The sequence below is a fragment of the Procambarus clarkii genome, chromosome 69 (genome assembly GCF_040958095.1).
Source record: "Procambarus clarkii isolate CNS0578487 chromosome 69, FALCON_Pclarkii_2.0, whole genome shotgun sequence".
Classification (NCBI taxonomy): Eukaryota; Metazoa; Arthropoda; class Malacostraca; order Decapoda; family Cambaridae; genus Procambarus; species Procambarus clarkii.
The window spans coordinates 10308885-10380973 of record NC_091218.1 but is presented as its reverse complement, the minus strand read 5'-3'; the positions used below and the strand labels follow the sequence as shown (position 1 = coordinate 10380973).

General features: G+C 46.3%; 4 protein-coding genes across 4 annotated transcripts; 2 read left to right on the top strand and 2 right to left on the bottom strand.

The window, feature by feature from the left end:
• Window positions 1-843: 843 nt before the first annotated feature.
• LOC138355814 (piggyBac transposable element-derived protein 4-like) lies at window positions 844-3766 on the bottom strand. Its single transcript, XM_069311347.1, has 3 exons — window positions 3241-3766; window positions 2679-3010; window positions 844-852 (listed from the first exon to the last, which is right to left on the bottom strand). The coding sequence occupies exons 1-3, from the start codon at window positions 3764-3766 to the stop codon at window positions 844-846; spliced, it is 867 nt and encodes a 288-aa protein (XP_069167448.1).
• A 905-nt stretch (window positions 3767-4671) lies between these two features.
• Window positions 4672-6348, top strand: LOC138355813 (serine/arginine repetitive matrix protein 1-like). Its single transcript, XM_069311346.1, has one exon. The coding sequence runs from the start codon at window positions 4672-4674 to the stop codon at window positions 6346-6348; it is 1677 nt and encodes a 558-aa protein (XP_069167447.1).
• Window positions 6349-44010: 37662 nt separating this feature from the next.
• LOC138355812 (proteoglycan 4-like) lies at window positions 44011-54688 on the bottom strand. Its single transcript, XM_069311345.1, has 2 exons — window positions 54629-54688; window positions 44011-45642 (listed from the first exon to the last, which is right to left on the bottom strand). Exons 1-2 carry the CDS (start codon window positions 54686-54688, stop codon window positions 44011-44013), a joined length of 1692 nt encoding a protein of 563 aa, XP_069167446.1.
• Window positions 54689-67359: 12671 nt separating this feature from the next.
• Window positions 67360-68913, top strand: LOC138355811 (vesicle-associated protein-like). The gene has a single exon (XM_069311344.1). The coding sequence runs from the start codon at window positions 67360-67362 to the stop codon at window positions 68911-68913; it is 1554 nt and encodes a 517-aa protein (XP_069167445.1).
• Window positions 68914-72089: the final 3176 nt, after the last annotated feature.

Genomic DNA, 72089 nt, shown 5'->3' with positions numbered 1-72089 from the left:
CTCCTCAGTAATTCATTGTCATGCTGGTAGCCTGTCCCCTGGGGATTCTCCATCCCAACCACAGTCACTAACCCATCCCCCACTAATCCTCTGTCCTTAGCCATGCTGTTAATCCTTCCTAATTCGTTTGTGATACGAGCACATTCCCTCTCCCAGTCCTCTCTTCCCTTCCTAATCTCTTCCTGAACATAGAGCATAAGGTCTTGTTTCTGCCTCTCTACCGCATCCTGTATTTGCTGAAATACCTCACTTTTAATCCCCTGGATTAGATCCTCCAACCAATCGCTCCTTCTCTCTACAAATTTCCCTATTAATTTGTCTATAAATCTGTCCTCCTCCTCATCCCTGCTGGTGATTGACCTTGAACCCCTTCTAGTCATTGCAGTAACAACCTAGCCAAAAAGGCGCTCCTCAATACCTTGCACAATCTGCAGCACAAACAGGCGAGAAAGTACTCCACGCGGCTGGTCCAGATGTGAGGTCGCTGCGTCCCGCGTCACAGCTGGTGAGGTCACTAGTGGTGAGGTCACTCCGGCTCCACAATTTCGGCTCCACAATTTCACAATACCACGATGTACTCGACACTTATTTTCAGTGGTGGTGTTTGTACTGTGTGTGTGTGTGTGTGTGTGTGTGTGTGTGTGTGTGTGTGTGTGTGTGTGTGTGTGTGTGTGTGTGTGTGTGTGTGTGTGTGTGTGTGTGTGTGTGTGTGTGTGTGTGTGTGTGCGTGTGTGCGTGTGCGTGTGTGTGTGTGATACTCTTATCAATTCCAATCGAAATTTATGAATAATTCTGAAATGAACACAAATTTGTTTGATCAAAACATGGGATCACTGAACGTATTTAAAAAGCCTGAAACATGTAAACAAAATTGAATTTTAGAGTAATTTAGCGAACATTTTGTCACTGTGAGGAATAAATTAGGCGTGACTCATTCATTTTGTTTCCCCATTTTCTGTAATTACCCTCATTAAGGCCGCACGCCACCTAGCGGCAGAACTGTGGACCATTAGTGTAGACTACTGGCCTCTGACACACACACACACACACACACACACACACACACACACACACACACACACACACACACACACACACACGCACACACACACACACACACACACACACACACGTGTAAGGTGCTCAAGTGGATAAGGGAGTACCTAAGCAATAGGAAGCAGAGAGTTACGGTGAGGGGTGAGACCTATGATTGGCGTGAAGTCCCCAGTGGAGTCCCACAGGGCTCTGTACTCGGCCTATCTTGTTTCTGATATATGTAAATGATCTCCCGGAGGGTATCGATTCATTTCTCTCAATGTTTGCGGACAGGGCTCTGTACTCGGCCTATCTTGTTTCTGATATATGTAAATGATCTCCCGGAGGGTATCGATTCATTTCTCTCAATGTTTGCGGACGACGCCAAAATTATGAGAAGGATTAACACAGAGGAGGACTGCTTGAGGCTTCAAGAAGCTGAAGGAATGGTCGAACAAATGGTTGTTAGAGTTTAACCCAACCAAATGCAATGTAATGAAGATAGGTGTAAGGAGCAGGAGGCCAGATACAAGGTATCATCTGGGAGAGGAAATTCTTCAGGAGTCAGAGAAAGAAAAAGACTTGGGGGTTGATATCACGCCAGACCTGTCTCCTGCAGCACATATCAAGAAGATAACATCAGCGGCATATATGCCAGGCTGGCCAACATACAAACGGCATTCAGAAACTCGTGTAAAGAATCATTCAGAACTTTGTATACCACATATGTCAGGCCAATCCTGGAGTATGCAGCCCCAGCATGGAGTCCGTATCTAGTCAAGAATAAGACTAAACTGGAAAAGGTTCAAAGGTTTGCCACCAGACTAGTACCCGAGCTGAGAGGTATGAGCTACGAGGAGAGACTACGGGAATTAAACCTCACTTCGTTGGAAGACAGAAGAGTTAGGGGGGGACATGATCACCACATTCAAGATTCTGAAGGGAATTTATAGGGTAGATAAAGACAGGCTATTTAACACAAGGGGCACACGCACAAGGGGACACAGGTGGAAACTGAGTGCCCAAATGAGCCACAGAGATATTAGAAAGAACTTTTTTAGTGTCAGAGTGGTTGACAAATGGAATGCATTAGGCAGTGATGTGGTGGAGGCTGACTCCATACACAGTTTCAAGTGTAGATATGATAGAGCCCAATAGGCTCAGGAATCTGTACACCTGTTGATTGACGGTTGAGAGGCGGGACCAAAGAGCCAGAGCTCAACCCCCGCAAACACAACAAGGTGAGTACTAGGTGAGTACACACCCCTACACCCAGGGGTACCTCATGTGTACCACTGACAGTTTACCTTAGTCCTGGACTATGTTAAGGACTGTCAACCTCTGGAGTGGAGTTTCCTTCTATCTGTTGTGTAGTTTACTCGTTTTCTCGTACTCGTTACTCGTACTCGTTGTCTGCGTTGAACCTGTTGTGTTTCTGCATTGTGGCAAGTTGTTATGAGTGAAACAATTCGTTTATCTTTCCACAAAATTATGAAAGTATTGTCCTTGCGTTTGAATAAAGTTTTATCTACTGCCACTTTTCCCTTTGCTTACATCTGAAGGGATTTAGGTGCACCACGCTACAGTCTGAGGGTACCACAGGTGTATACCCCTATTTGAAGCAGCGCTTCACTCAATCTGACCGAATTGTAATAATTGTCCATATATAAATGGTAACCTTTGTTCTTCAGTGGTTCAATCAAGCCCATAACTGTGTCAATCGTCGTTTTCCCAACTCCTGAATAAATTTCAAAATCATAAATGTAGCCACTGTTGGCTTCAGCTAGCATGTAGAGCTTTATTACGCATTTATCTGGTTTATTGGGATTATAGGTCTTGAAAGATAGACGGCCACGCCATGGCATTGTTCCTTCATCCAAACTCCAATTTTTATTGCGAATGTATATTCTCTTGAATCTATTTAGGAGATACTTCATGCGTGAGCGAACTTTGATAAGTTTGTCAACGCCTTGGCCTTGAGGTATGGACTTATTGTTATAAACATGAAAATATCTAGCAATCATTTTAAATCGTTTACCAGTCATAAAGGTGTTGAAACAAGGTATCTGCCTGTTTGCCAATACATTCTAAGTCTCGGCAATGGGCAAATACCCATCAAGATCGTCAGTCCCCAATATCTGGCAATTTCTTTCACTGTCACTGGTTGCCATCTGTGCTTTGTCCTTTGCCCAGTACGTGCCTTACTTTGGGAAGCATACAAATTAGTTTCATAGGCAATATATTTCAACAATTTTTGAGTCAGAAAGAGTTGAATGAAACCAAGAACAGTGGTAGGTACAGGAACAGTCAAGCCTGGTGTACCTGTAAAATTGTCCACAAAGGGTGCACTATTGTCACTACACCATCCATCATCAGAATCTGTTGGTACTGGGGTACGTGTGGTACGTGTGGTACGTCTGGTTCTAGCACGAGCTCCAGTACCGCGCCGTGCACGAGTGGCAGTCTCGACCTCAGACTCCTCACTGTCCTCACTACCAAAATCCTCATCGGCCGTCTCTGTTTCTAAATGTTCACTTCTTGCATCAGTATCAGTACCGACATCAGTTTCCTCACTAGATGACCCAGACAAATCGTCAAATACAGCCTGAAACTTAGAGGGAGTTAGTCTCACATGCTTGTACTTCTCCTGCACACTACTCAGCTTCTGCTTTTCACGCCTTTCTTTCGCAATTTTCTTCCTGGAAGGGCCTTGTTCATGATCACTATCCATCGTGGAGTAAGCGTAGATAGTTTCTAAAGCCGCAGTAAGAAATATAGCCACGGAAAATAGCCGAAATGTTCACACGTTTGAGACGCGAGGGGAGGCGACACAGGTCACAACAGTGGAGCGAAAACAATGTGCCTACCGGCGTGTGCCGCGCCGCCTGCGGGCCACGAGGCGCAACAAAGAAAATGGGAAGACATCAACGCGCATTTTAAAACCAGTCCCAAAAAATCGGATAAAAACCTGATTTTTGGCTATTATTTAAAGTGGACGACGCAGCATTGTGTCATCCCCGTGATTACCGACAGTAAACGGATGACGCAACGCTGCGTCATGCCCGGGCGAGAGTATTTAGACCACCACAGTACCTTACTGACCAACCAACAGGTATACTATAATCCTGAGTATAGTCCAGGACTAAAGTAGACTCTCAGAGTATACTGACAACGAGAGAGGTCTACACCTCGGTGTACAAGTCCTGTAAACCTTCATAATTAACCGGACGATATAAATCCCACAATCTCTTGAATCACTTAATTAACACTCAGATGGGCAAATTATCACTAACAAACTACAGCTTCTAATCACCGTTTAGGTAACTAACCCCCCCCCCCCCCGCCTCTCCTTCTCTGGATTAGCAACTCCATAAACGAATGAAACAGTTTTGCTTAATCATAAACGACTGAACCCAATCACCAATCTAACCAATCGTTGCCGCTGCACTGATAACGGTCGTATTACGGTGATTGGTTCACTAATACGTAACATTGTGAACGGATTGGTTTATTTCGTAACACAACAATAACACGCCGCGGCGTATTGGGTGAGCAGCAGAGGTAATTTAACTTTAGATTCGTCACGGCTTAGTGAGTTGTGTTGCGAAGGAATAAAGTTGGTCCAGCCCCCAGAAGATGCAGGCAGCAGCAGACACAGCCTCCAGGCCCAGCCTCCAGAAGATGCAGGCAGCAACAGACAGCCTCCAGGCCCAGCCTCCAGAAGATGCAGGCAGCAGCAGACAGCCTCCAGGCCCAGCCCCCAGAAGATGCAGGCAGCAGCAGACAGCCTCCAGGCCCAGCCCCCAGAAGATGCAGGCAGCAGCAGACAGCCTCCAGGCCCAGCCCCCAGAAGACGCAGGCAGCAGCAGACAGCCTCCAGGCCCAGCCCCAAGAAGACACAGGCAGCAGCAGACAGCCTCCAGGTCCAGCCCCCAGAAGATGCAGGCAGCAGCAGACAGCCTCCAGGCCCAGCCCCCAGAAGATGCAGGCAGCAGCAGACAGCCTCCAGGCCCTGCCCCCAGAAGATGCAGGCAGCAGCAGACAGCCTCCAGGCCCAGCCCCCAGAAGATGCAGGCAGCAGCAGACACAGCCTCCAGGCCCAGCCTCCAGAAGATGCAGGCAGCAGCAGACAGCCTCCAGGCCCAGCCCCCAGAAGATGCAGGCAGCAGCAGACAGCCTCCAGGCCCAGCCCCCAGAAGATGCAGGCAGCAGCAGACAGCCTCCAGGCCCAGCCCCCAGAAGATGCAGGCAGCAGCAGACAGCCTCCAGGCCCAGCCCCAAGAAGACACAGGCAGCAGCAGACAGCCTCCAGGTCCAGCCCCCAGAAGATGCAGGCAGCAGCAGACAGCCTCCAGGCCCAGCCCCCAGAAGATGCAGGCAGCAGCAGACAGCCTCCAGGCCCTGCCCCCAGAAGATGCAGGCAGCAGCAGACAGCCTCCAGGCCCAGCCCCCAGAAGATGCAGGCAGCAGCAGACAGCCTCCAGGCCCAGCCCCCAGAAGATGCAGGCAGCAGCAGACAGCCTCCAGGCCCAGCCCCCAGAAGATGCAGGCAGCAGCAGACAGCCTCCAGGCCCAGCCCCAAGAAGACACAGGCAGCAGCAGACAGCCTCCAGGTCCAGCCCCCAGAAGATGCAGGCAGCAGCAGACAGCCTCCAGGCCCAGCCTCCAGAAGATGCAGGCAGCAGCAGACAGCCTCCAGGCCCTGCCCCCAGAAGATGCAGGCAGCAGCAGACAGCCTCCAGGCCCAGCCCCCAGAAGATGCAGGCAGCAGCAGACACTGCCTCCAGGCCCAGCCCCCAGAAGACGCAGGCAGCAGCAGACACAGCCTCCAGGCCCAGCCCCCAGAAGATGCAGGCAGCAGCAGACAGCCTCCAGGCCCAGCCCCCGGAAGACACAGGCAGCAGCAGACAGCCCCCAGAAGACACAGGCAGCAGCAGACAGCCCCCAGAAGACACAGGCAGCAGCAGACAGCCCCCAGAAGATGCAGGCAGCAGCAGACAGCCCCCAGAAGACACAGGCAGCAGCAGACAGCCCCCAGAAGATGCAGGCAGCAGCAGACAGCCTCCAGGCCCAGCCCCCAGAAGATGCAGGCAGCAGCAGACAGCCTCCAGGCCCAGCCCCCAGAAGATGCAGGCAGCAGCAGACAGCCTCCAGGCCCAGCCCCCAGAAGATGCAGGCAGCAGCAGACAGCCTCCAGGCCCAGCCCCCAGAAGATGCAGGCAGCAGCAGACAGCCTCCAGGCCCAGCCCCCAGAAGATGCAGGCAGCAGCAGACAGCCTCCACCAACATTCTCTCATCCGCTTCTCTGATTAAAGTGAAGATTGTACTGTAGCGTCAGGAGCCAGCGAGGGTGAAGGAGGCCGCTCTTAATGAGCCGCTCACCCGCCGCTGCCTCACAGTCACTGAGGAAATATTACCTTATAGTCATTGTTGCAGTTCCCTTAGAACAAATTTATATAAGAATCTGTAGAAGGCTCGTTGTCCCCTAAGCGGCAGCTGCTATTGGTCCATACGAGGCAGCTCCTATTGGTCCATAGGAGGCAGCTGCTATTGGTCCACACGAGGCAGCTGCTATTGGTCTATACGAAGCAGCTGCTATTGGTCTATACGAGGCAGCTGCTATTGATCCATACGAAGCAGCTGCTATTGATCCATACGAAGCAGCTGCTATTGGTCTATACGAGGCAGCTCCTATTGGACCATAGGAGGCAGCTGTTATTGGTCCACACGAGGCAGCTGCTATTGGTCCATACGAAGCAGCTCCTATTGGTACATACGAGGCAGCTACTATTGACCCATACAAGGCAGCTCCTATTGGTCCATACGAAGCAGCTCCTATTAGTCCATACGAGGCAGCTGCTATTAGTCTATTCGAAGCATAGACCTATACGGCCTAAGAAATTTTTTGGGTCAAATAGATTGGAAAGTCTTGGGTATGGGGTTGGGGCCGGTCTTGGAGCGAGACATGAACCCAGCGATAGGTGATGTAAAAGGGGATTTCGATGTGGATTTAATATATAACTTATTTAAGAATATTCTAAACAAAGCACAGGAACGTAGTATACCATACAAATTGAATAGATCGAATACTAATGACCCAAAGTGGATAACAAATAATTTAAGAACCTTATAGATAAAAAGAGAGCTTGGTACAAAAGGATTAAGAATGGGGTAATTTAGAACAGGAATTCATACAACTGGTTAGAAATGTTAAAAAAGAGATTAGGAAAGCAAAAAGAAACTATGAAGTTCGCATAGCAGAGCAAGCAAAGTCAAATCCTAAAGGGTTTTTTCAGTTATATCGAACTAAGACTAGGGAAAGGATAGGTCCATTAAAATCTGAGACAGGTCAAATAACGGATGAGTAGGAGAAATATAATAACAAGGAGATGAGTAGTATTTTTAACAAATATTTTATATCTGTATTTACTAGAGAAGAACTTAACAATATGCCTTCAGCTGAACAAGTATATGTGGGTGGGGATGAGGACAAGTTGACTAGTTTAGCAGTTACCAGGGAGGATGTAATTAAACAATTAGAAAAACTAAAACCAAACAAATCCCCAGGGCCGGATGAAGTGTTTGCCAGGCTGCTTAAAGAATGCAAAGAGGAGCTTTCCGAGCCACTGTCTACCATATTTAATAAATCAATAGAGTCAGGCAGAGTGCCAGAGTCATGGAAGGTAGCTAATGTGGTACCAATTTTTAAGAAAGGAGATAGATCACTTGCGTCAAACTATCGGCCAATTAGCCTAACGTATATTGTGGGAAAGTTACTTGAATCAATAATTGCAAATACAATTCGTCTCCATCTTGAAAAACATAAATTAATAAATGAGTCGCAACATGGTTTTACAAATGGCCGTTCATGTTTAACAAATTTGCTAACTTTTTATTCCAGCATAGTTGAGGCAGTTGATAGTGGTAAGGATTGTGATGTTGTGTACCTTGACTTTAGCAAAGCTTTTGATACAGTGCCACATGAAAGACTAATTAAAAAAATAGAAGCTCATGGTATTGGGGGTGATATATTAAGTTGGATTAGGGCATGGCTATTCCAAAGGAAACAAAGAGTTAGTATAAATGGAGTCAAGTCAGAGTGTGAAAATGTTGTAAGTGGAGTACCTCAGGGCTCTGTCCTGGGACCTCTGTTGTTTATAATATATATAAATGATTTAGATTTAGGTTTGAGTAGCAACATTTGCAAATTTGCCGATGATACGAAAATCGGTAGGGAAATTAATTCGGAGGAGGACTCACTATCACTTCAAGTTGATCTAGATAGGGTTTTGAAATGGTCAAATGATTTGGACTCTCTGCGGGAGGAGGTGCGTCAGCTTAAAAAACAACGAGAAGTAACGAAGGAGGAGACCAGCAGTAAAGGGACCTCGTCTTGGAGAGTTGCGAAAGACAGGGGCCTTAAGAAGACTTTGATAAAGCCGCCTTCAAACGCCATAGCAACTTCAAATTCATTTGACGTTTTGGAGGACGAGTGCTGTGGAGAGACTGTGGATCGCGCAAAAGGGAAAGCAACGAAGAGAAAGGAAGCGCAGGCCCCTCAGAAAGTAAAGGAAGTACCTAAGCAAACATTAGTTGTGGGAGATTCCCAGATAAGGTATTTGGATAGAACGTTTTGTGCTAGAGATAGGGGGAACAGGTTAAGGGTTTGCTATCCCGGAGCTGGCATTGGTGATATTATAAACAACATGAATGATATTATGGCTGGTAATGGGAACAATCCCATTATTTGCATTAGCGTGGGAGGAAATGATGTTGGTCGAGTCAGGAGTGAGGAACTGATTCAGAGGTATAAAACAGCCATAGAGTTAGTTAGGAGCAAGGGAGGAATCCCGATCATATGTGGCATTCTTCCAAGAAAGGGAGTGGGAAATGAATGGATATCGAGGGCACTTGGTGTCAATTGCCGGCTGGAAAGATATTGCAAATCAAATGCAATATCTTTCATAGACAACTGGGAACACTTCTATGGAAGAAATGAAATGTATGCTCGTGATGGGGTGCATCTATCGAGAGCTGGGGTTGTTGCTGTTGCGAACTCGCTAGAAGAAGTGGTTAGAGGTGTTTGTTTGGGTTTAAACTGTTAGTAGATAGAGGTATGGGAATTGATTTGGAGGAAGGAGGTAATAAAAGTATGTGTTTGTGGGAGAAAGGAATTGGCAAAACGATCAGGGAAAGAGAAGGTCCGCAAAATAACAATTCACTTAGGGTATATTACACTAACAGTAGAAGTCTAAGAAATAAAATTAACGAATTAAATGCTCTTGTCTGCACAGAAAAAATAGATATTATTGCACTTACCGAAACGTGGATGAATGTAGAAAATAGAGAACTATTAGCTGAATATCAAATATATGGATTTAAACTATTTCACACAGATAGATATATTAGACGAGGAGGTGGAGTAGCCATATATGTTAGGGACAATTTGAAATGTAGTCTCAAAGAGGGAATCAAAACAGAGCCACACACAGAAACTATTTGGATTGAATTAAACGAAAAAGCTAATAATATTATAATAGGAGTAATATATAGGCCACCAAATTTAGACAGAATGGAAGCAAAGCATCTATGGGATGAAATATCTAGAGCATCTAGATCTAACAGTATTTATGTCATGGGTGACTTTAATTTTAGCGGAATAAACTGGTTGAACAAAACAGGGAATAGTGAAGCAGAAGATTTTCTAGAATTAATTGACGATTGCTTTCTTACGCAACACATTAAGGAACCAACACGGGAAAATAATATTTTAGATTTAGTGTTAACTAACAGGGAAACGCAAATTAATGACATCGAAATAGGGAGTGAGCTAGGGAGCAGTGATCACAAAGAAATCAGATTTAGCATAGAATGGAATAGACCAGTAGGAGAAAATTCTGTTACAGTGCCAGATTTTCGAAAAGCTGATTTTAATAGCCTAAGAAATTTTTTGGGTCAAATTGATTGGAAAGGCTTGGGTATGGGGTGTGGGCCGGTCTTGGAGCGAGACATGAACCCAGCGTTAGGTGACTTAAATGGGGATTTCGATGTGGATTCAATATATAACTTATTTAAGAATATTCTAAACAAAGCACAGGAACGTAGTATACCATACAAATTGAATAGATCGTATACTAATGACCCAAAGTGGATAACAAAGAATTTGAAGAACCTTATAGGTAAAAAGAGAGCTTGGTACAAAAGGATTAAAAATGGGGAGGTCACTTTAGAACAGGAATTCGTACAACTGGTTAGAAATGTTAAAAAAGAGATAAGGAAAGCAAAAAGGAACTATGAAGTTCGCATAGCAGGGCAAGCAAAGACAAATCCTAAAGGGTTTTTTCAGTTATATCGTACTAAGACTAGGGAAAGGATAGGTCCATTAAAAACTGAGACAGGTCAAATAACAGATAGTGATGAAGAGATGAGTAGTATTTTTAATAAATATTTTGTATCTGTATTTACTAAAGAGGAACTTAACAATATGCCTTCAGCCGAACAAGTCTATGTGGGTGGGGACGAGGACAGGTTGACAAGTTTAGCAGTTACCAGGGAGGATGTTCTTAAACAAATAGTAAAACTCAAAAAAAACAAATCCCCAGGGCCAGATGAAGTGTTTGCTAGGGTGCTTAAAGAATGCAAAGAGGAGCTTTGTGACCCACTGTCAACCATATTTAATAAATCAATAGAGTCAGGCAGAGTGCCAGAGTTTTGGAAAGTTGCTAATGTGATACCAGTTTTTAAGAAAGGAGATAGATCACTTGCGTCTAACTATCGACCAATTAGCCTAACGTCTGTTGTGGGAAAGTTACTCGAATCTATAATAGCAAATAAAATTCGTCTTCATCTTGAAAAACATAAATTAATAATTGAGTCGCAACATGGTTTTATAAATGGCCGTTCATGTTTAACAAATTTGTTATCTTTTTATTCTAGCATTGTTGAGGCAGTTGATAGTGGTAAGGATTGCGATGTTGTATACCTTGACTTTAGCAAAGCTTTTGATACAGTGCCACATGAAAGACTGATTAAAAAAATAGAGTCTCATGGTATTGGGGGTGCTATATTAAGCTGGATTAGGGCATGGCTATACCAAAGGAAACAGAGAGTTAGTATAAATGGAATCAAGTCAGAGTGGGAAAATGTTGTAAGTGGAGTGCCTCAAGGCTCTGTCCTGGGACCTCTGTTGTTTATAATATATATAAATGATTTAGATTCAGGTTTGAGTAGCAACATTTGCAAATTTGCCGATGATACGAAAATCGGTAGGGAAATTAATTCGGAGGAGGACTCACTATCACTTCAAGTTGATCTAGATAGGGTTTTGAAATGGTCAAAGGATTGGCAGATGCAGTTTAATGCTGATAAATGTAAAGTTCTGAGGTTAGGTAATGATGATAGAGTTACAAGATACGAGCTAGATGGTGTTGTGATTGCGAAGTCGGATTGCGAAAGGGATCTGGGAGTTATGATTAGTAAGAATTTAAAACAAAAGGATCAATGCATAAATGTTCGTAATAAGGCAAATCGGACACTTGGATTTATTAATCGCAGCGTTAGTAACAAGACACCTGGTGTGGTTCTCAAGCTATATCTTGCTCTAGTTAGGCCCCATTTAGATTATGCAGTTCAGTTTTGGTCGCCATATTATAGAATGGATATAAATTCACTTGAACGTGTCCAGCGTAGGATGACTAAGTTAATTCCCCAAATTAGAAATCTTTCATATGAAGAAAGATTAACAAAGCTTAAGTTGCATTCACTGGAAAGGCGAAGAGTTAGGGGTGACATGATAGAGGTTTACAAGTGGATGAATGGACATAACCGGGGGGATATTAATAGGGTATTAAAAGTATCAACACAGGACAGAACACGAAACAATGGATATAAATTGGATAAGTTTAGATTTAGGAAAGACTTGGGTAAATACTGGTTCAGTAACAGGGTTGTTGATTTGTGGAACCAATTGCCGCGTAACATTGTGGAGGTGGGGTCCCTCGATTGTTTCAAGCACGGGTTGGACAAGTATATGAGTGGGATTGGGTGGTTATAGAATAGGAGCTGCCTCGTATGGGCCAATAGGCCTTCTGCAGTTACCTTTGTTCTTATGTTCTTATGTTCTTATGATTGGCAGATGCAGTTTAATGCTGATAAATGTAAAGTTCTGAGGCTAGGTAATGATGATAGAGTTACAAGATACGAGCTAGATGGTGTTGAGATTGCGAAGTCGGATTGCGAAAGGGATCTGGGAGTTATGATTAGTAAGAATTTAAAACAAAAGGATCAATGCATGAATGTTCGTAATAAGGCAAATAGGACACTGGGATTTATTAATCGAAGCGTTAGTAACAAGACACCTGGTGTGGTTCTTAAGCTATATCTTGCTCTGGTTAGGCCCCATTTAGATTATGCAGTTCAGTTTTGGTCGCCGTATTATAGAATGGATATAAATTCACTTGAACGTGTCCAACGTAGGATGACTAAGTTCATTCCCCAAATTAGAAATCTTTCATATGAAGAAAGATTAACAAAGCTTAAGTTGCATTCACTGGAAAGGCGAAGAGTTAGGGGTGACATGATAGAGGTTTACAAGTGGATGAATGGACATAACAGGGGGGATATTAATAGGGTATTAAAAATATCAACACTAGACAGAACACGAAACAATGGGTATAAATTGGATAAGTTTAGATTTAGGAAAGACTTGGGTAAATACTGGTTCAGTAACAGGGTTGTTGATTTGTGGAACCAATTGCCGCGTAACGTGGTGGAGGTGGGGTCCCTCGATTGTTTCAAGCGCGGGTTGGACAAGTATATGGGTGGGATTGGGTGGTTATAGAATAGGAGCTGCCTCGTATGGGCCAATAGGCCTTCTGCAGTTACCTTTGTTCTTATGTTCAAAGCTTAAGTTGCATTCACTGGAAAGGCGAAGAGTTAGGGGTGACATGATAGAGGTTTACTAATATTAATAGGGTATTAAAAGTATCAACACTAGACAGAACACGAAACAATGGGTATAAATTAGATAAGTTTAGATTTAGGAAAGACTTGGGTAAATACTGGTTCAGTAACAGGGCTGTTGATTTGTGGAACCAATTGCCGCGTAACGTGGTGGAGGTGGGGTCCCTCGATTGTTTCAAGCATGGGTTGGACATGTATATCAGTGGGATTGGGTGGTTATAGATAGGAGCTGCCTCGTATGGGCCAAAAGGCCTTCTGCAGTTACCTTTGTTCTTATGTTCTTATTTATGAAACAAATTAAGTGTTGTGAAGAACACTTAAGTGTATTGTGAACAACACTTAAGTGTGTTGTGAAGAACACTAAGTGTGTTGTGAAGAACACTAAGTGTGTTGTGAAGAACACTGTGTTGTGAAGGACACCGTGCTGTGAAGAGCACTGTGTTGTGAAGAACACCGTGCTGTGAAGAGCACTGTGTTGTGAAGAACACCGTGCTGTGAAGAGCACTGTGTTGTGAAGAACATCGTGTTGTGAAGAACACCGTGCTGTGAAAAACACTGTGCTGTGAAGAACACCGTGCTGTGAAGAACACCATGCTGTGAAGAACACCGTGTTGTGAAGAACACTGTGCTGTGAAGAACACCGTGCTGTGAAGAACACCGTGCGGTGAAGAACACCGTGCTGTGAAGAACACCGTGTTGTGAAGAACACTGTGCTGTGATGAACACCGTGCTGTGAAGAACACCGTGCTGTGAAGAACACTGTGCTGTGAAGAACACCGTACTGTGAAGAACACCATGCTGTGAAGAACACTGTGTTGTGAAGAACACCGTGCTGTGAAGAACACCGTGCTGTGAAGAACACCGTGTTGTGAAGAACACTGTGCTGTGAAGAACACCGTGCTGTGAAGAACACCGTGCTGTGAAGAACACTGTGCTGTGAAGAACGCCGTGCTGTGAAGAACACTGTGCTGTGAAGAACACTGTGTTGTGAAGAACACCGTGTTGTGAAGAACACCGTGCTGTGAAGAACACTGTGTTGTGAAGAACACCGTGCTGTGATGAAGACTGTGTTGTGAAGAACACCGTGCTGTGAAGAACACCGTGCTGTGAAGAACACCGTGCTATGAAGAACACCGTGTTGTGAAGAACACCGTGTTGTGAAGAACACCGTGCTGTGAAGAACACCGTGCTGTGAAGAACACCGTGCTGTGAAGAACACCGTGCTGTGAAGAACACCGTGCTGTGAAGAACACCGTGCTGTGAAGAACACCGTGCTGTGAAGAACACCGTGCTGTGAAGAACACCGTGCTGTGAAGAACGCCGTGCTGTGAAGAACACCGTGCTGTGAAGAACACCGTGTTGTGAAGAACACCGTGCTGTGAAGAACACCGTGCTGTGAAGAACACCGTGCTGTGAAGAACACCGTGCTGTGAAGAACACCGTGCTGCGAAGAACACCGTGCTGTGAAGAACACCGTGTTGTGAAGAACACCGTGCTGTGAAGAACACCGTGCTGAGAAGAACACCGTGCTGTGAAGAACACCGTGCTGTGAAGAACACCGTGCTGTGAAGAACACTACGTGAGAACACCAAGAAAGGTGCAGACCTTGTTACACAACCTGTCTCCTCTCATACAACACGTTGCATTCTTAACATAATCTACCAAACCAATACAAAAGAGACGTATTATTTATCATTAAAGCGCCGTAATATAAACGATGTCTTTGCCTCATGGGCTCCTCCGCTGCTGCTTGGGTAACACCTTACCTGGTGTTACGGAGTGGCAGATAGAGAGGAAGCCTCGAGTCTGTGAGGAAGTCATGTTGTACCAGAGCATAATGATTGACTTCCTCTGATACTGGAAGGTCATATATAGAAGTTTGGTTATATAATATTACGATAATCTCCTTCAAGAGAGATTTTGCCTGCTCTTTCCTATCATCATGTTACTTCTGTACATCTACAACATCTAGATACTACAAGCAAGTGTAGGACATATTTAGTCAAATATGTTTTGCCAGGCGCAAACGTATCAGACACTCGCTCTCCACCTCCCCCCTCCATCGTCGCCGATCACCAAACTACCATTTCCAGCCAGCCCGCTTCTGATTGGTGAATCAACGTCTTCACCACTGCACCTCAGCGCCATCTACCTAGCCGATGTCTGGGCCTGCACCAGCCATTGGAGTTAGAATATCCTGTGCTCGCAAGCTGACACAACCATCTGATATACGCTCTGTCTATTAGTGGATGTTCTCAGCCAGCGCTTTATTCTCAGCATCTGTTAATTTAATTTTGTCTTTATCCATTTTAGAGTAACGTCACCACTATTTTATTTTATGTTATTTTTTGACTTTACCATCTTGTTAGTGTGCACTGTACATAGCCAAGGAATTGTCTTATTCATAATTTGTTTTCAATTTAATTAAAGTTTCATTGTTCATACTATTTGTTTTGCTTGTTTTGCCTTACTTTGCCACAGGACACAACAGCTATGCAGTCATCTTTTTTTTTTAATGTGATAGGCATTGACACCAGCCATTGAGAGGACTGCCGGACACCTACACTTCTTTTTTCCATCACAAGGGGTACAGGTGTTGTGTTGGTTGACTCTTCAGAAGTTGCATGGAGTTTCACCTTTCTTTTAATGACGTCTTCAACATAACCGTTAGAGAAGCCATTGTTGACTAGGACCTGCCTTAATCTACAGAGTTCTTCATCGACCTGCTTCCGAGGGAGCAGGTCGACGAGGAACTCTGTAGGGTAAGGCAGGTCCTAGTACATAATTGCTTCTCTAACGGTTATGTTGAAGACGTCCCCCCCCCCTTCCAGACCCCCATTGCATCCATCCCTTCTTCCAAGCCACTCCCACCACACATCGACACCAGCTGTTGTAGAGAACGGACCAACTGTGGTAGAGGACTCACCAGCTGTGGTAGTGGACACACCTGCTGTGGTAGAGGACACACCAGCTGTGGTAGAGGACACACCAGCTGTGGTAGAGGACACACCAGCTGTTGTAGAGAACGGACCAACTGTGGTAGAGGACTCACCAGCTGTGGTAGTGGACACACCTGCTGTGGTAGAGGACACACCTGCCCAGGTGTTGGACATACAGAGAATCATGTCCAGTGTCCAGCGCCTCACACGCACCTGGACAAAGGCTCGCTAAGCTTTGATCGTAACTAGATTTGGTCTGGTGATTCCTGAGGCACTGTGAACACTCCCGCTGCCTCAGGCGCCGCCGCTCACAGCCCTCACCGCTTTTACAATGATCTAAAGAAACACAATATATAATTTTAGCAGAGATGAAAGCCTTTGAAACACACAACGTATCCACAACGTTGTAACATTGTTATTCTTACGTGAATCCTTAAATCATCAGCCCTAGTTTCTAAACCAGTATTTTCCCCAGGACTCTCCTGAATGTAAACTTATATAATTTGTTATCGATTTTTTTCGTAATCTATTTGGTTCGATATCTTCAACACCTTTTTAATATCACGTTGTTACACCCGCTGATCAACTGTATGCTTCGTTATCCTTACAAATTAATCTTTGCCTCTCCAGTTGAACTTATTTTAGCACTTTTTTATACAAATTGATTACCTCCTTATTGCTGAGCATGTTAAGTCCTTCCCTATTACTAAACATATTTATTCCTTCCTTATTGCTAAACATATTTAATCCTCTCCTACTACTGAATATATTTATTCCTTCCCTTTTACTGAACATATTTGTTCCCTCCAAATTGCTGAACATATTTCCTTAACAATCTCAGAATATATTTATCATTGTATTTAGGTACTGTATTCAGGGCAAAGTTTCTTTCACCCTGAATGCCCCTGTTACCTAGCAGTAAAATAGGTACCTGGGTGTTAGTCAGCTGTCACGGGCTGCTTCCTGGGTGTGGAGGCCTGGTCGAGGACCGGGCCGCGGGGACACTAAAAGCCCCGAAATCATCTCAAGATAACCTCAAGATAGGTAGGGTAAAAATGAGGACCTTAAACATAATACAGTGTACAAAACACAATCTAGTCTGCCCATAGTAGGAAAGCAGCATGTAAAGGACTTGGGAATAATGATGTCTGACGACCTAAGGTTTAGGGAGCATAACCAAGCAAATATTGCGTCAGCCGGAAAAATTATATGATTTTTTGGATTGGATCTGGACTGAAGATACAAAAACCTTCAATCCAGCGATCCCATCACAATGGTTGTACTCGTCAAATCGCGTGTGCTGTCCTGCCTTGAGTGCTGGTCAGTATTCACTTTCCCCTTCAGAACGGGAGAGATTGTTGTAATATTGGGAATTCAGAGAATATATACGGCATACATAGACGAGATAAAGCACCTAAATTATTGGGATCGCCTCAAAACTTCTCCAAATGTACTCACTACAAAGGTGACGAGAGAGATACCAAATAATATACACATGGAAAATATTACAAGGCCAGGTCCCAAATCTACACGGTAAAATAACAACATACTGGAGTGAACGATATGGAGAGAAAGGCAGAATAGAACCAGTAAAGAGTTCTAATAGAATCAGACAACACTATATAAACATCAGAGGTTCGTGGCTGTTCAACATCCTCCCAGCGAGCATAAGAAATATTGCCGGAACAACCGTGGACATCTTCAAGAGAAAACTAGATAGTTTTCTTCAAGAAGTCTTCAAGGAGTGCCGGACCAACCGGGCTGTGGTGGGTATGTGGGGCTGCGGGCCGCTCCAAGCAACAGCCTGGTGGACCAAACTTTCACAAGTCAAGCCTGGCCTCAGAAACTTGGGGAGAAGACTATCCCCAAATGGACTTTGGGAGAAGAAGAACTCCGAAAACCTCATCCAGGTACGATCCAGGTATTTCTGATTATATTTTCTGACCTGTTTCTAAAGATATTTCCAGCCCAATTTCTGAACTTATTTCCAGCCCTATTTCTGAATCTTTAATTCACAATATTTTTGGATTTATTGCTTAACTGATCATTTCCTATGCGTTGAAAAGCGTTGGATTTATTGCTTGACTGATCATTTCCTATGCGTTGAAAAGCGTTGGATTTATTGCTTGACTGATCATTTCCTATGCGTTGAAAAGCGTTGGATTTATTGCTTGACTGATCATTTCCTATGCGTTGAAAAGCGTTGGATTTATTGCTTGACTGATCATTTCCTATGCGTTGAAAAGCGTTGGATTTATTGCTTGACTGATCATTTCCTATGCGTTGAAAAGCGTTGGATTTATTGCTTAACTGACCATTTCCTATGCGTTGAAAAGCGTTGTTTGCCAGAGAATGTAAAGAATTGCAGTGCAATTGCATTGCTTTGTCTTATTGTTAATGTGTTATCATTTATGAAAGAAGTTTTTGTATTTGAAATACAATTTTCCTAAGCAAGGAGCCTAGAGAAAGCTTGCGTTATGTCCGACAAGCTCCCTGGCATATTAATGCCATTATCAACCTGATTTGCATTGGAATTTAAATTAATTCAATTAGCGTTGGCTTCCTTGGAATCAATTAATATTATGCCGCACGGGACACGCTTCAGGAATGCCATACCAAACTACGTCCAATTAAATCGTTGTAGAGCAAAGGTCTTATTATGTTAAACATTACTGCTTGATCCAGAGCAGCGTACATGAGTACACTGCCTCTTCGTGTCGGCGAATGGAAGGAAGGAACTATCAGGGGGAAAGCGCCAAGCCATTACGACTATATAGCACTTGGAAGGGGTCAGGATAAGGATTTGGGATGGGACGGGAGGCAGGAATGGTGTCCAACCACTTGGACGGTCGGGGATTGAACGCCGACCTGCATGAAGCGAGACCGTCGCTCTACCGTCCAGCCCAAGTAGTTGGACTGTCGGCGACTGGAATCGTCAGTCAGGAATTGTATTGAGTTTCATATTAGGATACCTTTAGTTTTTGAGTAAAACACAATGTGCGAAGTACTTATGTATACATCACTACAAACTCTGATGAACCCTCAAGGATTCGAACCCTAGACAGCCAGGTTCTTCCCAATGGCTGTCCTGCTACGATAACTGCTGCATAGCGAATGCCCAAAAAGTGCTGAATGCTCATAAGACCCGAAAGACCTCCAGCACCCGGCAACACTCGTGGAGCATGTCAGGGCCAGTTATTTCACCAAATCCTCAACCATATTGGCTTGAAATTATTACACACAAGTGTGTAGCAAAACTTGAATGGTTCCCTGGCAATTTTTATCAACTTAAATTGATGCTTAAGGACCATTCAACCACAACAACCATTCAGGTTGAAAGTTATCTGTGATGCCCAGAGCAATGCCATCATGTTACTGGGGGTTTGATGAACTGTTTGTGGCCAAAAATTTGCCACGAGTGTTGCCGGGTGTTGGAAGGATGGTTCTCAGGACCATCCATCAATTATGGCAATCGAAGGTTGAGTGATAATAGTACTGAGCTGCCAGTGGTATGGTATATATATATATATATATATATATAAGCCTATACTTGCATAAACCACAAGTGAAGATTAACAATCTTTGGACAACACCCACCAGTGGGACTCGAACCCAGAAAGCACAACTACCTTCCAGTAGCTGCCATAACTAGTATGCTTTAACCCACTACACCATCAGACCTTACAAAAGAAGTAGAGAGTTCGAGATATATATCCCAAACATCTCCACTTCCCGAAGGCACCAGATGAGTGTGGGGTCAGTCTGCATTTTTCGTCAAGCCACTGTCAATGTGAGAGAACTCGTGTCCAGCTTATAAGCCTATACTTGTATAGGCTTATATATATATATATATATATATATATATATATATATATATATATATATATATATATATATATATATATATATATTTATATATATATATATATATATATATATATATATATATATATATATATATATATATATATATATATATATATATATATATGTATGTGTGTGTGTACTCACCTAATTGTGCTTGCGGGGGTTGAGCTTTGGCTCTTTGGTCCCGCCTCTCAACCGTCAATCAACTGGTGTACAGATTCCTGAGCCTACTGGGCTCTATCATATCTACATATGAAACTGTGTATGGAGTCAGCCTCCACCACATCACTTCCTAGTGCATTCCATTTATTAACTACTCTGACACTGAAAAAGTTCTTTCTAATGTCACTGTGGCTCATTTGGGTACTCAGCTTCCACCTGTGTCCCCTTGTTCGCGTCCCTCCAGTGTTGAATAGTTCATCCTTGTTTACTCGGTCGATTCCCCTAAGGATTTTGTAGGTTGTGATCATGTCCCCCCTTACTCTTCTGTCTTCCAGTGTCGTAAGGTGCATTTCCCGCAGCCTTTCCTCATAACTCATGCCTCTTAGTTCTGGGACTAGTCTAGTAGCATACCTTTGTACTTTTTACAGCTTCGTCTTGTGCTTGACAAGGTACGGGCTCCATGCTGGGGCCGCATACTCCAGGATTGGTCTTACATATGTGGTGTACAAGATTCTGAATGATTCCTTACACAGGTTAGTGAACGCAGTTTTGATGTTAGCCAGCCTCGCATATGCCGCAGACGTTATTCTCTTTATGTGGGCTTCAGGAGACAGGTTTGGTATGATATCAACTTCTAGATCTTTCTCTCTGTCTGTTTCATTAAGTACTTCATCTCCTATTCTGTATCCTGTGTCTGGCCTCTGGTTTCCACTGCCTAGTTTCATTACTTTGCATTTACTCGGGTTGAACTTCAACAGCCATTTCTTGGACCATTCACTCAGTCTATCTAGGCTTCAGGAGTGTGTGTGTGTGTACTCACCTAGTTGTACTCACCTAGTTGTGTTTGCGGGGGTTGAGCTCTGGCTCTTTGGTCCCGCCTCTCAACCGTCAATCAACAGGTGTACAGATTCCTGAGCCTATCGGGCTCTGTCATATCTACACTTGAAACTGTGTATGGAGTCAGCCTCCACCACATCACCCCCTAATGCATTCCATTTGTCAACCACTCTGACACTAAAAAAGTTCTTTCTAATATCTCTGTGGCTCATTTGGGCACTCAGTTTCCACCTGTGTCCCCATGTGCGTGTTCCCCTTGTGTTAAATAGACTGTCTTTATCTACCCTATCAATCCCCTTCAGAATCTTGAATGTGGTGATCATGTCCCCCCTAACTCTTCTGTCTTCCAGGGAAGTGAGGTTTAATTCCCGTAGTCTCTCCTCGTAGCTCATACCTCTCAGCTCGGGTACTAGTCTGGTGGCAAACCTTTGAACCTTTTCCAGTTTGGTCTTATCCTTGACTAGATATGGACTCCATGCTGGGGCTGCATACTCCAGGATTGGCCTGACATATGTGGTATACAAAGTTCTGAATGATTCTTTACACAAGTTTCTGAATGCCGTTCGAATGTTGGCCAGCCTGGCATATACCGCTGATGTTATCCGCTTGATATGTGCTGCAGGAGACAGGTCTGGCGTGATATCAACCCCCAAGTCTTTTTCCTTCTCTGACTCCTGAAGAATTTCCTCTCCCAGATGATACCTTGTATCTGGCCTCCTGCTCCCTACACCTATCTTCATTACATTACATTTGGTTGGGTTAAGCTCTAACAACCATTTGTTCGACCATTTCTTCAGCTTGTCTAGGTCTTCTTGAAGCCTCAAACAGTCCTCTTCAGTTTTAATCCTTCTCATAATTTTAGCATCGTCCGCAAACATTGAGAGAAATGAATCGATACCCTCCGGGAGATCATTTACATATATCAGAAACAAGATAGGACCGAGTACAGAGCCCTGTGGGACTCCACTGGTGACTTCACGCCAATCGGAGGTCTCACCCCTCCTTACCTTGAGGCTACCTTGAGGTGCTTCCGGGGCTTAGTGTCCCCGCGGCCCGGTCGTCGACCAGGCCTCCTGGTTGCTGGACTGATCAACCAGGCTGTTAGACGCGGCTGCTCGCAGCCTGACGTATGAGTCACAGCCTGGTTGATCAGGTATCCTTTGGAGGTGCTTATCCAGTTCTCTCTTGAACACTGTGAGGGGTTTGCCAGTTATGCCCCCTCACCGTAACTCTCTGCTTCCTATTGCTTAGATACTCCCTTAACCACTGGAGCACCTTACCAGCTACACCTGCCTGTCTCTCCAGCTTATGTACCAGCCTCTTATGCGGTACTGTGTCAAAGGCTTTCCGACAATCCAAGAAAATGCAGTCCGCCCAGCCCTCTCTTTCTTGCTTAATCTGTGTCACCTGATCGTAGAATTCTATCAAGCCTGTAAGGCAAGATTTACCCTCCCTGAATCCATGTTGGCGATTTGTCACGAAGTCCCTTCTCTCCAGATGTGTTACCAGTTTTTTTCTCACGATCTTCTCCATCACCTTGCATGGTATACAAGTCAAGGACACTGGCCTGTAGTTCAGTGCCTCTTGTCTGTCGCCCTTTTTGTATATTGGGACCACATTCGCCGTCTTCCATATTTCTGGTAGGTCTCCCGTCTCTAGTGACTTACTATACACTATGGAGAGTGGCAAGCAAAGTGCCTCTGCACACTCTTTCAGTACCCATGGTGAGATCCCATCTGGACCAACAGCCTTTCTAACATCCAGATCCAGCACGTGTCTCTTGACCTCCTCTCTCGTAATTTCGAACTCCTCCAAGGCCGCCTGGTTTACCTCCCTTTCTCCTAGCACAGTGACCTCACCCTGTTCTATTGTGAAGACCTCCTGGAACCTCTTGTTGAGTTCCTCACACACCTCTCTGTCATTCTCTGTATACCTGTCCTCGCCTGTTCTAAGTTTCAATACCTGTTCTTTCACTGTTGTTTTCCTTCTGATGTGACTGTGGAGTAGCTTTGGTTCAGTCTTGGCTTTGTTTGCTATATCATTTTCAAAATTTTTCTCTGCTTCCCTTCTCACCCTGACGTACTCATTCCTGGTTCTCTGGTATCTCTCTCTGCTTTCTGGTGTTCTGTTATTCCGGAAGTTCCTCCACGCCTTTTTGTTCAGTTTCTTCGCTTCGATACATGCCCTATTATACCATGGATTCTTCTGTTGCTTCTCGGATTTTTCCCTTTGGGCCGGGATGAACCTGTTTACTGCCTCCTGACACTTTTGGGTAACATAGTCCATCATACCCTGTACAGACTTTTCTCTGAGGTTTGTGTCCCAAGGTATTTCACTTAGGAAACTTCTCATCTGTTCATAATTCCCCTTTCGGTATGCCAGCCTTTTGATTCCTAGTTCTTTTTTGGGGGAGATAAGTCCTAGCTCTACCAAGTACGCAAAGTTCAATACACTGTGGTCACTCATTCCCAAGGGCGCTTCCATCTTAACTTCCCTTATATCCCATTCATTTAGGGTAAATATCAAATCAAGCATTGCTGGTTCATCTTCTCCTCTCATTCTTGTTGGTTCTTTGGTGTGCTGGCTTAGAATGTTTCTTGTTGCCACGTCCAGCAGCTTAGCTCTCCATGTTTCTGGTCCTCCATGCGGGTCTCTGTTCTTCCAATCTATCTTCCCATGGTTGAAGTCTCCCATAATTAGTAGTCCATATCCATTCCTGCTAGCAACAGAAGCTGCTCTTTCTATTATGTTAATGGTGGCCATGTTGTTTCTATCATATTCCTGTCTAGGTCTTCTGTCATTTGGTGGTGGATTATATATGACTGCGACTATAATTTTTTTCCCTCCATTTGTTACAGTACCTGCTATGTAGTCAATGAAACCTTCACAGCCCTGAATATCCATCTCCTCAAAATCCCAGCCTTTTCTTACCAGCAGAGCTACACCACCCATACCTCTTCCTTCCCTCTCTTTCCTCATAACATAATAGTCCTGTGGAAACACTGCATTTGTTATCGTTTTCGTGATCTTTGTTTCTGTGAGGGCTATTATGTCTGGGTTTTCCTCGAGTACCAGTTCTCCAAGCTCATTTGCTTTATTTGTAATTCCATCTATGTTCGTGTACATCGCTTTGAGGCTCACTTTCTTCTGTCCCTTCTCAAATCGCCTCCTTGGTGAGTGTTCTGCTGGTGGGGGAGGCTGTTCCATGGTTGTGAGGACCTGCGAGGTGGATAACAGGGTCTCAGAGGATACTGGGATGAGGGGCGGGGGATCCAGTGAAGGGGGAGGGACAGGGAGGGTATGGGGTGAAAGGGGAGGGAGGACGGGAAGGAAAGGGGGGGAGGGAGGACTCGGGAGGAGGGGAGGGGTAGAAGGGTGGGGATTGGGTGTGGGGGGAGGGAGATTTGGCTGAACATTTGAGTGGGGGCAGGGAGGGTTTGGGGTAGGGGGGTTTTCTATGCAGAGGAGGGAGGCGGGGTTGTCCTCCCTTCTGGTGTTACTGGGTAGCTGGTTGTGGGTTCCCCCCTCGCCTCTGGGGGTGTTGTGCTGGGAGCTGTGACTTCCTGGTTTTCCCCTCTCGCCCTGCGCCTCTTCCTTGCTTCTGCCGCCACGGCTCTCTCCTCCCTTGTCATGTCTCTCTGGAGGAATACATTTTTTAATTTTCCCACGTCTTTCAGGGAGCTCTTCCTTGATAGGATCTTCTCTTTTGTGTTCTCGTTTGCAAACACTATCTTTATCATTCGGTCTCGGTCTTTGTTGTACCGGCCTAGCCTGAAAACCTTCTCAATGCTATGCTCAGCCCCTTCCATGTCTAGTGCCTTTAGTACTTCATTCACTGCTGCTTTGTCCTTGTCATTCCACTCTGTCCTATTAGATCCTTCCTGCTCCTTAATACCCACAGCAACCACTGATCTGTTCCTTTCCAGCAGTTGGCTAGTGGAGCGTGCCGCCTCCTGCGAGGTGGCTGCTTTCATGGCCACCTCCATCACTGCAGTCATTACTTCAGAGTTATTTTTTTTTAGTATTTCTGCAAATGTTGCTTTTATTGTGGCATTCTCATCCAAAAAACTATTACCACCTTCTCCCTGGGTGGTTTTCTGATTCTCAGCCTCGATACCATTCTCTTTGAGGGCTCTAATCTCCTCCTTTGCTGCTGTCAGCTCTCTTTTCAGGTTGCTTATTTCGTTCTTCATTTCCTGCATCATTTCTTGCATCTCACTCTTGATGTCCTCCAGAAACTGGGCGAACATTTCCTTCATCTCATCACCTTGGCTCTTTCCTGTTCCCCTGGGACCTCTGGCTGCCATGTTTGACCCTGTTGGGATGGGGGAGGGAGAGAGAGAGAGAGAGAGGAAGAGAGAGAGAAAGAGAGAGAGAGAAAGGGAGTGACAAAGGGAGAGATAAATTGGTGGGTGGGGGGGATCCGACCCTTCCACTGAAGTGAGAAGAAAGTAGAAGGGGAGGGGGGGGGGAGGAGATGGAGAGAGAGGCAGGAGAGAGAGAGAGGAGAGGGAGAGAGTGGGTGAATGAGAGAGCGGGTGAGGGAGAGAGCGGGTGAGGGAGAGAGCGGGTGAGGGAGAGAGGGGGGAGGTGTTGTGTGTGTGTGGGCAGAGAGGGAGGGGGAAGGAAAGTGAGAAGAAAGTAGAAGGGGAGGGGGGGGGGAGGAGATGGAGAGAGAGGCGGGAGGGAGAGAGAGGAGAGGGAGAGAGTGGGTGAGGGAGAGAGCGGGTGAGGGAGAGAGCGGGTGAGGGAGAGAGCGGGTGAGGGAGAGAGGGGGGGAAGTGTGTGTGTGTGTGTTTGTGTACCCCACCTAGTTGTGTTTGCGGGGGTTGAGCTCTGGCTCTTTGGTCCCGCCTCCCAACTGTCAGTCAACTGATGTACGGGATCTGGAGCCTATTGGGCTTTATCAACTCTATATTTGAAACTGTGTATGGAGTTTCTCATCAAAAGTGTCACATTCTTTACGTACTCGACCAAACTGTCATAATTGCGGAAGTTTTTGTAAAAAGTTAACCACTGAAATAATAAAGTTTTCTGAGTATATCGGCCGCGATGGGTTAGGTGGGTTGTTTGGGTACGTATGTCTATGGTTAGGCCAAGCTGTTGCATTTTTACGTTTCTGGTTAGGTGAAACAGTTGTATTTTTCACGTTTATGATTAGGCAACAAAAAGTCATTTTTTATGCTTCTTGTTAAACAGAACTGCTGGTCTTTTGTGGAGTGTGAGTTGTGGAGATGATATTGATGTGTGTGAGGGGGGCGAGGGGGGGGGCAGCGCCCCTCCCCGACGCCCACTCTGACCTTTGACCTCATCACTCTACCTGAGGCTGTTGGCTTAGTTTAGGTACAAGTAAATAATTACGTTTCTAACCCGAGGAGAAGCTTTTATTGACAGTGTCAATATACACATACACATGTGTGTTTATATATTGGCACAGTGTCAATATACACATACACATGTGTGTTTATATATTGGCACAGTGTCAATATACACATACACATGTGTGTTTATATATTGGCACAGTGTCAATATACACATACACATGTGTGTTTATATATTGGCACAGTGTCAATATACACGTACACATGTGTGTTTATATATTGGCACAGTGTCAATATACACATACACATGTGTGTTTATATATTGGCACAGTGTCAATATACACATACACATGTGTATATGTGAGCCGCGTTATCCCCGTTTTTATATGTGCTGTGTTTATCGCTGTCACCACACAACAAGTTGGCTCTGGGTTCGATTCCTAGGCCGAGGAACACAACTGGGAACGTTGCCTTCCACCGAATACCTCTGATCACCTAGCTTTAAAAGGTTACCCTGGAGTCAGGCAACTGTTGTGGGTAGGGATCCCGGAGGACGTCGGTGGCTGGACCTTGAGGGAAGGGAGGGGGGGGGGCGACCTCCAGTTATAGGCTTGTGACAATGTTTCCACGAAACAAATAAAGCAATAAACATCTTTTAGTACTTTCATGTTTTAATCAACACATCTTGTTTCATTTTACTTCTTGACTAAACATACATTGTCATATATACCACTGAAGTGTGTGTGTGTGTGGACATATATACCACTGAAGTGTGTGTGTGTGGACATATATACCACTGAAGTGTGTGTGTGTGTGGTCATATATACCACTGAAGTGTGTGTGTGTGGACATATATACCACTAAAGTGTGTGTGTGTGTGTGGTCATATATACCACTGAAGTGTGTGTGTGTGTGGTCATATATACCACTGAAGTGTGTGTGTGTGTGGACATATATACCACTGAAGTGTGTGTGTGTGTGGTCATATATACCACTGAAGTGTGTGTGTGTGGACATATATACCACTAAAGTGTGTGTGTGTGTGTGGTCATATATACCACTGAAGTGTGTGTGTGTGTGGTCATATATACCACTGAAGTGTGTGTGTGTGTGGACATATATACCACTGAAGTGTGTGTGTGTGTGTGGTCATATATACCACTGAAGTGTGTGTGTGTGTGGTCATATATACCACTAAAGTGTGTGTGTGTGTGGTCATATATACCACTAAAGTGTGTGTGTGGACATATATACCACTGAAGTGCGTGTGTGGACATATATACTACTGAAGTGTGTGTGTGTGTGTGTGAACATATATACCACTGAAGTGTGTGTGTGGACATATATACCACTGAAGTGCGTGTGTGGTCATATATACCACTAAAGTGTGTGTGTGTGGACATATATACCACTGAAGTGTGTGTGTGTGGACATATATACCACTGAAGTGTGTGTGTGTGGACATATATACCACTGAAGTGTGTGTGTGTGTCTGTGGTCATATATACCACTAAAGTGTGTGTGTGGCCATATATACCACTGAAGTGTGTGTGTGTGGACATATATACCACTGAAGTGTGTGTGTGGACATATATACCACTAAAGTGTGTGTGTGGCCATATATACCACTAAAGTGTGTGTGTGTGGACATATATACCACTGAAGTGTGTGTGTGTGTCTGTGGTCATATATACCACTAAAGTGTGTGTGTGGCCATATATACCACTGAAGTGTGTGTGTGTGTCTGTGGTCATATATACCACTAAAGTGTGTGTGTGGCCATATATACCACTGAAGTGTGTGTGTGTGGACATATATACCACTGAAGTGTGTGTGTGGACATATATACCACTAAAGTGTGTGTGTGTGGACATATATACCACTGAAGTGTGTGTGTGGACATATATACCACTGAAGTGTGTGTGTGGACATATATACCACTGAAGTGTGTGTGTGTGGACATGTATACCACTGCAGTGTGTGTGTGTGTGTGTGGACATATATACCACTGAAGTGTGTGTGTGTGGACATATATACCACTGAAGTGTGTGTGTGTGTGTGGACATGTATACCACTGAAGTGTGTGTGTGTGGACATATATACCACTGAAGTGTGAGTGTGAGGTCATATATACCACTGAAGTGTGAGTGTGAGGTCATATATACCACTGAAGTGTGTGTGTGTGTGGTCATATATACCACTGAAGTGTGAGTGTGTGGTCATATATACCACTGAAGTGTGTGTGTGTGGACATATATACCACTGAAGTGTGTGTGTGTGTGTGGACATATATACCACTGAAGTGTGTGTGCGTGTGGACATTTATACCACTGAAGTGTGTGTGTGTGTGTGTGTGTGTGTGTGTGGACATATATACCACTGAAGTGTGTGTGTGTGGACATATATACCACTGAAGTGTGTGTGTGTGTGGACATATATACCACTGAAGTGTGTGTGTGTGTGGACATATATACCACTGAAGTGTGAGTGTGAGGTCATATATACCACTGAAGTGTGTGTGTGTGGTATATATGGTTAACATGGATGGGAAAAGTAAATAGGAGATCCTGCAAAAGGCCTTGTGCAATTTCATTTCTCATGACCAATATGCAATCTTAGCTAGAAAATTATCTTGGAAAATGGGAAATAGTATGGAAATACGTCATTAAGGAAAACGGACTTAATGTGGGAAGATGAATGCACCTGTGGAGGTCGCCGAGGTAACAGAAAACATCCCAGACGGATGGCGGCGACCTTGTAATCCACTTGAACAAAATTTTCAGGGCCTAGAAGGCTATCAGTCACTCGCTGGGGTAAAGAAAAGGGACCCGGACGGGAGGCGAACTTTTAATACCCTTGAGTGAAAATTTCAGGGGCAAGGAGGAATCCTTTTAGTCATCCTTTTTGGAAAATTATATATGATCAAAGGGAGAGGATGATAATTGTTACGAAAAATGGAAACATCCCTACGCCATTGCCCGCCCGGCAGGAAAAAAAATTTGAAAATACCCCCTGACCAATGTCTGTCCGGGGGAAAAATATGAAAAAGCCCCAGGGCCTTTGACCGACCCCTGAAGAAATGAAAACGGTCGGGCATAGGCCCGGTTTCCACTACTATTTATGTTATGTATTTAACATACATAACATAGACATAGAAGACACAGCTTAACATGCCACGCCCACTACACCTGATTAATCTTTGTACGTGTTTCGTCCCCTATTTTCGCCTCTTTCTTTTACGCCTCACCTTCCCCCCCCCCACGATCTGGTCACCATTTGGTCCGGGAGACATCTCCCGTCACGCAGGGTGCAGTCGCACCTCCACAGATCTCCAGTATCATCTATTGATACTGGTGATGGCTCAAAAGGGCCACCACTTACGAGCTATTCATGCCCGTGCCACCTTTTGGGTGGCTTCATCTTCATCTTAACACATTCACAAGGGAGACATCTCCCGTCATGCAGGGTGCATTCGCACCTCCACAGATCTCCAGTATCAGCTCTTGATATTGGTAATGGCTTAAAAGGGCCACCACTTACGGGCTATTGTTACGGCCCTCTCGGGACGCAACGGGGTTCTTACTCTGATGTTGTTAGAGGAAGATATATGTATCCGTTCCCAAGCCAGTAGTGGCTATCAAGGGATGAGATCCGTGACGCAAGTAACTTAAAAGGGAGTAGGGAAAGAAAGTTAAGAACTTAATATTATAATTAACACCATCACCGATTAAATATATATAAAATAAAAGAGTGCACAAGGGGGAAGGGTATTAACACTCTACAAGGGGATTAATCCACAATCGATGTCTTCTGCTGAAGACGCTGGTGCCATAACTCTCGGTGCCGAGTCCTTGGTGCTTTCTTCGTGGCCTCACAACGAATTCTCCAAAGAAGTTGAGCCTACCCTGGCCACAGGTCAGCCAAAACACAGGTCCACTGGGGGCACCGCCGTGGAGGCCGTCAACCACACGTCCAGCTGGTCTGCTGGCAGGTTCCGAGCCAACAAGGCTGGTACGGCCACTCCACGAACGATAAAAGGGGAACGCCCTAGACAGGAGCCTCGTGACACCACAAATCACTCTCTTGTCTTCAGTACCCCAGTGGATGATCGTCTCCAACAGTCGGTCCTGGGTAAATCCTTTTACTGCCACTCCACTGGCAGGCTAACACACCACCGTGTTCTTCCGGGGGGACGACGTCACAACAGCTGCAGCAAGGTTCAAGGTATGGAGACTGGCTGCCTTGGGTAGACTGACTCGACTCCCATCACAGTAGTCCCAGGTCGACTCTGTAAGCAGACACGTCATCAATAACCGGGACACTAAAACACCTCACTTACGGGCTCGGGCACAAACACCTGACGTATCCAGTCCATAGATGGCGCTGTCGTCGGAGTACCACCTCACCAGAGGTCAGGAGCGGCTGTGTTGTGAGCTGCACAGGACTGGAAACTGGCCCTTGTGGCTGGTACACCTTGTCCTCACCAGGTGTCGTCGTCCGTTTGGCGGGGGTTTCGGGAGCTGACCCACAGATGGCGTGGTCGTTACTGCTCCGTGCTCGGACGCTGGATCCGGGTTCGTAACAGCTATTCATGCCCGTGCCACCTTTTGGGTGGCTTAATGTTCATCAATCATCCCCCCCCCCCTTCATGCCGTATTCTTGACCCATTTGTATAGGTCTACTTGTCTTCCCCTGACCCCTTAATGGTATAACTCTAACATGCCCTGTATTTTCTTATCACTTGAGAATGAATCATGTAAGTTCGAAACGTTGTGTAAATTTTTTAAAGTTTAATACATTCTACAGTTTTGTATTTCTTTCCCTTTACCTCGAACGAAAATGACCATTGGAGAACTCCTCTTCCAATTAAACCTAGATGCCAGAGCACTAGTTAGAGCGAGAGAAGCCCTTAACAAGAAAATAATCAATAGAGAATATGCAGCAGACATATTTAGTGGCACATGTATAAATGAAAACCTGCTGCCAGAATATATATATATATATATATCCCCTGCAGTATCAACGAGAGGGACATGAGGTTGAATGATGGACATGCGCCCAGTGGAAGGGTTGTGTCGACGTAGTGTGTTTGCTGGTGGCTGCAATAAACACAACTTGGTCAATAAGAAGTGTGGTGAACTATCATCTTCAAACTCTAAGAAAGATAGCAAAGGAAGCTCTCAAACCTCTCTCTCTCTCCCTCATAACTTCCACCAAGCCTTTTTTCCTGCCCACTTTTTCATCTCAACTAAGTTGGTTCTCAAACCCTTCAAGGGTTTACTCCAGAAAAAAACGTATGATCCAGGCGGTGGTGGTGCTGCTGCTCCTGGTGTGTTGGGGGAGTGTTTGTCTGTGCTTACACCTGTGTTAGGTCGCTTGTCTTCCCAATCTCTCTCTTTTGCCAGTTTCCTTACGTCCTCTTGCAAGCAACATTCATGATGATAAACATTAATGTCCCTCAAGTTGTTGACCAGACCACACACTAGAAATTGAAGGGACGACGACGTTTCGGTCCGTCCTGGACCATTCTCAAGTCGACTGTGATGAGGACAGGTATATCTTGTCCCTCAAGTTATATCTTTAAGAAGAAAATGCTAAATCATTTCATGATACACAGGGAATGTGTGTGTGTGTGGGCGCGCGTGTGCATGTGCGGAAAGCACAAACAACTTAACATGTGATGAATAATGTGAAATTGTATTACAACGAAGGAAATGTATGTTGTTGAATATGACCGAAAGCGTAAGATTAATGATTCTAACAAGAATATTCTCACTATTTCTTACGTTATTCTTTACTGTCTAGAGAGGTTGAAAAATTAACTCTCCAAAGTTCATTTTCACACTATGTTATGCCCTGACGCCTAGGGAAGCGTTTCGCAAGATACTCCTTACATTTTCAAAGACAAAATTTCCATACTCTGCCATTGCTTATGTTGGCTTGGGGTGAGGTGGTAGAGAACATGACTGAGATGAACAGGTGGATCAAGGGCACAATGGGTATAATAGGCCATTGAGTGTTCTATCTTCTCACCATCTGGTCACCATTTGGTCCGGGAGACATCTCCCGTCACGCAGGGTGCAGTCGCGCCTCCACAGATCTCCAGTATCAGCTCTTGATACTGGTAATGGCTCAAAAGGGCCACCACTTACGGGCTATTCATGCCCGTGCCACCTCTTGGGTGGCTTAATCTTTATCAATCAATCATATATCTTCTTGTTTCAATGGTGGTTCGGGGTCTTGAAACGGGGGAGAATGTAATTATGTGTTAGCTATCGATGGCTGGTTTTTACATTTTTATGTGTATGGCCTCACAGATGTCGAGTGTCCTGTTGTTGTTGTTGTTGTTGTTGTTGTTGTTGTTGTTGTTGTTGTTGTTGTTGTTGTTGTACTTGTTGCTAATTTCTGTGTTGCTCGTTAAGATTTCTCTGGTGATGGTCTGGTTGTTTGAGGAGATTATATGCTCCTTAATGGAGCCCTGTTGCTTGTGCATTGTTAGTCGCCTGGAGAGAGAGAGAGAGAGACGTTGTTGTCTTGCCTATATACTGAGATCCTTGGGACTGGCCGTCCCCAAGTGGGCATGTGAAGGCATAGACGACGTTGGTCTCTTTTTAAGGCGTTCTGTTTGGTGTCTGGAGAGTTCTTCATAAGGAGGTTGGCCGTCTTCTTGTTTTTGTAGTAAATTGTTAATTGTATTTTCTGATTTTTGTCTGTAAGGATAATGTCCCTGTCAATAATATCTTTCAGGATACTTTTCTCTGTTTTATGAGCCGTCGAAAAGATGTTCCTGTAAAACAGTGTAACAGGAGGTGCAAGTGTTGTGTTGGTTGACTCTTCAGAAGTTGCATGGCGTTTCACCTTTCTTTTAATGATGTCTTCAACATAACCGTTAGAGAAGCCATTGTTGACTAGGACCTGCCTTACCCTACAGAGTTCATCGTCGTCCTCCTTCCAACCAGAGCTGTGAGTAAGAGTTCGGTCGACTTAAGTGTTGACAACACACTGTACCTGTCTGGGCAGTCATTATTGTTATTAAGGCACATTCCCATGTTCGTATCTTTAGCGTGAAATATGTTTAAAAGAAAGACTGCTACCAATATATATATATATATATATATATATATATATATATATATATATATATATATATATATATATATATATATATATATATATATATATATATATATATATATATATATATATATATATATATATATATATATATATTATATTAGTATATTTTGTTAGGAGTCTTTCTTGCAAACATATGTTGTTGAATATGACCGAAAGGGTAAGATTAATGATTCTAACACGAATATTCTCAATATTTCTTACGTTTTTCTTCACTGTGTAGTTAAGTTGAAAAATTAACTCTCTGTAGTTCATTTTTACACTTTACTATATTGTGAAGGGGATGCGTTTCGCAAAGTACACTTTACATTTTCAAACAACTTTGGAGAGTTAATTTTTCAACTTCCCTTGACAGTGAAGAAAAACGTAAGAAATATTGAGATGATTCGTGTTAGAATATTCTTTTGTATATATGCATATATATTCGTTTAATTTAAACTTTGTCACAAAAAAAAGGAGTTACATATGGGGTACAAAGATGATTATTTTGAGTTGTCGAATTCCTCCAGCTCCTCAGATGGCGGGCAGGAACCCTGAATGCAGTGTGCATTTTCCCTCTGTATCGCCACACTGAGGTGCTGGAAAATGAAGCTGGCAGCTCTAGGGTTTCTTGTTGTTTCAATTAGCCTAGAACCCAGTTCCTTCAAAAAACTGGTAGCACTCTTACCCCAGATACCGAGTGTCTCAGAAGCAATGGGGTACAAAACTGTAGTGGTGATCCAGTTCTCTGTACTTACGGGATTTGGCTAATTCCCTGGCAGCGCCAACCAGTTGTGCAACACTGAAGTCAGTGTAGGTGTTAGCCAGGGTTGATACGCATGTGTAGTCCCATACTAAGTGCTTGCCATTTTTCCAGGGGTTCACTGTGATACCATCCGGGCGACCAATAAGAGCATCAGAGTTATGGAGCGTTAAGTAACAGGGCTCTCTTTCTGCTGGGCATCCTGCTGTGGTGAGGCTCCTCTTGATGATGTCGTTAACTTTACTGTGCTTCTAGTGCATACACACACACACACACACACACATACACACACACACACACACACACACACACACACACACACACACACACACACACACACACACACACACACACACACACACACACACACACATACACACACACACACACACACACACACACACACACACACACACACACACACACACAGACACACACACACACACACACACACACACACACACACACACACACACACACACACACACACACACACACACACACACACACACACACACACACACACACACACACACACACACACAGATGCAACACACACATGCAAAATTCCATGGAGTGTTCACAACCGAGCCTGAGCAGCTCCCATTGTTAGAAGAGATTACCCAAGATGAAAGACTATCGGATATAGAGGTGACAGCAGAGGATGTAATGAAACAGTTGACAACACTGGATGCAAATAAAGCTGTTGGACCAGACAAAGTATCACCGTGGATACTCAAAGAGGCAGCGCAGGCTCTCAGCGTGCCTCTGGCAATGATCTTTAATGAGTCACTTATGTCGGGAGAATTGCCCAGTTGCTGGAAGGAGGCAAATGTCGTACCGATTTTCAAAAAGGGTGATAGGGAGGAGGCACTTAACTACAGACCCGTATCACTGACAAGCATCCCCTGCAAAATACTTGAAAGAATAATTAGGCTAAGACTTGTTGAGCACCTGGAGAGCATTGGGTTTGTAAACAAGCACCAACATGGGTTCTGGACAGGGAAATCATGCCTAACAAACCTTTTAGAATTCTATGATAAAGTAACAAGGATAAGGCAGGACAGAGAAGGCTGGGCAGACTGCATATTTCTTGACTGCCAAAAGGCCTTTGATACGGTACCGCACATGAGACTGCTATACAAACTTGAGAGGCAGGCAGGAGTAAGCGGAAAGGCCCTAGTATGGGTGAAGAACTACCTAACAGGAAGGAGCCAGAGGGTAATGGTAAGGGGCGAAAAGTCGGACTGGCGAACAGTAACAAGTGGAGTACCTCAAGGATCGGTGCTGGGACCAATCCTCTTTCTAATTTACGTAAATGATATGTTTACAGGAGTGGAATCATACACGTCAATGTTTGCAGATGACGCAAAATTAATGAGAAGAGTTGTGACAGACGAGGCTTGTAGGATCCTCCAAGAGGACTTAAACAGGCTGCAGAGATGGTCAGGGAAATGGCTACTGGAGTTTAACACCAGTAAATGTAAAGTTATGGAAATGGGATCAGGTGACAGGAGACCAAAGGGACAGTACACAATGAAGGGGAACAGCCTACCTGTAACGATTCGAGAAAGAGACCTGGGAGTGGATGTGACACCTAATCTAACTCCTGAGGCACATATAAATAGGATAACGACAGCAGCGTACTCTACACTGGCGAAAATTAGAACTTCATTCAGAAACCTAAATGAGGAAGCTTTTAGGGCGCTTTACACTGCCTACGTGAGACCCGTCTTAGAGTATGCCGCGCCATCATGGAGCCCCCACCTGAAGAAACACATAAAGAAACTGGAGAAGGTTCAGAGGTTTGCGACGAGGCTTGTCCCAGAGTTACGAGGGATGGGATATGAAGAGCGGCTGAAGGAACTGAACCTTACGACACTAGAGAAAAGAAGGGAGAGAGGAGATATGATAGGGACATATAAAATACTCAGGGGAATTGACAAAGTGGAAATAGATGAAGTGTTCACACGTAATAATAACAGAACGAGGGGACATGGGTGGAAACTGGAAACTCAGATGAGTCACAGAGATGTTAGGAAGTTTTCTTTTAGCGTGAGAGTAGTAGAAAAATGGAATGCACTTGGGGAACAGGTTGTGGAAGCAAATACTATTCATACTTTTAAAACTAGGTATGATAGGGAAATGGGACAGGAGTCATTGCTGTAAACAACCGATGGCGTGAAAGGCGGGATCCAAGAGTCAATGCTCGATCCTGCAAGCACATATAGGTGAGTACACACACACACACACACACACACACACACACACACACACACACACACACACACACACACACACACACACACACACACACACACACACACACACACACACACACACACACACACACACATATATATATATATATATATATATATATATATATATATATATATATATATATATATATATATATATATATATATATATATTAGTCATCAACCGTAGTTTACCTGCACCTTTCATTTCAGGAAAGGTAAGTTTTCCATGGCCTCCTGGAAGATGAAAGTGGTATTCGAGACTGAGGGAGGCGGTGGCCTGAGCCAGGAGCAGGCAGCAGCAGCAGCAGCAGCAGCAGCAGCAGCAGCAGCAGCAGCAGCAGCAGCAGCACTAGCAGCAGCAGCAGCAGCAGCACCAGCAGCTGCAGCAGCACACAGCTCCAGGAGGGAGATGAGAGACCACCTCATAATGGCAACCCTTCCTCACATCAAGCAGAATTTCAAAGTTCTTTCGGGAAGTAATTCTTAAACTTGACTTTTATGTTAATTACTTTTGATTCAAATTAGAAAGTTTATTTGATAATTTGCGAATCTGTTTAGAAGGAATGAAAGGTTAAGGATTAAAAAAAATTATTTAGATATTTGTGAATTTATTTAGGGAAAATGAAACGTTAAGGAATAAAAAAAACAAATTAATTAAGATAAGCGTCATTACACTAAAGTTCTTGGGAATCTGTAGACTAGTGGTTCGTGTAGTCGACTCAGGTCAGATGGGATCAAACGTTCGAATCCCGGGTATGACGAAACTTTGGATCACGTTACGTTACACCTGATACATCTGTTCATCTAGAAGTATATAGGTACCAAGAGTTAGGCAATTGTGGGTTGCATCCTAGAATGACTACAAAATCACGTGACAAACACGTGACAAGCCACGTGACAAACCACGTGACAAGCCACGTGACAAACCACGTGACAAACCACGTGACAAGCCACGTGACAAGCCACGGGACAAACCACGTGACAAACCACGTGACAAGCCACGTGACAAGCCACGGGACAAACCACGTGACAAGCCACGTGACAAACCACGTGACAAACCACGTGACAAGCCACGTGACAAACCACGTGACAAACCACGTGACAAGCCACGGGACAAACCACGTGACAAACCACGGGACAAACCACGTGACAAACCACGTGACAAACCACGTGACAAGCCACGTGACAAACCACGTAACAAACTACGTGACAAGCCACGTAACAAACCACGTGACAGGCAATTCTCCCTAAGAGAAAACCATTCCACCAGAGACCTTAAACTTCCTTATACTCTCCAGTCATGGATAAAAAATGATTCTTGTGATACATCTCATTTCTGCTATTAATCTCCACCAAATTACACTTTTGGCCAAAAAAGATAAAATCCTCACTGCGTGAATTCTGGTTAAGTGAGAAGTGGGTTAGTGGAACAGTGTTCTCCACACTGACAGTGTTAGTGGAGCAGTGTTCTCCACACTGACAGTGGTAGTGGAACAGTGTTCTCCACACTGACAGTGGAACAGTGTTCTCCACACTGACAGTGTTAGTGGAACATTGTTCTCCACACTGACAGTGGTAGTGGAGCAGTGTTCTCCACACTGACAGTGGTAGTGGAACATTGTTCTCCACACTGACAGTGGAACAGTGTTCTCCACACTGACAGTGTTAGTGGAACAGTGTTCTCCACACTGACAGTGGTAGTGGAACAGTGTTCTCCACACTGACAGTGGAACAGTGTTCTCCACACAGACAGTGTTAGTGGAACAGTGTTCTCCACACTGACAGTGTTAGTGGAACAGTGTTCTCCACACTGACAGTGTTAGTGGAACAGTGTTCTCCACACTGACAGTGGTAGTGGAGCAGTGTTCTCCACACTGACAGTGGTAGTGGAACAGTGTTCTCCACACTGACAGTGGTAGTGGAACAGTGTTCTCCACACTGACAGTGGAACAGTGTTCTCCACACTGACAGTGTTAGTGGAACAGTGTTCTCCACACTGACAGTGGTAGTGGAACAGTGTTCTCCACACTGACAGTGGAACAGTGTTCTCCACACTGACAGTGTTAGTGGAACAGTGTTCTCCACACTGACAGTGTTAGTGAAGCAGTGTTCTCCAGGCAGACACTGTTAGTGGAGCAGTGTTCTCCACACTGACAGTGCAGCAGTGTTCTCCACACTGACAGTGGGGCAGTGTTTTCCACACTGACAGTGGAACAGTGTTCTCCACACTGACAGTGGTAGTGGAACAGTGTTCTCCACACTGACAGTGGAACAGTGTTCTCCACACTGACAGTGGAACAGTGTTCTCCACACTGACAGTGGAACAGTGTTCTCCACACTGACAGTGTTAGTGGAACAGTGTTTTCCACACTGACAGTGGTAGTGGAACAGTGTTCTCCACACTGACAGTGGTAGTGGAACAGTGTTCTCCACACTGACAGTGGAGCAGTGTTCTCCACACTGACAGTGTTAGTGGAACAGTGTTCTCCACACTGACAGTGCAGCAGTGTTCTCCACACTGACAGTGGTAGTGGAACAGTGTTCTCCACACTGACAGTGGAGCAGTGTTCTCCACACTGACAGTGGAGCAGTGTTCTCCACACTGACAGTGTTAGTGCAGCAGTGTTCTCCACACTGACAGTGGAGCAGTGTTCTCAACACTGACAGTGGAACAGTGTTCTCAACACTGACAGTGGAACAGTGTTCTCCACACTGACAGTGGAGCAGTGTTCTCAACACTGACAGTGGAACAGTGTTCTCCACACTGACAGTGTTAGTGGAACAGTGTTCTCCACACTGACAGTGGAACAGTGTTCTCCACACTGACAGTGGAGCAGTGTTCTCAACACTGACAGTGGAACAGTGTTCTCCACACTGACAGTGTTAGTGGAACAGTGTTCTCCACACTGACAGTGTTAGTGGAGCAGTGTTCTCCACACTGACAGTGTTAGTGGAGCAGTGTTCTCCACACTGACAGTGGAACAGTGTTCTCAACACTGACAGTGGAACAGTGTTCTCCACACTGACAGTGGAGCAGTGTTCTCCACACTGACAGTGTTCTCCACACTGACAGTGTTCTCCACACTGACAGTGGAGCAGTGTTCTCCACACTGTGAGTGGAGCAGTGTTCTCCACACTGACAGTGGAGCAGTGTTCTCCACACTGACAGTGGAACAGTGTTCTCCACACTGACAGTGTTAGTGGAGCAGTGTTCTCCACACTGACAGTGGTAGTGGAACAGTGTTCTCCACACTGACAGTGGTAGTGGAACAGTGTTCTCCACACTGACAGTGGAACAGTGTTCTCAACACTGACAGTGGAACAGTGTTCTCCACACTGACAGTGGAGCAGTGTTCTCCACACTGACAGTGTTCTCCACACTGACAGTGTTCTCCACACTGACAGTGGAGCAGTGTTCTCCACACTGTGAGTGGAGCAGTGTTCTCCACACTGACAGTGGAGCAGTGTTCTCCACACTGTGAGTGGAGCAGTGTTCTCCACACTGACAGTGGGGCAGTGTTCTCCACACTGACAGTGGAGCAGTGTTCTCCACACTGACAGTGGAGCAGTGTTCTCCACACTGACAGTGGAGCAGTGTTCTCCACACTGACAGTGGGGCAGTGTTCTCCATACTGACAGTGGAGCAGTGTTCTCCACACTGACAGTGGAGCAGTGTTCTCCACACTGACAGTGGAGCAGTGTTCTCCACACTGACAGTGGGGCAGTGTTCTCCACACTGACAGTGGAGCAGTGTTCTCCACACTGACAGTGCAGCAGTGTTCTCCACACTGACAGTGGAGCAGTGTTCTCCACACTGACAGTGGAGCAGTGTTCTCCATACTGACAGTGCAGCAGTGTTCTTGTTACGGCCCTCTCGGGACGCAATGGGGTTCTTACTCTGATGTTGTTAGAGGAAGTTGTATCCGACCCCAAGCCAGTAGTGGCTATCAAGGGATGTGATCCGTGACGCAAGTAACTTAAAGGGGGAAGGGAAAGAAAGTTAAGAACTTAAGATTATAATTCACCATCACCAAATAAATAAATAAGATATAAAAGAGTGCACAAGGGGGAGGGGTATAAACACTTATTTTACAGGGGAAATACACTGAAGTCTTCTGCTGAAGACTATGGATCCTCGCTCTCGGTGCTAAATCCTCGGTGCTTCTTCGTGGCCTCACAACGAATCCTCTAGGAAGCTGAGCCTACCCTGGCCACAGGTCAGCCAAAACACAGGTCCACTGGGGGCACCGCCGTGGAGGCCGTCAACCACACGTCCAGCAAGTCTGCTGGCAGGTTCCGGATCAGCAAGGCTGGTCAGGCCACTCCACGAACGATATAAGGGTAATGCCCTAGACAGGAGCCTCGTGTGATATCACCAATCACTCTCCTGTCCTCAATACCCCAGTGGATAAACGTCTCCAGCAGTCGGTCACGGGTAATCCCTCTACTGCCACTCCACTGGCAGGGTAACACTACAGTGTTCTTCCGGGGGACGACTTCACAGCTGCTGCAGCAAAGCACAAGGTATGGAGACGGCTGCCTTGGGTAGACTGACTCAACTTCCAACACAGCGGTCCCAGGTCGACTCTGTAAGCAGACACGTCATCAATAACAGAGACACACTAAGGCACCTCACTTACAGGCTCAGACACAAACGCCCACCTATCCACTCCATAGATGGCGCTGGTGTCTGAGCACCACCTCACCAGAGGTCAGCAGCGGCTGTGTTGAGCGCTGAACAGGACTAGAAACTGGCCCTCGAGGCCAATACATCCCGTCCTCGCCAGGTGTCGTCGTCCATTTGGTGGGGGTTTCGGGAGCTGACCCACAGATGGCGCGGTCGTCGCTGCTCCGTGCTCGGACGCTGGATCCGGGTTCGTAACAGTTCTCCACACTGACAGTGGAGCAGTGTTCTCCACACTGACAGTGGGGCAGTGTTCTCCACACTGACAGTGCAGCAGTGTTCTCCACACTGACAGTGTTAGTGCAGCAGTGTTCTCCACACTGACAGTGGAGCAGTGTTCTCCACACTGACAGTTCAGCAGTGTTCTCCACACTGACAAACTATCAGCCTGTCATCTATCTGCTCTCATAAATGAAACCTGCGATAGATTGTCAGTGAAAGAGTGATATCTGTCAAAAATATATAATGGATTGGTTACTAGTGATTGGGGAGCGTTGATGACTAGTGATTGGGGAGTGTTGATGACTAGTGATTGGGGAGCATTGGTGACTAGTGATTGGGGAGCGTTGATGACTAGTGATTGAGGAGCGTTGATGACTAGTGATTAGGGAGCGTTGATTACTAGTGATTGGGGAGCGTTGATGACTAGTGATTGGGGAGCGTTGATGACTAGTGATTGAGGAGCGTTGATGACTAGTGATTGGGGAGCGTTGATGACTAGTGATTGGGGAGCGTTGATGACTAGTGATTGAGGAGCGTTGATGACTAGTGATTAGGGAGCGTTGATTACTAGTGATTGGGGAGCGTTGATGACTAGTGATTGGGGAGCGTTGATGACTAGTGATTGGGGAGCGTTGATGACTAGTGATTGGGGAGCGTTGATGACTAGTGACTGGGGAGCGTTGATGACTAGTGATTGGGGAGCGTTGTACTACACGTTAGTAGTGATTTGCCCCCAGAGCAAGAGATTATGTGTGTAGTCACCTAATTGTGCTGGTGTGGGTTGAGCTCTGGCTCTTTGGTCCCGCCTCTCAACTGTCAATCAACTGGTGTACAGGTTCCTGAGCCTACTGGGCTCTATCATATCTACACTTGAAACTGTGTATGGAGTCAGCCTCCACCACTTCGAAATTAGGCGAAGGGAGCAGGAGGCTGAACATAAGGTACCATCTGGGAGGTGAAATCCTGCAGGAGTCAAATAGAGAGAAGGATCTAGGGGTTGATATCACACCGAACCTGTCCCCAGAGGCCCACATCAGAAGGATATCATCAGCGGCATATGCTAGACTGGCCAACATAAGAACTGCCTTTAAAAACTTGTGTAAGGAATCGTTCAGGACCCTGTATACCACTTATGTAAGACCAATCCTGGAGTATGCAGCTCCAGCCTGGAGCCGCATACTCCAGTATTGGTCTGACGTATGTGGTATACAAGGTTCTGAATTATTCTTTACACAAGTTTCTGAAGGCAGTGCTTGTGTTCGCCAGCCTTGCACACACTGCTGATGTTATCCTGTTGATGTGGGGGATTCAGTGGACAGGTCTGGTGTAATATCAACCCCTGTATTAACTATTTGTGTCTGTAGAATCGAGCTATTAGCTCTTGGACACCGCCTTTCTAGCTAATCTATTTTTCTTTTATTAAGTCTTATGCAGAAATTTCTCTAACACACGCGCGCGCACACACACGCGCGTGTGTGTGTGTGTATTGGGCGTGATAGCTGAGTGGGCAGCGCTCTCTACACGTAATCCTAGAGTCCGGGTTTGATTTCCGGTGATGGCAGAAACAAAATAAGCAGAGTTTCCTTCACCCTGATGTTTCTGTAACCTATAAGTAAATAGGTATCTGGGAGTTAGACAGCTGGTACGGGCTGCTTCCTGGGTGTGTGCGTGTGTGTGTGTGTGGGTGCGGGCCGAAATATCAGAGCTCAACCCCCGCAAGCACAACTATGTGAATACACGCGTATCCCCAGGAAGCAGCCCGTAGCAGCTGTCTAACTCTCAGGTACCTATTTACTGCTAGGTGAACAGGATCGTCAGGATGAAAGAAACTCTGCCCATTTATTTCCGCCTCCGCCGTGGATCGAACCCGGGCCCTTAGGACTACGACTCCCGAGCGCTGTACACTCAGCCGCGAGGCCCTCTGTGTACTCACCTAGTTGTGCTTGCGTGGGTTGAAGGCAGTTCTGATGTTAGCCAGCCTCGCATACGCCGCAGATGTTATTCTTTTTATGTGGGCTTCAGGAGACAGGTTTGGTGTGATATCAACTCCTAGATCTTTCTCTCTGTCCGTTTCATGAAGGACTTCATCTCCTATTCTGTATCCTGTGTCTGGCCTCCTGTTTCCACCGCCTAGTTTCATTACCTTATATTTACTCGGGTTGAACTTTAATAGCCATTTGTTGGACCATTCCTTCAGTCTGTCTAGGTCATCTTGTAGCCTCCTACTATCGTCCTCTGTCTTGATCCTCCTCATAATTTTTGCATCATCAGCAAAAATCGAGAGGAACGATTTTATTCCCTCTGGGAGATTATTTACATATATCAGAAACAGTATAGGTCTAAGGACTGATATAGGTCCTCGCCAATCTGAGGCCTCACCCCTCACAATGATTCGCTGTCTTCTGTTGCTTAGGTGCTCCCTTATCCAGTGGAGTACCTTTCCTTACACTCCTGACTGCATCTCCAGTTTTCGCACTAGCCTCTTGTGTGGTTTTGTATCAAAGGCTTTCTTGCAATTATAAAATATGCAGTCTGCCCAGCCCTCTCTTTCTTGCCTGATTCTTGTTGCCTGGTCGTAGAATTCAATTAACCCTGTGAGACAGGACTTGCTCTCCCTGAACCCATGTTGGTGTTGTGTTACAAAGTTCTTTCGCGCCAGATGCTCCACTAGCTTTTATCGCACAATCTTCTCCATCAGCTTGCATGGTATGCAACTTAGAGACAAGTTAAAAAGTTATGCAAGTTAGGGCAAGTTAAAAAATGCGAGAAAGTAAATGTCAACAGAGAAGTTTAACGTTCTCTATACCGCTGTTAATTAATGATGAAAAATACGCATTGACTTCTAATCCAGAATTTTATCCTTGTATGTGGCTGGCTCTTCCTCCAGGAAGGTTAGTGTTGGATCCTTGTATGTGGCTGGCTCTTCCACCAGGAAGGTTAGTGTTGGGTCCTTGTATGTGGCTGGCTCTTCCACCAGGAAGGTTAGTGTTGGGTCCTTGTATGTGGCTGGCTCTTCCACCAGGAAGGTTAGTGTTGGGTCCTTGTATGTGGCTGGCTCTTCCACCAGGAAGGTTAGTGTTGGGTCCTTGTATGTGGCTGGCTCTTCCACCAGGAAGGTTAGTGTTGGGTCCTTGTATGTGGCTGGCTCTTCCACCAGGAAGGTTAGTGTTGGGTCCTTGTATGTGGCTGGCTCTTCCACCAGGAAGGTTAGTGTTGGGTCCTTGTATATGGCTGGCTCTTCCACCAGGAAGGTTAGTGTTGGGTCCTTGTATGTGGCTGGCTCTTCCACCAGGAAGGTTAGTGTTGGGTCCTTGTATGTGGCTGGCTCTTCCTCCAGGAAGGTCAGTGTTGGATCCTTGTATGTGGCTGGCTCTTCCTCCAGGAAGGTTAGTGTTGGGTCCTTGTATGTGGCTGGCTCTTCCACCAGGAAGGTTAGTGTTGGGTCCTTGTATGTGGCTGGCTCTTCCACCAGGAAGGTTAGTGTTGGGTCCTTGTATATGGCTGGCTCTTCCACCAGGAAGGTTAGTGTTGGGTCCTTGTATGTGGCTGGCTCTTCCACCAGGAAGGTTAGTGTTGGGTCCTTGTATGTGGCTGGCTCTTCCACCAGGAAGGTTAGTACTGGATCCTTGTATGTGGCTGGCTCTTCCTCCAGGAAGGTTAGTACTGGATCCTTGTATGTGGCTGGCTCTTCCTCCAGGAAGGTTAGTACTGGATCCTTGTATGTGGCTGGCTCTTCCTCCAGGAAGGTTAGTGTTGGGTCCTTGTATGTGGCTGGCTCTTCCACCAGGAAGGTCAGTGTTGGATCCTTGTATGTGGTTGGCTCTTCCACCAGGAAGGTCAGTGTTGGGTCCTTGTATGTGGCTGGCTCTTCCACCAGGAAGGTTAGTGTTGGATCCTTGTATGTGGCTGGCTCTTCCACCAGGAAGGTCAGTGTTGGGTCCTTGTATGTGGCTGGCTCTTCCTCCAGGAAGGTCAGTGTTGGATCCTTGTATGTGGCTGGCTCTTCCTCCAGGAAGGTTAGTGTTGGGTCCTTGTATGTGGCTGGCTCTTCCACCAGGAAGGTTAGTGTTGGGTCCTTGTATGTGGCTGGCTCTTCCTCCAGGAAGGTCAGTGTTGGGTCCTTGTATGTGACTGGCTCTTCCTCCAGGAAGGTTAGTGTTGGATCCTTGTATGTGGCTGGCTCTTCCACCAGGAAGGTCAGTGTTGGATCCTTGTACGTGGCTGGCTCTTCCTCCAGGAAGGTTAGTGTTGGGTCCTTGTATGTGGCTGGCTCTTCCTCCAGGAAGGTTAGTGTTGGATCCTTGTATGTGGCTGGCTCTTCCTCCAGGAAGGTTAGTACTGGATCCTTGTATGTGGCTGGCTCTTCCTCCAGGAAGGTCAGTGTTGGATCCTTGTATGTGGCTGGCTCTTCCTCCAGGAAGGTTAGTACTGGATCCTTGTATGTGGCTGGCTCTTCCTCCAGGAAGGATTGATCCTATCATGAGGCTCGGGTCCTGCAGGATGGCTCTACTGGTATTGAATCTTAATATGAATCTCCGCCCCTCACAGGATACACTCGATAGTAAAGTGGCAGTAAAGGAGAGGCCAAGTTGGACCTTAATGGGGCGGCCAACATTCTGGGACAGTGTTGGTGGAGTGAGGGCGAGCGAGAGGAGGCGGGTAATGGGGCATATAGCGCTACGCCACAACCCACAATGGCACCATTTCATTCTTTCGTCCCAGATGGTGTAGGAGGCGAGGGACACTTACCACGGTTCTGTTTCCCCTCAAGACGTAAGTTGAGATTACCAGCGACGTGGGAATGTGTTGTTATAACGACGTTATAGAATGATTCTCTATTACGTGCTATAGTAATAGCACTAGTGTGATCAATAGACTCAAACCCAACTATACTACCACCCAGCTGTCTCATATTTATATATATCTCCGTCAACTCCGAACTACATATATCTCCTTAACACCTGGGAGAGTAGGATGGTCCAGGAGGGCGAGGATGATGGTCCAGGAGGGAGAGGAGGATGGTCCAGGAGGGAGAGGAGGATGGTCCAGGAGGGAGAGGAGGATGGTCCAGGAGGGAGAGGAGGATGGTTTAGAAGGGAGAGGAGGATGGTCCAGGAAGGAGAGCAGGATGGTCCAGAAGGGAGAGGAGGATGGTCCAGGAGGGAGAAGAGGATGGTCCAGGAGGGAGAGGAGGATGGTCCAGGAGGGAGAGTAGGATGGTCCAGGAGGGAGAGTAGGATGGTCCAGAAGAGAGAGGAGGATGGTCCAGGAGGGAGAGTAGGATGGTCCAGGAGGGAGAGTAGGATGGTCCAGAAGGGAGAGGAGGATGGTCCAGAAGGGAGAGGAGGATGGTCCAGGAGGGAGAGTAGGATGGTCCAGAAGGGAGAGGAGGATGGTCAAGAAGGGAGAGGAGGATGGTCCAGGAGGGAGAGGAGGATGGTCCAGGAGGGAGAGGAGGATGGTCCAGGAGGGAGAGGAGGATGGTCAAGGAGGGAGAGTAGGATGGTCCAGGAGGGAGAGGAGGATGGTCCAGGAGGGAGAGGAGGATGGTCCAGGAGGGAGAGGAGGATGGTCCAGAAGGGAGAGGAGGATGGTCCAGAAGGGAGAGGAGGATGGTCCAGGAGGGAGAGGAGGATGGTCCAGAAGGGAGAGGAGGATGGTCCAGAAGGGAGAGGAGGATGGTCCAGGAGGGAGAGTAGGATGGTCCAGGAGGGAGAGGAGGATGGTCCAGGAGGGAGAGGAGGATGGTCCAGAAGGGAGAGGAGGATGGTCCAGAAGGGAGAGGAGGATGGTCCAGGAGGGAGAGGAGGATGGTCCAGAAGGGAGAGGAGGATGGTCCAGAAGGGAGAGGAGGATGGTCCAGGAGGGAGAGCAGGATGATCCAGAAGGGAGAGGAGAATGGTTCAGGAGGGAGAGTAGGATGGTCCAGGAGGGAGAGTAGGATGGTCCAGGAGGGAGAGGATGATGGTCCAGGAGGGAGAGTAGGATGGTCCAGGAGGGAGAGGATGATGGTCCAGGAGGGAGAGGAGGATGGTCCAGGAGGGAGAGGAGGATGGTCCAGGAGGGAGAGGAGGATGGTCCAGGAGGGAGAGGAGGATGATCCAGAAGGGAGAGGAGGATGGTCCAGGAGGGAGAGGAGGATGGTCCAGAAGGGAGAGGAGGATGGTCCAGGAGGGAGAAGATGATGGTCCAGAAGGGAGAGGAGGATGGTCCAGGAGGGATAGGAGGCTGGTTCAAAAGGGAGAGGAGGATGGTCCAGAAGGAAGAGGAGGATGGTCCAGAAGGGAGAGGATGGTCCAGAAGGGAGAGGAGGCTGGTTCAAAAGGGAGAGGAGGATGGTCCAGAAGGGACAGGAGGATGGTCCAGAAGGGAGAGGAGGATGGTCCAGAAGAGAGAGGATGGTCCAAAAGGGAGAGGAAGATGGTCCAGAAGGGAGAGGATGGTCCAGAAGGGATAGGAGGATGGTTCAGAAGGGAGAGGATGGTTCAGAAGGGAGAGAAGGATGGTCCAGAAGGGAGAGGATGGTCCAGAAGGGAGAGGAGGATGGTTCAGAAGGGAGAGGATGGTCCAGAAGGGAGAGGAGGATGGTCCAGAAGGGAGAGGATGGTCCAGAAGGGAGAGGAGGATGGTCCAGAAGGGAGAGGATGGTCCAGAAGGGAGAGGATGGTCCAAAAGGGAGAGGAGGATGGTCCAGAAGGGAGAGAAGGATGGTCCAGAAGGGAGAGGAGGATGGTTCAGAAGGGAGATAAGAATGGTCCAGAAGGGAGAGGAGGATGGTCCAGAAGGGAGAGGATGGTCCAGAAGGGAGAGGAGGATGGTCCAGAAGGGAGAGGAGGATGGTCCAGAAGGGAGAGAAGGATGGTCCAGAAGGGAGAGGATGGTCCAGAAGGGAGAGGAGGCTGGTTCAAAAGGGAGAGGAGGATGGTCCAGAAGGAAGAGGAGGATGGTCCAGAAGGGAGAGGATGGTCCAGAAGGGAGAGGAGGATGGTCCAGAAGGGAGAGGAGGATGGTCCAGAAGGGAGAGGAGGATGGTCCAAAAGGGAGAGGAGGATGGTTCAGAAGGGAGAGAAGGATGGTCCAGAAGGGAGAGGAGGATGGTTCAGAAGGGAGAGAAGAATGGTCCAGAAGGGAGAGGAGGATGGTCCAGAAGGGAGAGGAGGATGGTCCAGAAGGGAGAGGAAGATGGTTCAGAAGGGAGAGGATGGTCCTGAAGGGAGAAGAGGAGGATGGTCCAGAAGGAAGAGGAGGATGGTCCAGAAGGGAGAGGATGCTCCAGAAGGGAGAGGATGGTCCAAAAGGGAGAGGAGGATGGTCCAGAAGGGAGAGAAGGATGGTCCAGAAGGGAGAGGAGGATGGTTCAGAAGGGAGAGAAGGATGGTCCAGAAGGGAGAGGAGGATGGTCCAGAAGGGAGAGAAGGATGGTCCAGTAGGGAGAGGATGTTTCAGAAGGGAGAGGAGGATGGTCCAGAAGGGAGAGGAGAAGGATGGTCCATAAGGGAGAGGATGGTCCAGAAGGGAGAGGAGGATGGTCCAGAAGGGAGAGGATGGTCCAGAAGGAAGAGGAGGATGGTCCAGAAGGGAGAGGATGCTCCAGAAGGGAGAGGATGGTCCAAAAGGGAGAGGAGGATGGTCCAGAAGGGAGAGAAGGATGGTCCAGAAGGGAGAGGAGGATGGTTCAGAAGGGAGAGAAGGATGGTCCAGAAGGGAGAGGAGGATGGTCCAGAAGGGAGAGAAGGATGGTCCAGTAGGGAGAGGATGTTTCAGAAGGGAGAGGAGGATGGTCCAGAAGGGAGAGAAGGATGGTCCAGTAGGGAGAGGATGTTTCAGAAGGGAGAGGAGGATGGTCCAGAAGGGAGAGGAGAAGGATGGTCCATAAGGGAGAAAAGGATGGTCCAGTAGGGAGAGGATGGTTCAGAAGGGAGAGGAGGATGGTCCAGAAGGGAGAGGAGAAGGATGATCCATAAGGGAGAGAAGGATAGTCCAGAAGGGACAGAAGGATAGTCCAGAAGGGACAGAAAGATGGTCCAGAAGGGACAGAAAGATGGTCCAGAAGGGACAGAAGGATGGTCCATATTGTACCAAGAATTACTTGCAACCCTACAAGCTGTATTGAATGGTAACATTTACACAACTGCTGAACAAATAACATATAAATTAGGTCTCCAAATAAACATTAGATTATGAATGCAAACATTGAAGAGTAATGTTCAAACGTTATGCAAATTCTCTTAATTAATTTGGGTTGCAAGGCCTCTCAGTTATATTAAAAAAATTATCTTTAAAGCGCTACAATACCCCATATTTTCACAATGCTTTTTCTTTTTTAATATACTATGAACAGATAAATACATTTGTATTATTTGTTTTATTTTGCTGGTAAATGGGTAGTGGTGACGTGTTATCCTGTACGTCGATATTACGACCTACGGAGCAACCTCTGTTGCAAGTTTCAAAGTTCAATGTTTCAGTGTTGAAACTTGGCTGTTTTAGCTATAAACTATAATATTTTAAGTTAAATTTATATATTTTCGGTGAAATTTGGCAATTTTAGGTGAATCTAGACTATTTTACGCTAATTTAAGCTATTTTAGGTGAAATCAGGCTATTTCACGTAGAGATAATGATATTTTAGGTGAAATTAAGCTATTTTAGGTGAAATCAGGCTATTTCACGTAGAGATAATGATATTTTAGGTGAAATTAAGCTATTTTAGGTGAAATCAGGCTATTTCACGTAGAGATAATGATTATTTAGGTGAAAATAAGCTATTTTAGGTGAAATCAGGCTATTTCACGTAGAGATAATGATATTTTAGGTGAAAATAAGCTATTTTAGGTGAAATCAGGCTATTTCACGTAGAGATAATGATATTTTAGGTGAAAATAAGCTATTTTAGGTGAAATCAGGCTATTTCACGTAGAGATAATGATATTTTAGGTGAAAATAAGCTATTTTAGGTGAAATCAGGCTATTTCACGTAGAGATAATGATATTTTAGGTGAAAATAAGCTATTTTAGGTTAGATCGAGACAGGTGAGGACACTTATATAAGATAATTGTTGCAGTCATTTATTGTTACAACAAAATTCTCTAAAATTTATCACTACGTAAATATATAACTATTTTGCTTCACCACGAACGTTAGAACCCAAACAACCCACCTAACCTCTCGATGCCGATGGAGAGAAAACCTCAATAATACGGAGGTTTAATCTGCAGTAACACGCCACATTTTACACGTACCGGTCGACTGTGTCTAAACCCGGAGCCGGTCGGCCGAGCGGACAGCACACTGGACTTGTGATCCTGTGGTCCTGGGTTCGATCCCAGGCGCCGGCGAGAAACAATGGACAGAGTTTCTTTCACCCTATGCCCCTGTTACCTAGCAGTAAAATAGGTACCTGGGTGTTAGTCAGCTGTCACGGGCTGCTTCCTGGGGGTGGAGGCCTGGTCGAGGACCGGGCCGCGGGGACACTAAAGCCCCGAAATCATCTCAAGATAACCTCAAGATAACCCGTCCTCCGTCCCACCCGTCTACAGGACGAGAGGTGCTTCCCTGTCTGCCAGCAAAGATAACATTGACAAAGGTTAGGAAAACATTGTCTTCCCTAAAGCAAATCCAGCATAACAAATAATGTTTCCTTGTCTTTGTCGAGTGAGAAGTGTGAGAGAGAGATGAAACTAAGTTAAACAACGACACGTTTCAACTCATTTGGTGCTTCAGGCTGCTGAGTAAACTTTACTTCATGTTACGGCAGACTAACATTAACTCTTCTTTAAGTATTGTAGTTTATAGTCTAAGAATGTGGGAGGGAAGGTAGGTATTATAATATTAATAATGACTCATTGTGTTACGGGGACAGGAAGCCAGGATGTATTCATACATGTTAGGCTTATATCGAAGTCTCCCCCACCCCCCAACCTTAGGGTTGAATTACAGACCCCACACACGGTACACACCATACACACGGTACACACCATACACACGGTACACACCATATACACGGTACACACCATACACACGGTACACACCATACACACAGTACACACCATACACACCATACACACGGTACACACGGTACACACTATACACACGGTACTCACCATACACACGGTACACACCATACACACGGCACACACCATACACACGGTACACACCATACACACGGTACACACCATACACACGGTACACACAGTACACACCATACACACGGTACACACCATACACACGGTACACACCATACACACGGTACACACTATACACACGGTACACACTATACACACGGTACTCACCATACACACGGTACACACCATACACACGGTACACACGGTACACACCATACACACGGTACACACCATACACACGGTACACACCACACACACGGTACACACGGTACACACTATACACACGGTACACACTATACACACTATAAACACGGTACTCACCATACACACGGTACACACCATACACACGGTACACACGGTACACACCATACACACGGTACACACCATACACACGGTACACACCATACACACGGTACACACCATACACACGGTACACACCATACACATGGTACACACCATACACACGGTACACACCATACACACGGTACACACCATACACACGGTACTCACCATACACACGGTACACACCATACACACAGTACATACCATACACACGGTACTCACCATACACACGGTACACACCATACACACGGTACACACCATACACACGGTACACACCATACACACAGTACACACCATACACACGGTACTCACCATACACACGGTACACACCATACACACAGTACACACCATACACACGGTACTCACCATACACACGGTACACACCATACACACAGTACTCACCATACACACGGTACACACCATATACACGGTACACACCATACACACGGTACACACCATACACACGGTACACACCATACACACGTTACACACCATACACACGGTACACACGGTACACACCATACACACGGTACTTACCATACACACGGTACACACCATACACACGGTACACACCATACACACGGTACACACCATACACACGGTACACACCATACACACGGTACACACCATACACACGGTACACACGGTACTTACCATACACACGGTACACACCATACACACGGTACACACCATACACACGGTACACACGGTACACACCATACACACGGTACACACCATACACACGGTACACACCATACACACGGTACACACCATACACACGGTACACACAATACATACGGTACACAACATACACACGGTACACACCATACACACGGTACACACCATACACACGGTACACACCATACACACGGTACACACCACACACACGGTACACACCATACACACAGTACTCACCATACACACGGTACACACCATACACACGGTACACACCATACACACAGTACTCACCATACACACGGTACACACCATACACACAGTACACACCATACACACGGTACACACCATACACACGGTACACACCATACACACGGTACATGCTGGCATAGACAGCCTGTGGTAGACCAACAGAAGACATTAATACGAATGTTTCATTAGCAGTGACAAAGAGAATACGTGAACAAATATCTGAGGAAACTCTCGCTATCCTGACATCTTCACCAAGACCTGAATGTCTCCTAACTATATATATCATAACAGTTAATGCTATAACCATTATGATATATATATCGTTGGGAGACATTCATATATGGGACTAATAGAACAAGAACTCGGCAATGTTATAGTGGCCAGAATACGCCTGGGATATAGACGTATCTGGCAACTCTCTTAAAACCCAAGTGTTCAATACACCAAGTGTGTCAACTTTGTGAAAGTGTTCAATACACCAAGTGTGTCAACTTTGTGAGAGTGTTCAATACACCAAGTGTGTCAACTTTGTGAAAGTGTTCACTACACCGTGTGTCAACTTTGTGAAAGTGTTCAATACACCAAGTGTGTCAACTTTGTGAAAGTGTTCAATACACTAAGTGTCAACTTTGTGAAAGTGTTCAATACACCAAGTGTGTCAACTTTGTGAAAGTGTTCAATACACCATGTGTGTCAACTTTGTGAAAGTGTTCAATACACTAAGTGTCAACTTTGTGAAAGTGTTCAATACACCAAGTGTGTCAACTTTGTGAAAGTGTTCAATACACTAAGTGTCAACTTTGTGAAAGTGTTCAATACACCAAGTGTGTCAACTTTGTGAAAGTGTTCAATACACCGTGTGTGAACTTTGTGAAAGTGTTCACTACACCAAGTGTGCCAACTTTGTGAAAGTGTTCAATACACCATGTGTGTCAACTTTGTGAAAGTGTTCACTACACCAAGTGTGTCAACTTCGTGAAAGTGTTCAATACACCGTGTGTGAACTTTGTGAAAGTGTTCACTACACTAAGTGTGTCAACTTTGTGAAAGTGTTCAATACACCGTGTGTCAACTTTGTGAAAGTGTTCAATACACCAAGTGTGTCAACTTTGTGAAAGTGTTCAATACACCAAGTGTGTCAACTTTGTGAAAGTGTTCAATACACCGTGTGTGAACTTTGTGAAAGTGTTCACTACACCAAGTGTGTCAACTTTGTGAAAGTGTTCAATACACCGTGTGTGAACTTTGTGAAAGTGTTCACTACACCAAGTGTGTCAACTTTGTGAAAGTTTTCAATACACTAAGTGTCAACTTTGTGAAAGTGTTCAATACACCAAGTGTGTCAACTTTGTGAAAGTGTTCAATACACCAAGTGTGTCAACTTTGTGAAAGTGTCAGAATACACCAAGTGTCAACTTTGTGAAAGTGTCAGAATACACCAAATGTCAACTTTGTGAAAGAGTTCAATACACAATATGTCAACTTTGTGAAAGAGAAAACATGCACTCCCTTGAACATTATATTCAAGAATGTCCCATACTGACTGACTTTCGCCCTCCTGGGCTGAGGTATGCTCAACTCTGTAACTACTATATGAGTACTGGAACACTTGGTGATATATTGGACTTGTACCCAAGATTGACTATGTAATGCATCAGTTATACAATGTTTGTCATGTAATTATAAACTGAGCCTTTAAAAGCATTCTAATCACCATCCGATGTTAAGTGCTTAATAATACACCTGTTTGTATAGCATATGTATCTTACCCCTGGCAGAGTAGGAGAGGTATAAATGTATATGTGTGTATGCGTATACACGACATGCGTATGTTGGTCAATACTGCATTTCACCATTGTAAATGCACAAGGTACAAATAGTTCAGATCATCAATCTTGACGTCAGAAGCTATTGACGACACTACTGACGTCATAATCGCCTGTGACGTCATCACCCATGACCCCAGGGAGAGAGTGACCTTTGACCTTCAGCTCTACCATCTATGACGTCATCCGCTCACACAGTGTGAACTTTGACTCGTTCATCTCTAAAGATCAAGCTCTGACGTCATCACTTTTGAAGTCATCACCTTCGATAAAAATGAGTCCTGTATCACCCACGGTCATGGTCGCCCATGGTCATGGTCGCCCACGGTCATGGTCGCCCATGGTCATGGTCGCCCATGGTCATGGTCGCCCACGGTCATGGTCGCCCACGGTCATGGTCGCCCACGGTCATCCACGGTCATGGTCGCCCACGGTCATGGTCGCCCACGGTCATGGTCGCCCACGGTCATGGTCACCCATGGTCATGGTCGCCCATGGTCATGGTCGCCCACGGTCATGGTCGCCCATGGTCATGGTCGCCCACGGTCATGGTCACCCACGGTCATGGTCGCCCACGGTCATGGTCGCCCACGGTCATGGTTGCCCACGGTCATGGTCACCCATGGTCATGGTCACCCACGGTCATGGTCGCCCATGGTCATGGTCTCCCACGGTCATGGTCACCCATGGTCATGGTCTCCCACGGTCATGGTCACCCATGGTCATGGTCTCCCACGGTCATGGTCACCCACGGTCATGGTCACCCACGGTCATGGTCGCCCACGGTCATGGTCGCCCACGGTCATGGTCGCCCACGGTCATGGTCACCCACGGTCATGGTCGCCCACGGTCATGGTCACCCACGGTCATGGTCGCCCACGGTCATGGTCACCCACGGTCATGGTCGCCCACGGTCATGGTCACCCACGGTCATGGTCGCCGACGGTCATGGTCACCCACGTTCATGGTCACCCACGGTCATGGTCGCCGACGGTCATGGTCACCCACGTTCATGGTCACCCACGGTCATGGTCGCCCATGGTCATGGTCACCCACGGTCATGGTCACCCACGGTCATGGTCGCCCATGGTCATGGTCACCCATGGTCATGGTCACCCATGGTCATGGTCACCCACGGTCATGGTCGCCCACGGTCATGGTCATGGTCACCCATGGTCATGGTCTCCCACGGTCATGGTCGCCCACGGTCAAGGTCACCCACGTTTATGGTCACCCACGGTCATGGTCACCCATGGTCATGGTCTCCCTCGGTCATGGTCGCCCATGGTCATGGTCACCCATGGTCATGGTCTCCCACGGTCATGGTCACCCACGGTCATGGTCACCCACGGCCATGGTCGCCCATGGTCATGGTCACCCATGGTCATGGTCGGCCACGGTCATGGTCGCCCATGCGGGTACTCACCTACATGTGATTCCAGGATCGAGTTAGGCTCCCAGCCCCAGATTAATACAATGACTCGTTTATCACGCTTTTATCGTATTCACATTCACAACTCTGGATCAAATTATATTTAACGACGTCCACGTCTAACTTGTTCCACTTTCTGACATCTCTAACACTGAGAAAGTTCTCCCTGTGACACATCTGCGTCTCCCTCCATGACCTCTCGTCCTGCTGTTGAGAGGGCTGAATAATGCTGCTCTGACCGCCTCGTCAACTTTCCTTAGAATTATGACCCAGTCATCAGTAAATTACAGAGACGACGACCGTTCGGTCCGTCGTGGACCGTTGTTACATGTCGTGGAATATTCTACGACTTAATAATGGTCCGAGACGGACCGAAACGTTGTTCTGGGAGGACATCTGACCATGTCCTACTAAATGCTTAAACCTCATGATGACAACTTGACATAAATATTACATCGTGCATGATGGTAAATGTGTTGGGTCAACTCCTGACCCGATAGTTCGATCTCAACAACATAGGTTCGAATCCTGCTCACGGCTCCTACTGATTTTCTCATACTTGTTAATGTGACGGGTCTGTAGTTTAACTTGTTAATGTGACGGGTCTGTAGTTTAATGGTTTCTGTCTTCCCTTTTCTTGCAGACTGGCACCACGTTAGCCATTGTCTAATTGGCAGGAAGTTCTCCAGTTTCAAGAGAGGCCTGAAAAATTATGGCAAGTGAGCTGCACAATGCTTCAGCTGCCTCTTTTAGTACCCATGGCGATAATTTGTCTGATCAACGGCTTTTGAGACATCCAGTTCCTGCAGTGGCTTCTGTACTTCAGCTGGTGTCACTGTTATTTCAGTGAGGGTTTCCTGTGGCACTGCTCGTTAGATTTGCACTCTAAACTCAAGTTGAAGGGCAGGGGGGAGTAAGGAGCTTGGGGGGGGGTGAGGGGAAGAGAAGTTGTATGAGTGATCGGGTTTACAAGGGGGGCAGAGGGGAAGTAGGGGCAGGTAAGGGGCTCAGAGGAGATGGGGTCTGTTGGTTGGGGGGGGGGGTGAGGGGCAGTTGAATTTTGTGAGGCCAGAGAGGTGGAGTATTGACGGGAGAATGGGCCAAGGGAGGAGCTAAAGGGTGAGGTGGAGCAGATGGGTTAGGGTACAGAGGGGAAGGAAGGGGCAGTAGAAGTAGGTAGAAGGGGGCGGGGTGACGGGAGGGGTGAGTTGGGGTTGGTGTTGGTAGGGGGGGGAAGTGCGAGGGCAGTAGGGGGGGAAGGTCTGATCTACCGTCTACCACAGTGACCAAGTCGTCTTGACTTGAGCTTCTGTTGTTATTCTCCGGTCATGTAATTGTCAATAAGCATCTTATAATAACCTTCGCTGCCTCACAGTAAATGTTTGTGTATAACTCTGTAGTCCACTGTCACTGTAGCAGACAACTGCACCAGAACAAGCCCTCTTCTGCCACTATTATTAAACCACCCAATATGGTGGCTTAAGTCCGTCTCGTTGCTGGCCGTCTCAGCGTTAAGGCTCCTCAATGTCTCGACTAGTTCAACTTTTTGCACTTGTATTCTATCACGCTCTGACGCTGCTTTTGCTTCAGATAATCTGTGGATTATATTTGACCGCCTCCTCTGCCACCCTCCTTTATGCTGGCTCCTGCCACACACTGTTGTATTCCTGTTGTCTCTGTATCTCTACACTTCTTGTCGTTTATCATTTTATCATTTACATTATCACATATTAGAGCAATTTTCTGAAGTCGATCCTCCAATTTCCGTAGACTATTCTCGTTTTCTCCCACTAATTTACAGCTTAGTCCCTGCATGGTGTTGGTCCCCCCCCTTCTTACCCCCCCCCCTGTCTCAGTCCCTGTTAGATCACTCACCTTCCTCAGTGTCTTGTCAAGCCTTGCTTGTGCCTCTTCCCTTTCTCCATGATTGATTGATGAAGATTAAGCCACCCAAGAGGTGGTACGGGCATGAATAGCCCGTAAGTGGTGGCCCTTTCGAGCCATTACCAGTATCAAAAGATGATACTGGAGATCTGTGGAGGCGCAACTGCACCCTGCGTGACGGGAGATGTCTCCCGGACCAAGTGGTGACCAAATGGTCCCTTTCTCCATCATCCTAATGTCTATATAACAGTCCCCCAGCATCTGTCGCTGCTTCTCCGTCTCACCCTCCAGATGTTGCACTATTTCTCTTTCTTATCCAATATCCCTTTCTCTCGACCCATTCCTTTATCACCTGTGAACCTGTTCTCCTCCTCACCAGTGTGACTACACGCTGGCTCCTGCATGACCTCGTCACACTTCCTCATGTTGTCATTGCAATAAACTGCCTTAGCCAGCAAGCGTTCCAGTTACCTTGGCTTGCTTTCTTCAACACAGTGTGTGGATTACACCTAGTTGTATTCACCTAGTTGTGTTGGCGGGGGTTGAGCTCTGCTCTTTCTGCCCGCCTCTCAAATGTCAATCATTCAACTGTTACTAACTGCTAACTGAATTTTTCACACACACACACACACACACACACACACACACACACACACACACACACACACACACACACACACACACACACACACACACACACACACACACACACACACAGTGTGTGTGTGTATGTGTGTGTGTGTGCGCACATGTGTATTTACGTATAAACCCCGACGCCTATATTCATATATGTGAATATGTATACGTGTGCGAACACGTCTTTTACAAAATGAGAAATGTATATTTTATTGCAAAGACAATTAATATGGAGAATTAATCAGCATACATTATACTTAACACTACCACTGAATAATATTTGAATGACATGAAACGCGCTCACTCCCACTGAAGCAATATATATATATATATATATATATATATATATATATATATATATATATATATATATATATATATATATATATATATATATATATATATATATATATATATATATATATATATATATATATATATATATATATATATTTTATTAAATATGACCGAAAAAGTAAGATTAATAATTCTAACACGAATTTTCTCAATCTTTCGTACATTATGCTTCACTGTTGGAGGTAAATCAAAAATCACTTCTCCAAAATTCATTTTTATTTCTAGTCTGACGCGACACGGGCGCGTTTCGTAAAACTTATTACATTTTCAAAGACTTCACAAATACACAACTGATTAGAACTTGCGTTTCCCTGATTTTATATCTACATTTGAGTGAGGTGGGAAGGGTGATGTGGCATTACATTTGAGTGAGGTGGGAAGGATGATGTGGCATTAGAGGATATTAATAGGGTATTAAAAGTATCAACACAAGACAGAACACGAAACAATGGATATTGAATAGAAGTGTTTGTAGAAAGCCTATTGGTCCATATTTCTTGATGCTTCTATATTGGAGCGGAGTCTTGAGGTGGGTAGAATATAGTTGTGCAATAATTGGCTGTTGATTGCTGGTGTTGACTTCTTGATGTGTAGTGCCTCGCAAACGTCAAGCCGCCTGCTATCGCTGTATCTATCGATGATTTCTGTGTTGTTTACTAGGATTTCTCTGGCGATGGTTTGGTTATGGGAAGAGATTATATGTTCCTTAATGGAGCCCTGTTGTTTATGCATCGTTAAACGCCTAGAAAGAGATGTTGTTGTCTTGCCTATATACTGGGTTTTTTGGAGCTTACAGTCCCCAAGTGGGCATTTGAAGGCATAGACGACGTTAGTCTCTTTTAAAGCGTTCTGTTTCGTGTCTGGAGAGTTTCTCATGAGTAGGCTGGCCGTTTTTCTGGTTTTATAGTAAATCGTCAGTTGTATCCTCTGATTTTTGTCTGTAGGGATAACGTTTCTATTAACAATATCTTTCAGGACCCTTTCCTCTGTTTTATGAGCTGTGGAAAAGAAGTTCCTGTAAAATAGTCTAATAGGGGGTATAGGTGTTGTGTTAGTTGTCTCTTCGGAGGTTGCATGGCTTTTCACTTTCCTTCTTATGATGTCTTCGATGAAACCATTGGAGAAGCCGTTATTGACTAGAACCTGCCTTACCCTACAGAGTTCTTCGTCGACTTGCTTCCATTCTGAGCTGTGGCTGCGAGCACGGTCGACGTATGCGTTAACAACACTCCTCTTGTACCTGTCAGGGCAGTCGCTGTTGGCATTTAGGCACATTCCTATGTTTGTTTCCTTTGTGTAGACTGCAGTGTGGAAACCTCCGCCCTTTTCCATGACTGTTACATCTAGAAAAGGCAGCTTCCCATCCTTTTCCGTCTCGTAAGTGAAACGCAGCACGGAACTCTGCTCAAATGCCTCCTTCAGCTCCTGCAGATGTCTGACATCAGGTACCTGTGTAAAAATGTCGTCAACATACCTGCAGTATATGGCCGGTTTCAAGTTCATGTCGACTAAGACTCTTTGCTCGATGGTACCCATGTAGAAGTTTGCAAACAGGACACCTAGGGGAGAACCCATAGCGACCCCATCTACTTGCTTATACATATGCCCATCCGGGCTCAAGAAGGGTGCCTCTTTAGTACAAGCTTGGAGTAGTTTCCTCAGAATACTTTCTGGCATGTCAAGAGGAGTACAGGCTGGATCACGATACACTCTGTCGGCTATCATTCCGATTGTCTCGTCCACAGGTACGTTGGTAAACAGCGATTCTACGTCCAACGAGGCGTATATATATATATATATATATATATATATGTATATATATATATATATATATATATATATATATATATATATATATATATATATATATATATATATGTTTAGTTCAAGACATCATATCGGTAGTGTAAAGTTCACACTGTATCCCAGTAGTGAAACCAACAGTAACTATATCCACATATAATAATGGAACACACACAATATACACATATAGTAAAGGTCACATGACACATGTCCTCACCTGGTCCACAGTGAGGACACATGACACATGTCCTCACCTGGTCCACAGTGAGGACACATGACACATGTCCTCACCTGGTCCACAGTGAGGACACATGACACATGTCCTCACCTGGTCCACAGTGAGGACACATAACACGTGTCCTCACCTGGTCCACAGTGAGGACACATAACACGTGTCATCACCTGGTCCACAGTGAGGACACATGACACATGTCCTCACATGGTCCACAGTGAGGACACATGACACATGTCCCCACCTGGTCCACAGTGAGGACATAACACGTGTCCTCACCTGGTCCACAGTGAGGACACATGACACATGTCCCCACCTGGTCCACAGTGAGGACACATGACACAGGTCCTCACCTGGTCCACAGTGAGGACACATGACACAGGTCCTCACCTGGTCCACAGCGAGGACACATGACACATGTCCCCACCTGGTCCACAGCGAGGACACATAATGAAGCTTCACTGAACGATACATGTATCCTAGAGCATATATTCTCATTGTCTGCTGATGATGCAAAAATTATGAGGAGGATTAAGAGAGAGAAAGGCAGTATGAGCCTACAAGATGACCTAAACAGACTGAAGGAATATGGTCAAACAATTGGCTACTAAAGTTCAACCCAAGTAAGTGTAAGGTAATGAAACTAGGCGGTGGAAACAGGAGGCCAGACACTGGATACATAATGGGAGATGAAGTCCTTCATGAAACGAACAGAGAGAAAGATCTAGGAGTTGATATCACACCAAACCTGTCTCCTGAAGCCCACATAAGAAGTATAACATCGGCGGCGTATGCGAGGCTGGCTAACATGAGAACCGCCTTCAGAAACTTGTGTAAGGAATCATTCAGAACCTTGTATACCACATATGTAAGACCAATCCAGGAGTATGCGGCCCCAGCATGGAGCCCGCACCTTGTCAAGCACAAGACGAACCTGGCAAAAGTGTAGAGGTAAGCTACTTGGCTAGTCCTAGAACAAAGAGGCATGAGTTACGAGGAAAGGCTTCGGGAACTGCACCTCACGTCGCTGGAAGACAGACGAGCCCGGGAAGACATGATCACCATATACAAAATTCTCATGGGAATTGACAGGGCAGATAAGGATGGATTATTTAACACGGGTGGTACACGCATAAGGGGACACAGGTGGAAGCTAAGTACCCACAGAAAGAACTTTTCAGTGTCAGAGTAGTTAGTAAATGGAATGCATTTGGTAATGATGTGGTGGAGGCTGACTCCATACACTGTTTCAAATGTAAATATGATAGAGCCCAGTAGGCTCAGGAATCTGTACACCAGTAGATTGACGATTAAGAAGCTGGACCAAAGAGTTAAAGCTCAACCCCCGCAAGCACAAATAGGTAAGTGCAAATAGGTGAGTTCACACACACACTCTGGAGATGCAGGCAGGAGTGAAAGAGAAGGTACTCCACTGGACAAGAGAGTACCTAAGCAACAGAAGACAGAGTCACTGTGAGAGGTGAGGCCTCACAGTGGCGAGGCGTCACCAGTGGAGTCCCGCAAGGGGCAGTCCTTGGACCTATACTGTTTCTTATATATGTAAATGATCTCCCAGAGGGCATAGACACGTTCCTCTCATTGTTTGCTGATGATGCAAAAATTATGAGGAAGATTACGTCATCCTCGGGAAGATAGATTGGGAGAACAGAGACCCACACGGAGGACCAGAGAACAGAGACCCACACGGAGGACCGGAGAACAGAGACCCACACGGAGGACCAGAGAACAGAGACCCACACGGAGGACCAGAGAACAGAGACCCACACGGAGGACCAGAGAACAGAGACCCACACGGAGGACCAGAGAACAGAGACCCACACGGAGGACCAGAGAACAGAGACCCACACGGAGGACCAGAGAACAGAGACCCACACGGAGGACCGGACTCACGGAGAGCTAAGCTGCTGGACGTGGCTAAAAGAAACTTTTTAAGGCAACACGTCAAGTGAAGTGGATGGTTCACGTGTGAAGGCTGCCTGTCCTTCACGTGTGGAGGCTGCCTGTCCTTCACGTGTGGAGGCTGCCTGTCCTTCACGTGTGGGGGCTGCCTGTCCTTCACGTGTGGAGGCTGCCTGTCATTCACGTGTGGGGGCTGCCTGTCCTTCACGTGTGGGGGCTGCCTGTCCTTAACGTGTGGAGGCTGCCTGTCCTTCACGTGTGGAGGCTGCCTGTCCTTCACGTGTGGGGGCTGCCTGTCCTTCACGTGTGGGGGCTGCCTGTCCTTAACGTGTGGAGGCTGCCTGTCCTTCACGTGTGGGGGCTGCCTGTCCTTCACGTGTGGGGGCTGCCTGTCCTTCACGTGTGGGGGCTTCCTGTCCTTGTTGTGTGGAGGCTGCCTGTCCTTCACGTGTGGAGGCTGCCTGTCCTTCAGGTGTGGGGGCTGCCTGTCCTTCACGTGTGGGGGCTGCCTGTCCTTCACGTGTGGAGGCTGCCTGTCCTTCAGGTGTGGGGGCTTCCTGTCCTTCAGGTGTGGAGGCTGCCTGTCCTTCAGGTGTGGAGGCTGTCTGTCATTCACGTGTGAAGGCTTCCTGTCCTTCACGTGTGGGGGCTGCCTGTCCTTCACGTGTGGGGGCTGCCTGTCCTTCACGTGTGGGGGCTGCCTGTCCTTCACGTGTGGAGGCTGCCTGTCCTTCAGGTGTGGAGGCTGCCTGTCCTTGATGTGTGGAGGCTGCCTGTCCTTCACGTGTGGGGGGCTGCCTGTCCTTCAGGTGTGGGGGCTTCCTGTCCTTCAGGTGTGGAGGCTGCCTGTCCTTCAGGTGTGGAGGCTGTCTGTCCTTCAGGTGTGGAGGCTGCCTGTCCTTCACGTGTGGGGTGGACGGGGTGGTCAGACGGGACGTGACTCACCAAGTTTGGACAGCTCTCTGTCCTCTCCATAGTAACATTATTTTCCCCTAAAACCAAAGTTTACAAAGTTTACCAGAGAAAAGTTTACCAGAGTATTCTTTGTAGTGAAAAGTTTGCCAACATCATTGTTCTACATCATGTGATAAAAGTTCGTCTCACTCTACCTTCCAATATGTCCATTGTATCCTCAACTGCGCCAGGATTCAACAAGCATTTAAGCAATGAATTACGAAACCTGTTTATCTTTTTGCAATCATGGCCGCTTTGTTGACATATATTAAACAGCTTACGAGCCTGGAAGCTTCACAACCCCGAGGTTATTGTTGTTGTAAACAACCTCGTAATGCTTCGGAACTCACAAACTGTTTAATGTAAACAAAGCCGCCATGATTGCTGAAAGATGTACATGTTTCGTAGGAGGTTGTGTACACGTTGATGAATCCTGGCTTTGTTCAGCATATTATTGCTTTTAACTACGGTATTACTGGGTCAGGTAGAGCCCTGTGGCTTAATAGTCTACGTCGGTAGATCACAACCTACGGACCCTGGTTCAATCCTAGGTTGAACAGAAACAGTTGGACACGTTTCCTTTCACCTGATGCGTCTGTTCACCAAGCACTAAAATAGGTACACAGGCCCACACACTAGAAAGTAAAGGGACGACGACGTTTCGGTTCGTCCTGGACCATTCTCAAGTCTCACAGTAGATTTTGAGTCGTCGTCCCTTCACTTTCTAGGGTGTGGTGTGGTCAATATTCTTCAGCCCCGTTATTGTAACTCCTCGCCTGCATAGGTATCCAGGAGTTAGTCAACTGTTGTGGGATGTATTATGCGAAAGATCAGTAGTTGGCCAAGAACGACCTCGGCTGTTATGTTATGAGCGAGAACATACACCCGCCTTGTCTTGTTCTTTATATAAAGCTATATATGGTCCTTTATTATATTATGGACCATAATGGCCCTGTTGTGGCCCATATTGGCCCTGTTGTGGACCATAATGGCCCTGTTGTGGCCCATATTGGCCCTGTTGTGGACCATAATAGCTCTGTTGTGGACCATAATGGCTCTGTTGTGGCCCATATTGGCCCTGTTGTGGACCATAATGGCCCTGTTGTGGACCATAATGGCCCTGTTGTGGACCATAATAGCTCTGTTGTAGACCATAATGGCCCTGTTGTGGACCATAATGGCCCTGTTGTGGACCATAATTGCTCTGTTGTTGACCATAATGGCTCTGTTGTGGACCATAATGGCTCTGTTGTGGACCATGATGACTCTGTTGTGGACCATAATGGCTCTGTTGTGGACCATAATGGCTCTGTTGTGGACCATAATGGCCCTGTTGTGGACCATAATGGCCCTCTTGTGGACCATAATGGCTCTGTTGTGGACCATAATGGCTCTGTTGTGGACCATAATGGCTCTGTTGTGGACCATAATGGCCCTGTTGTGGACCATAATGGCTGTTGGGACCATAATGGCCCCTGTTGTGGACCATAATGGCTCTGTTGTGGACCATTATGGCTCTGTTGTGGACCATAATGGCTCTGTTGTGGCCCATATTGGCCCTGTTGTGGACCATAATGGCCCTGTTGTGGACCATAATGGCCCTGTTGTGGACCATAATAGCTCTGCTGTGGACAATAATGGCCCTGTTGTGGACCATAATGGCCCTGTTGTGGACCATAATAGCTCTGTTGTGGACCATAATGGCCCTGTTGTGGACCATAATGGCCCTGTTGTGGACCATAATGGCTCTGTTGTTGACCATAATGGCTCTGTTGTGGACCATAATGGCTCTGTTGTGGACCATAATGACTCTGTTGTGGACCATAATGGCTCTGTTGTGGACCATAATGGCCCTCTTGTGGACCATAATGGCCCTGTTGTGGACCATAATGGCCCTGTTGTGGACCATAATGGCTCTGTTGTGGACCATAATGGCTCTGTTGTGGCCCATATTGGCCCTGTTGTGGACCATAATGGCCCTGTTGTGGACCATAATGGCCCTGTTGTGGACCATAATAGCTCTGTTGTGGACCATAATGGCCCTGTTGTGGACCATAATGGCCCTGTTGTGGACCATAATAGCTCTGTTGTGGACCATAATGGCCCTGTTGTGGACCATATTGGCCCTGTTGTGGACCATAATGGCTCTGTTGTTGACCATAATGGCTCTGTTGTGGACCATAATGGCTCTGTTGTGGACCATAATGACTCTGTTGTGGACCATAATGGCTCTGTTGTGGACCATAATGGCTCTGTTGTGGACCATAATGGCCCTGTTGTGGACCATAATGGCCCTGTTGTGGACCATAATGGCTCTGTTGTGGACCATAATGGCTCTGTTGTGGACCATAATGGCTCTGTTGTGGACCATAATGGCCCTGTTGTGGACCATAATGACTGTTGGGACCATAATGGCCCCTGTTGTGGACCATAATGGCTCTGTTGTGGACCATAATGGCTCTGTTGTGGACCATAATGGCTCTGTTGTGGCCCATATTGGCCCTGTTGTGTACCATATTGACCCTGTTGTGGACCATAATGGCCCTGTTGTGGACCATAATGACTGTTGTGGACCATAATGGTCCTGTTGTGGACCATAATGACTGTTGTGTACCATAATGGCCCTGTTGTGGACCATAATGGCCCTGTTGTGGACCATAATGGCCCTGTTGTGGACCATAATGGCCCTGCAATGGACCATACCGGCCCTGTTGTGGAACATAATGGCCCTGTTGTGGACCATAATGGCCCTGTTGTGCACCATAATGGCCCTGTTGTGGAACATAATGGCCCTGATGTGGACCATAACGGCCCTGTTGTGGAACATAATGGCCCTGTTGTGGACCATAATGGCCATGCTGTGGACTATAATGGCCCGGTTGTGGACCATAATGGCCCTGTTGTGAACCATAATGACTGTTGTGGACCATAATGGCCCTGTTGTGGACTATAATGGCTCTGTTGTGGACCATAATGACATTTGTGGACCATAATGGCCCTGTTGTGGACCATAATGACCCTGTTGTGGACCATAATGGCTCTGTTGTGGACCATAATGACTGTTGTGGACCATAATGGCCCTGTTGTGGACCATAATGACTGTTGTGGACCATAATGGCCCTGTTGTGGACCATAATGGCTCTGTTGTGGACCATAATGACCCTGTTGTGGACCATAATGGCTCTGTTGTGGACCATAATGGCCCTGTTGTGGACCATAACGGCCCTATTGTGGACCTTAATGGCCCTGTTGTGGACCATAATGGCTCTGTTGTAGACCATAATGACTGTTGTGGACCATAATGGCCCTGTTGTGGACCATAATGGCCCTGTTGTGGACCATAATGACTGTTGTGGACCATAATGACTGTTGTGGACCATAATGGCCCTGTTGTGGACCATAATGGCCTTGTTGTGGACCATAATGGCCCTGTTGTGGACCATAATGGCCCTGTTGTGGACCATAATGACTCTGTTGTGGACCATAATGACTGTTGTGGACCAAAATGGCTCTGTTGTGGACCATAATGACCCTGTTGTGGACCATAATGGCCCTGTTGTGGACCATAATGACCCTGTTGTGGAGCATAATGGCTCTGTTGTGGACCATAATGACTGTTGTGGACCATAATGGCCCTGTTGTGGACCATAATGGCCCTGTTGTGAACCATAATGGCCATGTTGTGAACCATAATGACTGTTGTGGACCATAATGGCTCTGTTGTGGACCAAAATGGCCCTGTTGTGGACCATAATGACTGTTGTGGACCATAATGGCCCTGTTGTGGACCATAATGACCCTGTTGTGGACCATAATGGCCCTGTTGTGGACCATAACGGCCCTGTTGTGGACCTTAATGGCCCTGTTGTGGACCATAATGGCCCTGTTGTGGACCATAATGGCCCTGTTGTGGACCATAATGACCCTGTTGTGGACCATAATGGCTCTGTTGTGGACCATAATGACCCTGTTGTGGACCATAATGGTACTCCTGTGGACCATAATGGCCCTCTTGTGGACCATAATGGCCTTGTTGTGGACCATAATGGCCCTGTTGTGGACCATAATGGCCCTGTTGTGGACCATAATGACCCTTTTGTGGACCATAATGGTACTCCTGTGGACCATAATGGCCCTCTTGTGGACCATAATGGCCCTCTTGTGTACCATAATGGCCCTGTTGTGGACCATAATGGCTCTGTTGTTGACCATAATGGCTCTGTTGTGGACCATAATGGCTCTGTTGTGGACCATAATGGCCCTCTTGTGGACCATAATGGCCCTGTTGTGGACCATAATGACCCTGTTGTGGACCATAATGGCCCTGTTGTGGACCATAATGGCCCTGTTGTGGACCATAATGGCCCTCTTGTGGACCATAATGGCCCTGTTGTGGACCATAATGGCCCTCTTGTGGACCATAATGACCCTGTTGTGGACCATAATGGCCCTCTTGTGGACCATAATGGCCCTCTTGTGGACCATAATGGCTCTGTTATGGACCATAATGGCCCTCTTGTGGACCATAATGGCCCTCTTGTGGACCATAATGGCTCTGTTATGGACCATAATGGCCCTCTTGTGGACCATAATGGCCCTCTTGTGGACCATAATGGCTCTGTTATGGACCATAATGGCCCTCTTGTGGACCATAATGGCCCTGTTGTGGACCATAATGGCCCTGTTGTGGACCATAATGGCTCTGTTGTGGACCATAATGGCCCTCTTGTGGACCATAATGGCCCTCTTGTGGACCATAATGGCCCTCTTGTGGACCATAATGGCCCTCTTGTGGACCATAATGGCCCTCTTGTGGACCATAATGGCCCTCTTGTGGACCATAATGGCCCTCTTGTGGACCATAATGGCCCTCTTGTGGACCATAATGGCTCTGTTGTGGACCATAATGGCCCTCTTGTGGACCATAATGGCCCTGTTGTGGACCATAATGGCCCTCTTGTGGACCATAATGGCCCTGTTGTGGACCATAATGGCCCTGTTGTGGACCATAATGGCCCTCTTGTGGACCATAATGGCCCTCTTGTGGACCATAATGGCCCTCTTGTGGACCATAATGGCCCTCTTGTGGACCATAATGGCCCTGTTGTGGACCATAATGGCCCTGTTGTGGACCATAATGGCCCTCTTGTGGACCATAATGGCCCTCTTGTGGACCATAATGGCCCTCTTGTGGACCATAATGGCCCTCTTGTGGACCATAATGACCCTGTAGTGGACCATAATGGCAGCTTTTGTGATACTCGCCTTGGAAGTACTTCACAATATTTAATGTGTCATTGTCAATAATACACAACACTGGTGTGTGTGTGTGTACAGCCAGAGAGTGTACACTGTGAAGGTGTAGCTAAGTGTAGCACCCAGCCGGTGGTGGTGGTAATATTAACGCTAACATTAGCGGTTAACGTAAGACTCTTAAAAACAATGTACTTACTATATACAATGAGACGAATTGTGTCTGGGGCCATGAGAGAACATGTGTTGCGGAAACACATGTAGAGAACATGTTCTCTACATGTTCATGTTCTTCTAATTTAGAATCATGTGCAAAACATCTTCTTGTATTCGGTTCATCTTCTGTGTCTGAGGGATTGTAAAGGGTGGTGCTGCCAGCAACAGCCTCGATGATCAAGGAGAACTCTGGGATATACACATAGAGAGGTGTAGCGGAATTATCTGTGTGTCTACACTGATGTGAACTGTTGCCGGCTGTCCCTGTTAGTTTATTGTGCACCCCATACTCATCCTGTGAGTGGTAGTTTATTGTGCACCCCATACTCATCCTGTGAGTGGTGGTTTATTGTGCACCCCATACTCATCCTGTGAGTGGTGGTTTATTGTGCACCCCATACTCATCCTGTGAGTGGTGGTTTATTGTGCACCCCATACTCATCCTGTGAGTGGTGGTTTATTGTGCACCCCATACTCATCCTGTGAGTGGTAGTTTATTGTGCACCCCATACTCATCCTGTGAGTGCTAGTTTATTGTGCACCCCATACTCATCCTGTGAGTGCTAGTTTATTGTGCACCCCATACTCATCCTGTGAGTGGTGGTTTATTGTGCACCCCATACTCATCCTGTGAGTGGTAGTTTATTGTGCACCCCATACTCATCCTGTGAGTGGTGGTTTATTGTGCACCCCATACTCATCCTGTGAGTGGTGGTTTTTGTGCACCCCATACTCATCCTGTGTGTGGTAGTTTAATGTGCACCCCATACTCATCCTGTGAGTGGTGGTTTATTGTGCACCCCATACTCATCCTGTGAGTGGTGGTTTTTGTGCACCCCATACTCATCCTGTGTGTGGTAGTTTATTGTGCACCCCATACTCATCCTGTGAGTGCTAGTTTATTGTGCACCCCATACTCATCCTGTGAGTGGTGGTTTATTGTGCACCCCATACTCATTCTGTGAGTGGTAGTTTATTGTGCACCCCATACTCATCCTGTGAGTGGTGGTTTATTGTGCACCCCATACTCATCCTGTGAGTGGTGGTTTTTGTGCACCCCATACTCATCCTGTGTGTGGTAGTTTATTGTGCACCCCATACTCATCCTGTGAGTGCTAGTTTATTGTGCACCCCATACTCATCCTGTGAGTGGTGGTTTATTGTGCACCCCATACTCATTCTGTGAGTGGTAGTTTATTGTGCACCCCATACTCTTCCTGTGAGTGGTGGTTTATTGTCCACCCCATACTCATCCTGTGAGTGGTAGTCTATTGTGCACCCCATACTCATCCTGTGAGTGGTAGTTTATTGTGCACCCCATACTCATCCTGTGTGTGGTGGTTTATTGTGCACCCCATACTCATCCTGTGAGTGGTAGTTTATTGTGCACCCCATACTCATCCTGTGAGTGGTGGTTTATTGTGCACCCCATACTCATCCTGTGAGTGGTGGTTTATTGTGCACCCCACACTTATCCTGTGAGCGGTTGTTTATTGTGCACCCCATACTCATCCTGTGAGTGGTAGTTTATTGTGCACCCCATACTCATCCTGTGAGTGGTAGTTTATTGTGCACCCCATACTCTTCCTGTGAGTGGTAGTTTATTGTGCACCCCATACTCATCCTGTGAGTGGTAGTTTATTTTGCACCCCATACTCTTCCTGTGAGTGGTAGTTTATTGTGCACCCCATACTCATCCTGTGAGTGGTGGTTTATTGTGCACCCCATACTCATCCTGTGAGTGGTGGTTTATTGTGCACCCCATACTCATCCTGTGAGTGGTGGTTTATTGTGCACCCCATACTCATCCTGTGAGTGGTGGTTTATTATGCACCCCATACTCATCCTGTGAGTGGTGGTTTATTGTGCACCCCATACTCATCCTGTGAGTGGTGGTTTATTGTGCACCCCATACTCATCCTGTGAGTGGTGGTTTATTGTGCACCCCATACTCATCCTGTGAGTGGTGGTTTATTGTGCACCCCATACTCTTCCTGTGAGTGGTAGTTTATTGTGCACCCCATACTCATCCTGTGAGTGGTGGTTTATTGTGCACCCCATACTCTTCCTGTGAGTGGTAGTTTATTGTGCACCCCATACTCATCCTGTGAGTGGTGGTTTATTGTGCACCCCATACTCTTCCTGTGAGTGGTAGTTTATTGTGCACCCCATACTCATCCTGTGAGTGGTGGTTTATTGTGCACCCCATACTCTTCCTGTGAGTGGTAGTTTATTGTGCACCCCATACTCATCCTGTGAGTGGTGGTTTATTGTGCACCCCATACTCATCCTGTGAGTGGTGGTTTATTGTGCACCCCATACTCATCCTGTGAGTGGTGGTTTATTGTGCACCCCATACTCATCCTGTGAGTGGTGGTTTATTGTGCACCCCATACTCATCCTGTGAGTGGTGGTTTATTGTGCACCCCATACTCATCCTGTGAGTGGTGGTTTATTGTGCACCCCATACTCATCCTGTGAGTGGTGGTTTATTGTGCAGCCCATACTCATCCTGTGAGTGGTAGTTTATTGTGCACCCCATACTCATCCTGTGAGTGGTGGTTTATTGTGCACCCCATACTCATCCTGTGAGTGGTAGTTTATTGTGCACCCCATACTCATCCTGTGAGTGGTAGTTTATTGTGCACCCCATACTCATCCTGTGAGTGGTAGTTTATTGTGCCCCCCATACTCATCCTGTGAGTGGTAGTTTATTGTGCACCCCATACTCATCCTGTGAGTGGTGGTTTATTGTGCACCCCATACTCATCCTGTGAGTGGTGGTTTATTGTGCACCCCATACTCATCCTGTGAGTGGTGGTTTATTGTGCACCCCATACTCATCCTGTGAGTGGTGGTTTATTGTGCACCCCATACTCATCCTGTGAGTGGTGGTTTATTGTGCACCCCATACTCATCCTGTGAGTGGTGGTTTATTGTGCACCCCATACTCATCCTGTGAGTGGTGGTTTATTGTGCACTCCATACTCATCCTGTGAGTGGTGGTTTATTGT

Coding starts and splice junctions, on each gene's coding strand:
- LOC138355812 (XM_069311345.1), bottom strand. CDS start 54,688: ATGACCGTGGGTGATACAGGACTCATTTTTATCGAAGGTGATGACTTC. Junction 45,643..54,628: donor ATGACTTCAAAAGTGATGAC/GTCAGAGCTTGA, acceptor GCCTCATGATAG/GATCAATCCTTCCTGGAGGA.
- LOC138355814 (XM_069311347.1), bottom strand. CDS start 3,766: ATGGATAGTGATCATGAACAAGGCCCTTCCAGGAAGAAAATTGCGAAA. Junction 3,011..3,240: donor TAATTTGTATGCTTCCCAAA/GTAAGGCACGTA, acceptor CCATACCTCAAG/GCCAAGGCGTTGACAAACTT.
- LOC138355813 (XM_069311346.1), top strand. CDS start 4,672: ATGCAGGCAGCAGCAGACACAGCCTCCAGGCCCAGCCTCCAGAAGATG.
- LOC138355811 (XM_069311344.1), top strand. CDS start 67,360: ATGACTGTTGTGGACCATAATGGCCCTGTTGTGGACCATAATGACCCT.